Source organism: Oryctolagus cuniculus, chromosome 17 (genome assembly GCF_964237555.1).
Source record: "Oryctolagus cuniculus chromosome 17, mOryCun1.1, whole genome shotgun sequence".
Lineage (NCBI taxonomy): Eukaryota > Metazoa > Chordata > Mammalia > Lagomorpha > Leporidae > Oryctolagus > Oryctolagus cuniculus.
In genome coordinates, this window is record NC_091448.1 from 50,660,281 (window position 1) to 50,731,239 (window position 70,959).

Sequence of the window (70,959 nt, forward strand, 5' to 3'; positions counted from 1 at the left end):
TAAATAAATAAATAAATAAATATAAAAATAAAGAACATCTCATGAGCACCTGCCTGGGCACCAGGAAGGTGATCGTGACCCAGGCTTGGAGGGGGAGCAAACAGAGGAACAACCACAATGTGTTACAAGAGCTGCTGTATCAGCCACCAAAGAGCCCAGGCACCTGGACCTGGACCTGCATTTGCACATACGGTGTGGGGGTGACAAAGAAGGGGGAGCCTTGGAAAGATGCTCAGGTGAGGAAGGAAGGGCGGGGGCCAAGCCTCTGCCTGCAGTGCCGGCATCGCAGATGGGTGCCAGTTCGAGTACCAGCTGCTCCACTTCTGATCCAGCTCCCCGCTAATGCACGTGGGAAGGCAGTGGAAAATGGCCCAAGTGCTTGGGCCCCTGTACCCACATGGGATATGTAGGATAAGCTCCTGGCTCTAGCCCCAGCCATTGTGGCCATTTGGGGAGTGAACCAGCAGAGAGAAGATTCTCTCTCTCTCTCTCTCTCTCTCTCTCTCCTTTGCTCTCTGTATCTCTGCCTTTCAAATAAACAAATAAATCTTTTTTTTTTTAAAGACAGAAGGACAAGCAAAACATACAGGAGGAACAGCAAGTGTCAAGGCACAGAGAGGCATAAAGGACCCGGGGGTCCAGGGACGTCAGGAAACCAGAGGTAAAATAAGAGTCACCGTCGGGGCCGGCGCTGTGGCGTAGCAGGTAAAGCCACCACCAGCAGTGCTGGCATCCCATATCAGCTCCAGTTCGAGTCCCAGCTGCTCCACTTCTGATCTAGCTCCCTGATATGGCCTGGGAAAGAGATGGAAGATGACCCAAGTGGTTGGGCCCCTGCACCCATGTGGGAGACCTGGAAGAAGCTCCTGGCTCCTGGCTTCAGATCAGCACAGCTTCAGCCATTGTGGCCATTTGGGGAGTAAACTAGTGGATGGAAGACCTCTCTCTCTCTCTCTCTCTCTTTCTCTCTCTCTCTTTCTCTGTCTCTCTGTAACTTTGCCTTTCAAATAAATAAATAAATCTTTAAAAAAAAATCATCGTACATCCCAGCCGTCCCACTCCCCAGCATATGCCCAAGAGAATTGAAAACCGGAACTCAAACAACTGCTTGCATGTGAGTCCCTTCCCAGCACAGCTCATAGTAGCCAACAGACAGAAAGAACCCAGGTCCCCACCCGTGGATGAATGGATAAGGAGAATGTGGCAGGCCTGTATGCTGCAATCCCATTGGCCCAGAAGAAGGGAGGAAGTGCTGATGCGTGCCGCCGTGTGAATGAACCTTAGAACATCATGCTGAGTCAGAGAAGCCAGACGAAGCCAGCACCGCGGCTCAACAGGCTAATCCTCCGCCTTGCGGCGCCGGCACACCAGGTTCTAGTCCCGGACGGGGCGCCGGATTCTGTCCCGGTTGCCCCTCTTCCAGGCCAGCTCTCTGCTGTGGCCCGGGAGTGCAGTGGAGGATGGCCCAAGTGCTTGGGCCCTGCACCCCATGGGAGACCAGGATAAGTACCTGGCTCCTGGCTTTGGATCAGCGCGGTGCGCCGGCCACAGCGCACCGGCCGCGGCAGCCATTGGAGGGTGAACCAACAGCAAAAGGAAGACCTTTCTCTCTGTCCCTCTCTCTCACTATCCACTCTGCCTGTCAAAAAAAAAAAAAAAAAAAAAAAAAAAGAAGCAGGACGAAAGAGGTCCTGGGCGGTGTGGCTCCACTCCTGTGAGCTGTGCAGGACGGACGAGTCTACAGACACAGCAAACACCCTGGTGCTCAGCAGGGCTTGAGGGCAAGAGGAGCGGGAAGGGACGACTAACGGGCAGGGGATTTCCTTTTGGAGTGATGAGAACGGAACCAGAGGCAGTGGTGGTTGCACCACACTGCAGAAGGATTAAATGCCACCGAGATATGCACTGTAAAATGGTTAAGTTCATGGCATGCAATTTTCACTGCAATAAAAAAAAATAATGAGACGAGGCACAAATAGAAGAAAAGGAAACACAGCAGAGGTTTAGGATAAGGTGGGAGATGCAGCAAGGCCACTGCTGAAGGCCCTCAAGGCCACTGCCTTCACTTCGTCAGGGTGAGGGGCTCTTACATCCTTCAACCAAAAGAGTGACGTCATCTCCGGGTCGTCTCCTAGACTGGAAACAAGCTGGACAGGGCGGGGCTCGGTGGAGGCAGCAGGACCCGCTGAAGCTGATACACTTTGGGCAGTTCCAGGGGCCAATGAGGAGTCGGGGGGGCAACAGGCACATATGGGGGATGGGTGCCAACTGTTGCACAGGAATGTGGGCTGGGCCCACAAAAGACCTCCAAAGGCCTCGAGAAGGCACGGACCCTGCTTCCAGAGGTGCTGCGAGGCACTGGTGGGGGTGGCCCTTGGCCAGGCATGGTCCAGCTTCTCCTGTCCACCACAAGAAGGAGTTCAAGGAGAAGATGTCGATCAAAGTAAGCAGGAAAGCATGACTTATTTGAAGCAAAGGAAAAGCGCACACTCGAGAAATAAGTGCAGGCGATCTCAAAAGAGAAACACTCCTTCCCCACCAACGAGGTTTGGGCCACCCTTTTATACTAAGAGGCATAGGGGGTGGGTCTTTGAATATTCAAAAGGGGCAGAGTTTGGGGCGGGGCTTGAGTACTACCCATTTCTGTGCCCTTTTTCAGAAGTCTCAGAAGTGTCAGGGCATCAGGTGCATGCTGGGAGTAGGAGTTCTGGCCATGGTCATTTTTCTATAATGACCCAAAGGCCATCGCAGGAACACAGCCTGTAGCCATGTTGGATATTTCCAGCTGCTGCTGGTTCCAAGCTTGCCACCTTGCAGAAGGTGTGCTTCCTGCCTCATGGAAGCAGGGTGGGGGGCTTGGCGGAGCATGGAAGGTGGGTTTGGCCAGTGCATGGAAAGGGACATTCAGGTGGTGTAGATCAGGGTGTCACACAGGCCAGGCCAGGCCAGGCTGTCTTGCAGGGGCCAGGTGCAGCCGCCATGCCAGCCAGCCAGTGCTTCTGCGAGGGCCAACTGGAGCTATCTCATTGCAGGTCAGCCACAGCTGTCATACCACGGGCCACACTGGCACATGGGCCAGCCAGGCCTGTCATGCTGTGGATCCTGCCGCCAAGGCAGGGTGGTGCCATGACACCTCAGCTCCTCTCTGCTGGCTGCCCACCTGCCCGCACCACCCCCTGGTGCCAGGCTCCTGGGGAAGGGAGGCTCGGGACCTGAGCCTGAGTCCCTTCCCTAGCTGGCCAGGCCGCCCCGAGCAGAGCAGGGATGAAGAGCAGCCAGGGTTCCCACCCCATCATTAGCAGCTCACTCCAGGAGGAGTGACCATCTCAGACACTTCCGCCCCCTCTGGGGACGGCTTCCAGATCTATGCTATAAAGATCAGCTTTAATTGCATCCATCTCGGTGAGCGGCACTGAAATGTATCTCCATCCTGGCTGGCTCCCTTCCTCCACTCCTTTCCTATTGACTTTCAGAAACTCTGCCAGCCTCATTGGGGCTTTGATTATTTTTTCATAAAAAGCAAAGCACATTTTCAGAAGCAAGGAGCCTGGTCCTCTCTAGAGTGGCATGGAAGCTGCAGGGAGGCCCTAAGCCGGCTCATCTGACATCTTAGGATGACACCAAGACCCACTTCCCCCGAGGCGGCCCTAATCTGTGCATGCTCAGGCTTCGACTAGGGCAGGCTCTACCAGCAGAGCCCAACATAGGGCAGGCCTAATTTGAGGATGGCAGGGACAAGACACCAGCCAGAGCTGCCGCCACACAGCAGGCAGCTGAAGAGAGACATCAGGCAAAGGTGCAGGCAGGTGGGATGGGGGCTGGCACAGGCTGGCTGTGGACCAGGGTTTCCTCAGCAAAGCCAACAGAGCAGGACAGAGAGGTAGTCCTGGGGCTGCAAGCTGAGCTTATCATTGCCAAAATGAATACTCTCCATCCCTTCCCCCACCAACGTATGCATCATCCACCCATCAGTCCTTCCACCTGCCACCCCTTCAGTTCAGGTGTTCATGCGGTTGTCCCCACCCCTGCTTTGTCCAACTACTGTTTACCAGGAGCCACAGACACTTAACTCCACAGAAGACAACGCAGGATGGTCAAAGCACAAATAGACTAGGACCACGTGACAGGGGGCTTCCTGGCACCCAGAGAGCTAGAACATGGAAAAAATCTGAGATGAAACACAAGAGACTCAGAGTCTTAGAGAAGACAGAGTCAGATTTCACACTCCTGAGATGGACCCACAGCCATGGGGAACATAACACGGAAGAAGACCCCAGTGGGAGACCTCACCCAAGGTCACAGCTGGACCAGCAAAGAGTGCCCCGACCTTGCATCCCAGCACAGAGTGTGAAAGCTTTCAAGATCCTCCTCGCTGGGCCCAGGGTTGGGCCTGAAGCCTTCAGAGTTGCTAAAACCATGGGTAGGGGAAGGCTGGAGCCCCCATTGAGAGATTATGAGACTTCAGGACAGGAGAGAGGCAGGCGCTGAAGCTAACAGGCCCAAGTCCCTGGGTACCCTCCACCCTAACTGTGGGCAGCACTGCAGCCTCGTCCTCTGGCTGCTTGATGGTGCTAGTGAGGGAGCCCCTCCAAGCTCAGAAGCTACTCAGATGCTCCACTTGTAAGGGTCCTCCTTACTAACATTAGAGAACCAGTGTCTTGCATGCCCAGCGCAAGAAGTCTTGACCTCCGTGTACTTAGGAATCAACACATCAGAACTCCAGCAAGTAGGCCCTTGCTGATTTAAATCTGCGGCTGACCTCATTATCCAAAGGGACATGGCCTTCTGGAAGTGACGCAAAGCTCAGAAGAAGAGCAGCAGTTCTCCCACGTCCCCATGTGTGTTCCAAGTTACATCCAGAGGACATAGAAACTTGACAGAGTATTTTGCAAGGAAACATAGCAACAAATGGCACAGCATCCTGGTGGTGGGACATCTGTCATCCAGGACGTGATCTCAGAAGCACTGGACCACCAGGCAATAAGTTCATTGCAACACTAATCATTGTTCTTCTGGTTTCTGGAACGAACACACAACTCACGGAGGGAAGCAGAGTCTATAGGAAACGGGAGCTTGTGTTGGTCATGTCACTTGTCCTGAGCCATTTAGTTTGTTAGTGACCCAACCGGATTGAGAACCAGATCACCTGACTCCAACCCCGCCACCTCCTAGGGACAGATGTGAGAGAGAAGCCACATAGGACTCCAGCGACTAGAAAGGAGTACAAGAGAGTGGGGCTGGGTGGGACGCGTAGCAAAGCTACCTGAGAGGCCAGATGACCCTGCTCTGCCACAAAGCCTTCAGGACTTGTCCAGATGGGCTGCAGCTTGAGCCCACACCTCAGGCTTGAACCAGTCAGCAGCCTCCATGTACAAGGCTCCCTGAGTGACATGTTCAATACACTAGTCTAGAAATCTATTGATTAGAAATGGATCGATATTTCTTCCTCAGTTCCCTGTATCAATTCTATAGTTCTACTTTCTTGAGTCTATCTGAAGCCCTTTCTCTGTCTCCCTGTTTTCTCAAGACTAGGTAGTTGGTGGGTGCTATGGCGTCAACGTTTGTGTCCCTCCAAACGTCACATTGGAACATAATCCCTATCGACATGGTGTTAACAGGTGGGGCCGTTGGTAAAGTGATTAAGTTATGAGGGCTCTGACCAATGCCCTGGATAAAGAGGCTTTGGGCCCAACCCTTCCCCCTCCCTCCCCGACACATAAGGACACATAGAGGAAGAGTCCTCACAAGACACCAAACCTGTTGGTTCCTGGGTCTTTGACACACACACACACACACACACACACACACACCAGCCTCCAGTACCAGGAGAAGTAAATTTCTACTGGGTATAAATGACCCAGCGTATGGCATTCTGTTACACATATTTCTTATAGTACTAGTGATTGGAAATGTAAGAGCAAGGTGATAACAGGCTTGGCTCCCCCTGAGGCCTCTGTCCCTGGCTACCACACAGGCACATCCTGCTGCGTCCTCACCTGGTGTTTCCTCTGTTCACATGCACCCCTTCTTACAGGAACCTAGGTCTGTGTGAATCGGGGCTATCACAGTTATGATATCCTTTGCTGTTAATTACCTTCTTAAAGGTGCTACCTCCAAATAGAGTTCCAGCAGTAGGCAGCACTTGATGATATAAATTTTAGGGAGACACGTTTCTGTCCACAGTAGTTAGAAAGGGTCCAGTGGTCTGCTCCATAGGCAACCAGACCAAGCCAGTTGGCAACCAATAGCCATCTATGAGTACCACCCACCACAGCCTTGATCTGGCCCAGCTCAGCACCTGCGTAGAAAACAGCCCTTCCCTCTCCATGAGGCAGACTGAGTCTCCTTGAACCCGCCTGGTCACCTGCCTGTGCCTGAGCATGCACAGCCACAGGGACTGAGCCCCAAGACTGCCCCCAGCTAGGCTCCACAGAGGGGTACAGGATTCAGATCCTTGCCAAGCACCTGGTGGGGCTCAGGCCTCCGCCATCCTGGAATGGTAGAGATGGCACCCTATGAGCTACCCCGCAACTGCATACAATCGCTCCCACAGTGGGCTCAGATGCAGCCCTGGGCTTGCTCAGAGCCAAGAGGAAACAAGACAGAGAGCTCCCAGACCCCTTGCACCTCCTCTCCTGTTTGAACAAAGCTGTAGGACCCAGACAAGCCATCAGTTTCCTCCCCACCAGCCAGAGGGCTGGCCACTGTCACCCACGCTGCTGATGGCCCGAGAGGAACGGCCCTCCCCTTCCCACAGAGGAAGGGGTGCTGCCGTTCGGGAAATCTCGGCGAAGCTGCAAGAAAAGGTCGCAGTGGAATAAATTATGGAGATTAAAAGAATGCCCAGATCTGTGGAGGTCGAACCTGTGCCGCAGCCTCTCGGCTTTCTCTTTAATCATTGGTCTCTGATTCTGGGACATAAAATTACAAGCTCATTGATAATGATCAGTGATTTACTGGAGAAGGTTCAGCCCTAATTAAGAGCAGGAGAAGCTGACACTGCTTTTCAAATTCCCACCCAAGTCCAGCCAGGAAATTACCTGCTTCTGCAGAGCAAATAACACCGGGCGGGGGCTCGTGGGGGGCCCAGGTGACCTGGTGAACATGCACTCGGCGGAATTAATATGCAGAGAGTTGCTTCGAGTGTTGGCAACTTACTAGAAACTGGGCATGGACGGGCGCTGAGGAGAGCAGCCAAGCAGGTGCATGAACACAGAGCTGCACTGTCTGCTCTTACAGGAAGGCAGAGGATCTGCAGACAAAAGCCGTGGACAGTGCCCCCCGCCGCGGACTGAGGGTCAGTGAGCAGCCGCGGGGTCGGTCTTCACTGAGAGTCATGTATCAGAGCTGCGCCGGCGGTCAGCACGAGGGGGGGTCGCCGCCCAAAACCAGGCTCTGAGTTGTCTTGTGCCGGGTCTGAGTCAGGCTCAGTCTATTTCTCCTCCTCCCCCCGCTCTCTGCCCCCCTTCTCCTGATCCACTGCAGAGCCTCTCCTGGGTGTTCCCCATCTCTTGCTGGGGCGCCTTCCCCTGATAGCATAAGTCAGAGGATTCTGAGGCAGCCTCCCAGCCTCTGACTGTGTAGCGGGATCCCTTAAGGCACTTGGTGGCCAAGGCGCTGACTGCCTCTGGTGTCCCCCGGGGCCTGCTTGGAGTGTCATCACCAGGTGATGACAAGGGTTGCAGGTTGTGGGGCCCCCACTGGGGGACGTCCCCGGCCCCGGACACAGACTCCCAACAGGGCCCTTGGGTGCCAGGACCCCTTGTCGAGGCACAGACACTTGGCTGTGTGAGTGGTTCTGCGCGGCTTTCTCATTTAGTCACTTCTCAGTCATTCTCATAGACTCCTCCAACAGCACCGGAACCAAGAGCGTGGGGTATGGGCGAGAGGTGGGCACAGGAGCGGGGCAGAGAATTAGCAGCAGTGTGCGCATCAGAGCTGGCTTTGCAAAGGATGCCCCAGGAAGGCCGATCGCGCAACACCACGCTCAGAGGTGGCCAGATCACAAGAGAACTGCGAGAGACCAGCCCAAGTCAGAATTTGCATGCACAGCCTATGAAGACGGACACTGCCAGGAGGGCTCTCCTGCGCCCCCTTCCTGCAGCCTGGGCCCGCCCCCTACCCTTGCTGGAAAAGCCCTGCCGCCAGCTCCCCAGGAAGGCAGGTTCCTTAGGGAAGTTTCCCTTCCCGTTGTCTCCCTCACTTGTCACGAGGGAAAAGAGCTTTCCTTGGCTGGAACCCTCTCCGGAGGCCGACTGTGTGGCCACACCCCGAGCGGATGGAGCCCTCGTGTCTGCTGGCACCCGCCACCTGTTCTGCGCCGGCCTTCTCAGAACAGCTCCCGGGATTCTGTTCAGGAAGGAGACCCTGGTGTCTCAAACCAGAGAAGAAGCTATGCACGGAGCCGATGCTTTGCTCATCACCGTCAACCCGTCTCCTGCTGGGTCTGCCTCTGGGTGGCCGGCGTGGGAGTGAGCAGGGTGCTACATGCATCTTGCTCTCCCCGTGGGATGGCCGACTCCAGCTGACCTGGTGTGCCTAAAAGCGAGGACTTCCCTGGAACTTTCGGGGCCAACTCTAGAGAGTCATCCCCGGCAAATGAGGGTAGTAAGCCACCCTGGGTTCCCTGGGACCTGGCTCATCTTGTCCCTGGAGCCAGGGCTAGCCCAAGCCCCGCCCCTCTACTCCCCAACCCTAAGGGGTACACCAGGAAATGAAGAGAGCAGCCAAGCAAAATGTCCAAACACAGGGAGGAAAAGGTTACAGGGGCAAGAATCATAACTGAGCTGGCTGAGGGTTTGTAAACTTCCCGCTGAGGTTGGAGGCAAGTCTTATATCCATCTGGTCCCAGGTCTGTCTTAGGGTTCTTTCCAGCCTGGTTTTCATTTGAAAATTTTATTGATCTTAGCAGTACAGCTCATCAATCATTCTGATAGCTTGGGCCTCCGGTCAGAAAACTGATATGCTCTCCCTAATAAAAAGTGGTAAACAACAACAATGTTACAAGTTTAACAGCAGTGAGAATGTATTGAAAAATGTACTATGTGCCAGGCCCATGGTAAGCACTCTGCCTACAGCGTTGCCTTTAACCCTCGCACGCCAGTGAGGAAAGTACCATTACTACCTCCACTTTACAGATGAGAAAACTGAGGCCAGGACAGGTTAAGGGAAACCGGGAGCTAAAGGGATTTTGTCAAGAGCATCACGCAGCAGTGAGATCCCGGGCAGCCAGGAACATTCATTTCTTGAGTGCTGAGCGTGTGCCAGGCCCTGTGCTGGGCGCTGGGGGTGCAGTGAACACAGCACACAGGCGTGATCCCTGCCCTGGTGGGGTTTGCAGTGCACACGAGCAGGTGGGCCGGGTGCCAGGCACCTCCCTGTAAAGGACCCCATCACATTCTCTCACAACCTTCTATGAAACAGGAGCGACTCAGAGCTCCACTTCACAGGTGTACAAGTTGAGGCTCCATAAGGAGGAGCTAGCCAGACAAATGTCCCTCCTGGTAAATGACAGAGCCGGAATCTGAACCGAGCTCTGTGACTAACCCCAGGGCTCTCCCTGCCCCTGCAAGAGCAGCGGAGGCCATGCTTATTCCCCAGGGGACATTTTTGCTTGTTGCCGCCAGTGGGGAGTGCTTCTGCCACCCAGTGGGTGGAGGCCAGGCGTGCCAACAGGTGTCCCACAGCATACACAACAGCCCCCTCCAACCCAGAACCACCAGGATTAAGAGGTCAACGGGGCGGAGGCTGACAAACCCTGGCCTGGAAGGTGTGCCACAAACAGCAGTAAGTGGGGGGGGGTCTAGCATCCCCAACCGTCCTCTTTATCTGGTGCGCTGGATCCAGGCCACCAGATACGGTCCAGGTCCCAGGTGTGGGTAGGCCTGCCAGCCAGCGTAAGCCCAAGCCCAGAGAAGGCGGGGATGGAGCAAATGCCCAGATGCCTGCTGGGGGGAGACGGCTCCCAGGGCAGCTGCCCCGCCTCACGTCCTCTCTGTAAGATGTTTGTCCTCAGCTGCGTAACCGGCAGCTCCTCCAAGGATGCAAAACACAAACAGTTCTTGGAGCCGCTTGTGCTCCCCGGACAGCACTGAACTAATATTTGCTTTAGCAAATGGCTGAGCTGTTCATCTTCTCTTGCAACGGGGATTTGTTTTCCTCTGAAAAAAAAATAATAATGACTGGGCTTCTACAGCTGGGAAGCTGACATCTGGAGGGCCAGAGCATCCTCTGAAGCCTGAACTCCCAGGAGGACAGCGTGCCCCGGGGATGAGGCCGCAAGAGCAGAGGGGAGCGCAGGGGAGGCTGGCTGCATCCCAGAGCGGGTAGGCCTCACACGCATCGTCCCATCCATATGAGACTGAACTTTTTTTTTCTTTGTCTTTCGGGGAAGAAAGCCTGAACCCAGAGAGGTTGGGTGACTTATCTAAGGCCACCCAGGTTGCGAGGGGCGTTGGTGGGATTTGAACACCTGATTCCAGAGCCCCAGCCCTAACAGGTGCAGGCCAATGGGGCACCAGCAGCAGAGCACAGCAGGTGCCTCACGCAGCTGTTGGATAGGACAGGGAAGCCGGGGGGGCAGAAGACTCTGCACATCCTGACCCTGCCAGGAATTTCTATGCTGCAAGTCGAGGAGCCCAACTCAAACTGGCCTACACGATTTAAGGAGGTATCAGCCCATGAGTGTGGAACTTCTGGGAGTATGGCACACTTCAGGATCTACCTGTTTCTCCCTCTGCCTTTTTTGATATCAGATTTCCTCGAAGTGGCAAAGTGGTTGCAGCGGTTCCAGGTATCCCTTCTTTATCCTATAATCTGGAGAAAGGATAGCGTTAGTAGACAGATAGATGATATGTGGGGAGCAATTCGGACTATACTGTTACTGGAATTAAGACTTATTCTATGCATCTGCTCTCCCACAATATGGCGCTGGGAGAGAAGAAAGAGGCTTCTACACAGCTGCCTCCAGTTCAGCCAATAAACTGTAGGACTTGCTCCTGATTGGAGAGCAGCGTACTCGGCGTGTGGGCAGCCGAGTTGGGATTGGCAGAGGAGGACTATAAAGGAGGAGAGAGACGGCATGCACCAGGAACATCTAAGGGGAACATCTAAGGGGAACACCTGTGCAGCCCCCGAGAGAGCCGGCCGGCGGTGTGCCGCTCCCCTGCAGAAGTGGGGAATGTGGCCAGGGGGAACTGCCCTTCCACGGAGGTGGAAGGGACAGTAGCCAACCCGGGAAGAACCAGCAGCAAACCCGGGGAGGGCCGAGCAGACGAAAGAACAGCGCAGGGTCCTGTGTCGTTCCTCCACGAAGACGGGGAGCGACATAATGGTGCCGTGACTCGGATAGGAAGCCTAGGCAGGGTTTAGTGTCGTTCCTCCATGAAGAGGGGGAGCGACATAATGGTGCCGTGACTCGGATAGGAAACTTAGGACGGATAGGAAACCTAGGAGGGAAGAAACGGGAAGAAGCAGGAAAATACCGGAGAGAGAGACTAGCGAAGAGCCTAGGGGAAAGCCGGACGAGAAAGGTGCCGGAAGAAGCTATTGAAAGCCTAGGCATAGACTCGGATATGGACTGTGGGAAAGAAGTTAGGATTGAAAGCGAAAGTGAAAGCTTTCATAGACTCGGATGCGGACTATGGCGGGGAAGCTAGGAGATTGAAAGCGAAAGTGAAACCTGGAGGAGGCTTGGACTCGGATACGGACTGTGGGGAGTAGCCAGGAGAAATGAGAGGAATATTGTTGGAAGAAAACTTAAGGAAACATACCGGGTAGAGAAAAATGTTAGGGAGGATGAAGCCGCGAGTGCAGGCCGAGGCGGAGATATAAGCCACCTTGGAATTCTTCAAGTCACCCCGGGGAGCAAGAGGCGAAGATCTGGAACCAGAGGCAGAGACGTGGGCCGCCAGGTTGAAATTCGCCAGGTTAGTCCGGGGAACTTGGACTGAATGCCGGTGGTGGCGGAAACATTCGCGGAAGCCGCTGCGTGCAGAGAGAGCACGGGGCGTGAATAGATGGGGAACGCGGGGCTGGCGCGAGGCCGTGGTGCGGGCGCGAAGTGCGTGGAGACCGCGGAGCGTGCGCGCAGAGCCGGGAACCCGCCGGCGGGGCGAGGCGCCGGGAAGCCGCGCAGAGCCAGGAACCCGCCGGCGGGGCTAGGCGCCGGGAAGCCGCGCAGAGCCGTGAAGCTGCCGCGGGGCGAGGTGCCGAGAAGCTGCTGCGGGGCGAGGTGCCGAGAAGCAGCCTCGGGGCGAGCGCCGCCGGGAAGCCGCAGGGATAAGAGAAACAGAAGTTTAGAAGTAGAATGAGAGAAATAGGAATGCTGGAAGATAGAAGTGGAGTGGGAGAAATAGGAATGCCCGGAGATAGAGAAATAGAGAAATAGAAAGGCCTCCCCACAACATGGCAATGAGAGAGCTTGGATTCGGTCTGCCTGATTAGGGAAGTGGTGAGCACCTGCGGGCGGCTAGCAGCTTATGCGCCGCAGGTCACCGAAGACAGGCACGTTATCAACACCAATAAGTCACCCCACAACATGGCAATGAGAGAGCTTGGATTCGGTCTGCCTGATTAGGGCGATAAGCACCAGCAGGCAGCTCGACCAGAGTATGAGCTGCAGGTCACCGAAGATAGGCACGAACCAACACTAATAAGTCTCCCCCACAATACGGCAATGAGAAGGCTTGGATTCGGTTTGCCTGATTGTTAGGGCTTGTAAGCCCCTGCAGGCAGAGCAGAGCATGCGCTGCAGGGCACCGAACACAGGCACGCATCAGCGCCTAAAAACCTCCTCACAACATGGCGAAGAGAGGACCCGGATTCGGTTTGCCTGATTGATAGAACTTGTAAGAACCTGTGGCAACTCTAGCAAGTAGAGAAGAGTGTGTGCCGCGGGACACCGAAGACAGGCGCGTATCAACGCCAAAAAATAAAAAGAAAGGGGGATCTGTGGGGAGCAATTTGGACTATACTGTTACTGGAATTAAGACTTATTCTATGCATCTGCTCTCCCACAATATGGCGCTGGGAGAGAAGAAAGAGGCTTCTACACAGCTGCCTCCAGTTCAGCCAATAAACTGTAGGACTTGCTCCTGATTGGAGAGCAGCGTACTCGGCGTGTGGGCAGCCGAGTTGGGATTGGCAGAGGAGGACTATAAAGGAGGAGAGAGACGGCATGCACCAGGAACATCTACGGGGAACATCTATGGGGAACATCTATCTGAAGGAACACCTGTGCAGCCCCCAGAGAGCCGGCCGGCGGTGTGCCACTCCCCTGCGGAAGTGGGGAATGTGGCCGGGGGAACTGCCCTTCCACGGAGGTGGAAGGGACAGTAGCCAACCCGGGAAGAACCAGCAGCAAACCCGGGGAGGGCCGAGCAGACGAAAGAACAGCGCAGGGTCCTGTGTCGTTCCTCCACAAAGAGGGGGAGCGACAATTATAGATACGATGGATGCATGGATGCATGGATGGATAGACTCCAAAGAGTCTAATGGGACAAATGAAGAAAATGAACCAGGCGTACAATGCAGATCGTAATCCTGTATCAGTGTTAACTACCCGATTATTGTGACTGTACCGTGCTTGCGACGATGTTAACATTAGGGAAATCTGGGTGAAGCAGACGGGAATATTCCGTGGTCATTCTGCAGATTTGTTCAACCTAGAACTGTTCCAAAACAGAAATTTTAAGATAAACTTCCCCCCATAAGATCCCAAGTGTTGAATATTCAAACACGAGCTGTTTGCAGTGCAGCAACGTAAGACTTCCACATCACTCTTTTTTTTTTTAAGTTAACAATAATTTTTTTTTTTTTTTGACAGGCAGAGTGGACAGTGAGAGAGAGAGGCAGAGAGAAAGGTCTTCCTTTGCCGTTGGTTCACCCTCCAATGGCCGCCGCGGCCGGCGCGCTGCGGCCTGCGCACCGCGCTGATCCGATGGCAGGAGCCAGGAGCCAGGTGCTTTTCCTGGTCTCCCATGGGGTGCAGGGCCCAAGCACCTGGGCCATCCTCCACTGCACTCCCGGGCCATAGCAGAGAGCTGGCCTGGAAGAGGGGCAACCGGGACAGAATCCGGCGCCCCGACCAGGACTAGAACCCGGTGTGCCGGCGCCGCTAGGCGGAGGATTAGCCTAGTGAGCCGCGGCGCCGGCCAACAATAAATTTTTATTTAAGGAAGTCCCCATGTTGCAGTTCCTTCCATTGTCCAAAGTCATCTAGTTAGCTCTTTTAAATCTTCAAGCCCTTTGGAACAAACTGATGCTTAATTCACAGTTGTCATATCAGCCCACAATTTCTAGTCTGTTAATCCTCACTTGAATTACATAATAATTTCAAAATTCCACCTAAAATCTTTAGAATATAATTTCTTAAAGCAATGTACTCTTGGGTTCTAGAAAGGAATAATTGCAGAAAATATGCTGTAGAAATATTTGTAGAAAATAATTGTAGAAAATATTGGCAAATGACCTAGAATATGAAATCTTATAAAAGTCAACATAAACACCCTTCACAACACAATTTTAGAATTGTTACAGGACTCATTGTCACCACTGCAATTCATTGGCTGTGATGGAAGCATAACCTGTGTCTCAATTTTAACAGTTTTTGGACACCGTGATCAACAGTGTCCATGTCACTCTTGGGATGTAAACCGGAAGTGCTGCGACAGCCAGCTCCCGGGCTGCGGGTCTTCCAGAGCCGTCACGTTTGGCCCGGCAGACAGGCGTGGGAGTGGGGGAGGGGGAGGGGGAGGGGGAGGGGGAGGGGGAGGGAGAGGGAGAGGGAGAGGGAGAGGGAGAGGGAGAGGGAGAGGGAGAGGGAGAGGGAGAGGGAGAGGGAGAGGGAGAGGATGGCCAGGGCCAGGAGGTTCCCGGGGTGGGAGGCATAGGATTTCCCAGTACATGTGGCAAGGACACCCAGCCCCCTTTTCTGACTAATGGCAGACAGACTGACCCTATAGAAATACAGAACCTGGATTGGGCGAGGGGAGGGGGGACATGCTGGAAGGGGGACACGCAGGTGAGGAGGAGCCGTACAAGGCGTCCCCGACACCGAATGCGGGCGACGGCCTGATTCCAATACAGTGGCCGCCCTGCCCAGAAGACGACACCAACTCAGCTCTTCTGGAAGCCCCGCCTCGAGCCGTGAAGTACAGCACAGAGAAGCAGGAAGCTGTCACGCGGTGTGGGTCTCAGAAGAGGCACCAGGGAAGCCATGGGAGCCGGGACTCAGCAGAGGGGAGTTCACAGGACGGGGGGGGAAGGAGGGGGAAGAAATCAGGGAAGACTGGAAGGAAGCATCTGTTCCAGGCCAAGGAGGAGACTCTGACAGACAGAAGGAAAGTGAGGGGCTTACTCGGGGCTCAAGAGAGAAAGAACACACGCCAACACGCAAACACACATCAACACGTAAACACACGCCAACACGCAAACACACATCAACACGTAAACACACACCAACACGCAAACACACACCAACACGCAAACACACACCAACACGCAAACACACATCAACACGTAAACACACACCAACACGCAAACACACACCAACACGCAAACACACATCAACACTTACACACCAACACATAAACACACATCAACACGTAAACACACACCAACACATAAACACACGCCAACATGTAAACACACACCAACACATAAAACACATGCCAACACATAAACACACCAACGCATAAACACACGCCAACGTGTAAAATGCTCCCCCGTTCCGTCCTCTCCCTCCTTCCCCCTCGGCATCTCTGGAGACTGGAACACAGAGAGCTGTGAGCTAGAGTCCAGCCCCAGGACCAGATCAGATCAGGAAGTGCCCACTGCCCTTCCCAGAGAAGCCAGCTGCAGTGTCCGTCCCAGAGGCAGCGCTGGCGGGGACACAGGAAGCCTGTCCTTGCCCCGCTGCTGACAGCTCAGGCGCAGGTCTCGGAGTGAGGGCTCCTCCAGGAGAGCGGGTCCCACCCTGGGGTGGGGGAGGGAGGCAGGGAAACACAGAAAAGGTGGCTGGCCCAGCTGGGGGGCCGGGGGGCCCTGTGGGACAAAGCCAGCATCCCAGGTCCTAAGGACGGGGCTCTGACCCCTCACCCTGGCCAGTGGCCCTGTGACAGCCAGTCCTCAGCTTCTCCCAGTGACCCTGGCCAAGCACTGAAGCCACGACTTCTCTCCCAGGGAGGAGGCCCATGAAGAACAGACAGGGACAGGGGCCAAGACAGAGCTGGGACGAAGGCGAGAGGAACGACCAGGGTGACATGGGGAAGGCCAGCCAGCAGGCAGACCAGCAGGGAGTTAGGGACCTTGACACATGGGGACAGGGCAGAGAAGGAGAGGGGGTGACCAGGGAGGGGAGGGGAAGGGGATTGGGGGAAGGGGAGGGAAGGGAGGGAGAAGGAGAAGAAGAAGAGGAAGGAGGGGAGGGGTGGGGGGAGGAGGGGAGGGGAGGGAAGTGAAGGGAAGAAGGGGAGGGAGGGGAGAGGAGGGGAAGGAAGGGGAGGGAAGGGAGAGGGAGGGAGGGGAGAGGGGAGAGGGAAGAGAAGAAGGGGAGAGGGAAGAGAAGGGGAGGGAGGGGACAGGTGGGGAGAGGAGGGGAGGGAAGGGAGAGAAGCAGATCCCAGGGCCAGGGAAGGGGAGGCTGCAGGGGGCAGCAAGGGGCGCCGTTGGGAGAGGAGGCAGGGAGAGAGCGGGCTGTTACTCATCCACAGACCCCTCACTCACGTCCCCAGACTTTCAGGGCCGGGCCCACCTCTGAGCCACCAAGAGAGTCCCCGGTGCCCACGCGGCAGCCGTGGTCACAGCCCTGCTCTCCCAGAGCCGGCAGGTGTGACGGCCGCCTCCACTTCCTCGCTTCCTGCTCCAACCAGCACTGTTCTGTCTGGCACTTATTATTTTTAAATGAAAAAAAAGGATCAAAATTAATTTTCAGAATTTCACAGTCCCTCTTGGGAACACCAGTGGAATCCTCCGGGAGCCGCACGCGGAAGTGGGAACCCTTCTGAGGCAGACAGGTGCCATCTGCCAGCTCCGGAGCTGCCGCCCTGCCAACAGTGGGGGAAGGGGAGCCGCCGTGGGGGCAGAGGAAGCAGCTGCCCTGGCTCAGAGCTCGGCCATGGCCAGGGTCATAGGTCAGGCAGAGCCCCTCTCACAGGCCAAGTCACGGGGTCTCAAAGGTCCCTAAGGGAGTCTCGTCCTGGCTCAGCTTTCACCGCCTCCTCATCAGCCCCCAGGGCGGAGTTCCCAGCCCCGCAGGTGCCTGTGTCTGCCCCCGGGGCCAGGCTTGCACCACTCACCACTGCCTGCCACCCTGGACCTCCCCGGGGGCTCCTGCCTCTCCCTCAGCCACTGATCTCCCCGAAAGCCTGTAGCTTTAGAAAATCAGATTTGCCTCTGTGGAGAGACACCTACGAGCCTGTCACTCACAGAAGTTAGGAGCAGCCCCTGTCTCGGGCTGCCCGGGGTGCTGTGCCAAGGACGACAGCTGCAGACAAACCAGGTGCCAGGGCAGAGCGGCTCACAGCACGAGGACCGCCTCCTTCCGGCCGTCAGATCTGCTCAGCGATGGAACAGTAGCCGTGAACATGCATCTCGCGCCACGTCTGAGCACCTGGCAGCCACCAGCCCATCGGACCCTTGCACCAACCCCGGGAGGGACACGCTCTTCTATCGTCTCCTTAGAGTAGGAAATAAACTTTAAAAGATGCACAACTTTTGCCAGTAGCAAAATAAGCTGCACCACCACTCACACTGTGGGGTACAAAGAGGGTCCAACAGTCCCATGGGGTGACCACGAAGGTCATCCCATTTGGAGTATAAGTAGAGAGACGTTGTGGTCTCCCTCAGCTTGACCTCCCGTGAATCTGGGACTGCAGGTGACACAGGCAGTGGGGGTCTTGGGACAGACACACACCTTTGTCCAGTTCCAGTTTGGAAACAAGGCCCTCTGTGTACAATCTGAAGGCCTGCACTGACTTAGATAAAGCTGGGGTTGACCTGTGCAATACATGGGGAGACGGAGGCCCTGGGGGGAGCCAGAACGAAGGAGGAACTCAACAGAGCCTGGAACCCAAGATAGGTGAGCCCTTGGGAGAGTGGCCGGGAATGACCCCAGTGAATCTGCTGCCCCATGCTATCTCCTCCTCCACCATGCTGCTCCCAGGAGGGAGGGATCTCCCCGACTGCCCCAGGCCTCCGGAACCCATGCATCGGGCAGTCCTGACCCACTGACGTTCTAGGGAGTGAGGAAACAGCACAGGGCTGTGACCCAGAGATGCCGTTCAGGGGTGCCAGGTGCACCACGCGGGGAAGCCACAGGGTGACCACCAGCTCTGCAGACTCGGGGCTCAGAACCTGAGCGACTGGGACACAGACTGAGGCTCCCTCTGCCTGGGAGACGCACTTGTGCTGTCAGGATGGGAGGCCCCGCTGCAGCCCACTCGCCACCACCAGGCCAGAGACATGATACAGATGCCACAAAGATGAGTGTGTGGGAGGGGCCTGCATCCCACCCAGGAGGGCCCGGTTCCAGTCCCAGCTACTCCACCTCCTGAGGTGCACCCTGGGAGGCAGAAGAAGACAACTCAAGTACAAGCGCTTGGGCTCCCATCATCCATGTGGGAGACCTAGATTGGATTCCGGGCTCCTGGCTTTGGTCTGGCCCAGTTTCAGCTGTTGCAGGCACTTAGGGAGTGAATCAGCAGATGAAAAGTCTCTCTCTTATCGCTCTCTCTCATTAATCCCTTACTATGCTTACTTTATAATTTAAACATTGTCATGGTGTGCATTCATTGGAAAAAAAGCAGTCTATATAGGGGTCAGTCCTGCCTGCAGCTTCAGGCACCCGCAGGTCTTGGATCATAGGGTGAGGGTTAGGGTTAGGGTTAGGGTTAGGAGTTAGGGGCTAGGGGTTAGGGTTAGGGTTAGGGTTAGGGGTTATAGTTAGGGTTAGGGTTAGAGTTAGGGGTTAGAGTAGGGTTAGGGTTAGGATTAGGGTTAGGGTTAGGGTTAGGGTTAGAGTTAAGGTTAAGGTTAGAGTTAGGGGTTATAGTTAGGGTTAGGGTTAGGGGTTAGAGTTAGGGGTTAGTGTTAGGGTTAGGGTTAGGGTTAGAGTTAGGGTTAAGGTTAGAGTTAGGGGTTAGAGTTAGGGTTAGAGTTAGGGTTAGGGTTAGGGTTTAGAGTTAGGGTTATGGTTAGAGTTAGGGTTAGGGTTAGAGTTAGGGGTTAGAGTTAGGGTTAGGGTTAGGGTTAGAATTAGGGTTAAGGTTAGAGTTAGGGGTTAGAGTTAGGGTTAGGGTTAGTGTTAGGGTTAGGGGTTATAGTTAGGGTTAGGGTTAGGGGTTAGAGTTAGGGGTTAGTGTTAGGGTTAGGGTTAGGTTTAGAGTTAGGGTTAAGGTTAGAGTTAGGGGTTAGAGTTAGGGTTAGGGTTAGAGTTAGGGTTAGGGTTAGGGTTTAGAGTTAGGGTTATGGTTAGAGTTAGGGTTAGGGTTAGAGTTAGGGGTTAGAGTTAGGGTTAGGGTTAGAATTAGGGTTAAGGTTAGAGTTAGGGGTTAGAGTTAGGGTTAGGGTTAGAGTTAGGGTTAGGGTTAGGGTTTAGAGTTAGGGTTATGGTTAGAGTTAGGGTTAGGGTAGAGTTAGGGGTTAGAGTTAGGGTTAGGGTTAGAATTAGGGTTAAGGTTAGAGTTAGGGGTTAGAGTTAGGGTTAGGGTTAGTGTTAGGGTTAGAGTTAGGGGTTATAGTTAGGGTTAGGGTTAGAGTTAGAGTTAGGGGTTAGAGTTAGGGTTAGGGTTAGAGTTAGGGTTCGGGTTAGGGTTTAGAGTTAGGGTTAGGGTTAGGGTTAGGGTTAGAGTTAAGGGTTAGAGTTAGGGTTAGGGTTAGGGTTAGCCCATGACTGAAGAGGAAGCACAGGTATTGCACACAGGATCCTGGAGGAGATGATGCACAGTGGGGAGGGGGCTGTGGGGAGGTGGTCTCCACCTCCAGGCAGTGGATATGTGCACTTGGGGTGGAAAGGGCAGTGCCCAGATGGCTTGGTGGTCCCCTGAAAGTTGGGTGGCCACCTCATCCTGAAAACCAGCTCAGGACCCATCCAGGTCCCTGTTGTGCACACTCAGACTGGCCAACTCCCCACCCCGAGTGTGGAGTCCAGATTCACTGTGCCTAAGATGGGATTTGAATCCACCTTGGAACTTAAATCTTGAAGGACAAAGCCATCTTGGGAAGATTGAGGATTTGAGGACTTCCAGGAAGCCATGGCTTCTAGAACCTTCCTTCACTGCCCTTGGAAATGGCACACCCTAGGCCGAAAGCCCTTGAAATCGGCCAGAAAGGAGGTGTGGGTGGCCCAGGGCAGTGTGGGAGAACTGGAGAAAAGTACAATGGTTCAGCAGTCGTCCCCTGGACGCATCACACCCCTGGAAGTGCTCTCTAAATGAGTCCTACTCACTTGCAGAAAATCCCTGGCTTAACATTAGCACCTTCAAGTGGCCTCGAATGTGAAATTAAATCACAGAGGTGTGCAACCACGGCAGGGGAGATAACAGATTCATTTTCTCAATGTCCGTCTCTATCAGTTGCAAGCATAGGTCTATACTGGATAGGGTTTATGCAAGAGGAGAGACCGTGGAGGTCTGGCTACTGACAGTGGCTGTTGCCAGTGAGCAGCCAGTCTCAGAGCAAGGCCCTGGAGTCAGGCATCATGTCAGCACCCTCTGCCAGCAAGAGGAGAGGAAGTGAAGACTTCCCCAGACCTGGCTCCCTTGCCAGTTAGCACCCTTGTCCCTCAGTGGCCCCCGACTCACAGGCTGTTTATTGCTAAGAACTCTTGGCTACTGTGTGCTCCGAGCATGGTCTGCAGCCTGAATCGATCATATGTGTCAATGCACAGCTATGCTTCTAGTGGGTACGTAGGCTCAAGAAATACCAAAATCATAGTAATGTTTTCTAACATGATGTATTTGCTCAATCGGTAAGTACTGTGGAGGTGGGCATTTGGCCTGGTGGTTAAGACATAGGTTAAATGAGTGCCCTTCACAGCGGAAAGCATGGACGAGGCACTGTGGGGGGCCCCTAGAGGTCAGTCCTGGTACTGCAGGGACAGCAACATTTCAGAGTCCCTGAGTGATGGGGTCCATTTGACTCCCTGGATAACTGAGGTTGGACACATAACACACCTGAAAGATAAATCCAGAGGAAACCACTGGTGTTTTGGAGATGGTTTTTCTGCAGCACGACCTAACTGCCCCGGCTAATGCAGGGGTGAGGGGGAAAGGGACCATGAGAGTGATGTCTGCAGAGAGAAATGGGTACACACAGGCCCTCAGGTATCCGTCCATTTACCCAGCAGTTATTTAGGGGGCAGGTGCTCGGGGACTCCTCAGTGAATAAAGCAATCAGAAAGCTGTGGCGCTCTCCAGTGGGGAAGAGACAGATGATAAATAGAATTAATTGGACAGCTGGCATTTGTTAGTGAACAAACATAAAATAAGCAATCTTGAATGTGACTCTGGCTAACAGTTGTATGGTGAGGTCCCACAAGATAGGCAAAAGGGACCCAGCCAAAGTTGTGCCCTCTGGCCCAGCCTCGCCCAGAGAACCTGCCCACCTGTGTGAGCGGGGAGAGGAGGAGGGAGCCCCAGTGCACTTTGTTCCGGCCTCTGGGGTTCCAGCGGGAGCACCTGCGCCACACGGAGCATGAGTGGCACGCAGGGAGGGACGCTCCCTGTGCAGCGTTCCAGAGCAGGGACGAGTTCCCTGACCTTGAACCGAGCCATCTCTCCTTCCTTACTCGTTTCCTGTCCCTGGGTCTGGAACTCACGTCCTGGGACTTAAGCCCCAGGGAGGGTGTGACTCTCACTCCTGCCCTTTCCTGCAACCTCATGGCACAGGTGGTGTGTCCCCCATCCCGGGCTCCCTCTTCTCCCTTGGCTAACCATCTCCTGACTGGCCCCTGAGCTGGGGCACCCCTCCCTTCTCCCACTCACCCTTTAGAATGCCCTGCCGTGAGTGCCAAAAGCGGTAGGGGCCTGGCTGGCCAGGACAGCAGGCGGGGGAGCAGGAGGGGGTTCTGAGGGTGACATCTGAAGCCACATGTCTCCTGCAGCACCAGATAGACTGTCTCAGACCCCTGGCTGTGACAGGGACCAGGCACTTGAGTGGATAGAAATTAAGGACAGTTCATTAAAACACAATATTTAGGTCTAATAATTCTGTAGCAACAGCTTTGAATAATTGAAGATGCATTTAATTGTACCTCTCAGGCGTGAATGCTAAGAGTGAGACAGTAGCAATTTTTAAAGTTGAGTAAATATTGTTGAATAAATTTTCAACAGGAAGCGCCGGTGCTGTGGCATAGCAGGTAAAGCCACTACCTGCATTGCTGCCATCCCATGCAGGCACCAGTTCAAGTCCTGGCTGCCCCACTTCTGATCCAGCTCCCTGATGATGCAACTGGGAAAGCAATAGAAGATGACCCATGTGCTTGAGTCCCTGCAGCCATGTGGGAGACCCAGAAGAAGCTCCTGGCTCCTGGATCCAGATCGGCCCAGCTCCGGCCATTGCAGCCATTTGGGAAGTGAATCAGTGGATGGAAGGCCTTTCTGTCTGTCCTTCTCTTTCTGTCACTTTGCTTTTCAAACAGATAAATCTTTAAAACAACCCTTTTCAACAGGAAGCTACTTGCTAGCAGGCACACAGCTGAATTCTCTGTGTCCAGCCCTTGGCTTGTGCACACAGACATTTGGGGAAGGTGTCTACTGTACATTCTCCACTCACCAGTCCCAAACTCTGATCCCACTTCCCTCTCACGATGGATCCTAAAGACTCACAGACCCCATGGTATTTGCAGACAATTTCTTAACTCTCAGCTGCGTAGTAATGACATGAATTTCAAAGCAGAGGGTCTAGGACACGGTTTAAGTAAGGTTCACATTCCCCCCCATACACTAACACACAGCTCCAAAAAATAGCCACTCGACCCTTCTTCTTTTTCCAGAAACCTGGGTTCTAGATCATTCTAGATCCAATTCAACCTATAGGTCACTTCTTGTTGCACTACATAAATGGCGATTTACTGGAAACCTGCAAAATTCCAGGGCTGACCTAACGACACCAGGGAAAACAGAAAACAGACAGGTATGCTGGAACCTTAAACCGAGAAGAGGGTGAGGCTGTGTCAGCCTCCTAGGAGGTCACAGCGGAAGAGTCCAGGCCCACTTCTTGCAATTCCATGTCTTCCTCTTGGACTTTTTTTCCCCTACAAGTTCTAGGAGATGCTTGGAGAATCCTGATTTCTAAAACCCGTGGCCCTTGTGAATGGGAATCATGTTAATTATGGCAAAGGCATCATTAATAAATTTGTATCTATTGTTACCCGAATGTGGGATTGCAAGGCTCAGAAAATTCCCCCGAGAAAAACTAGCACGGACAAGGCCCAGGAAACATCTGGTGAGGAGCCCCCGCCTGGGCAGAGGCTGTATTCGTGATTGTATAACGACTGTGTGCAGGAACACATGTGGACCTGCCCCTCCAAGCCGCGGATTAGAAAGAACCAGCTGTGGGAGGATCCCTGCGGCCACTGTGTCCCCCCGACAGGGCACCAACGGGGGAGAAGCCCCTCCTGCTGTGAAGCTGCCCCCAGTGACCCGAAAACCCAGCTGTGGGTTGCCTTTTATCCTGGGAGCTACTCAAGATATTTGGTAGAGAAAGAAAAAAATCTCACCGTCAAAGGTGGAAAACAATGTGGGTACTGTGATTAGCAGCTGGGGCGCACCTGCAAAAACTGAACTTTGGGCCAGCGCTGTGGCAGATTGGGTAACGCTGCCACCTGTGATGCCAGCATCCCACATGGGTGCCAGTTTGAGTCCCAGCTGTTCCACCTCAAATCCAGCTCCCTGCTAATGCACCTGGGAAAGCAGTGGAAGATAGCTCAAGCACTTAGGCCCCTGCACCCATGTGGCAGGATGAAGCTCCTGGCTTTGGCATGGCCAGCCCCAGCCATTGCAGTCGTCTGGGGAGTGAACAGTGGATGGAAGAGCTTTCTCTTTCTTTCTCTCTCTCTTTCAAATAAATAATTTTTAAGATTTATTTTATTTATTTGAAAGGTAGAGTTAAAGAGAGAGGGAGAGACAGAGAGAGGGAGAAGTCTTCCATCTGCTGGCTTACTCCTCAAATGGCCACAGTGACCAGGGCTGGGCCAAGCCAAAGCCAGGAGCCGGGAGCCAGGAGCTTCTTCTGGGTTTCTTTCTTTTTTTTTTTTTTTTTTCCAGACAGTGGACAGTGAGAGAGAGAGAAAGGTCTTACTTTACTGTCGGTTCACCCTCCAATGGTCACCACGGCCAGTGCACCGCGCTGATCCGAAGGCAGGAGCCAGGTACTTCTCCTGGTCTCCCATGGGGTGCAGGACCCAAGCACTTGGGCCATCCTCCACTGCACTCCCTGGCCACAGCAGAGAGCTGGCCTGGAAGAGGGGCAACCGGGACAGAATCCGGCGCCCCAACCGGGACTAGAACCCGGGATGCCGGCGCCGCAGGCAGAGGATTAGCCTATTGAGCCGCGGTGCCGGCCCCTATGGGTTTCTCACATGGGTGCCTGGCTATCTCAGTCAGTAGAGCATGAGACTCTTAATCTCAGGGTCATGGGTTCTAGCCCCATGTTGGGCGCCAGATGTTGTAGTCGATTTCTTCTGAGAGGAGGAGCATGGTGGCGGCAAGAGGCGCGGCGTCACCACACAGAACCCAGGAGCCAGGTGAAAGCAGGCCTGAGGCGAACAGCCCACAGACTCATTTATTTCAGTTGCTACAGCAGCTTAAATAGCAAAGGCGGCCAATCCAGTCAAGGGGCGGTCTATGCCCTAACCAATCACACCCTGTTGCCAGGCAGTTTCTGTTGCCAGCGGCCATCTTGGCATGGCCTTCTCATTCCACCACACAGGGGCCCAAGCACTTGGGCCATCTTCCACTGCTTTCCCAGGTGCATCAGCAGGGAGCTGGATCAGAAGTGGAGCAGCCAGGACACAAACTGGCACCCATAGGGGATGTTGGTGCTGCAGGCAGGGGCTTTAACCTGCTGCCTGACAGTGCCAGCCCCATAAAAATTTTTTTTAAATGAACTTCAATCCGTGCCTTTTACCATGCACGAAAAAGAACTCAAAACAGAGCACTAAAGATAAACACACAACCTAGCACTACGAAACGTGCAGAGGAAATCAGCAGAAAATCCTGATGACTTTGGGTTAGGCAAAGATTTCTTGCATACTCCCCAAAAGCACAACCCACACAAGAAACATGGTTAAATCAGAAGGTACCAAAATGAAAAACATTCCTTGAAAGACACTGAAAAGAGAATAAAAGGCCAATCCAGACTGGAGGAAAATACTGGTGTCTAACAATGCCTGCTTATCAGGCATACAGAAGAACCCCCAGGCCTTGGTAGCAGGAAAAGGGACCTGAAAGACGTATTCTGTCTCCTGGTTTCCTAAGCATCTGTCGATTTTTGTTACTAGAGGATCACAACAAAGCTGGCTGGAGTTTTGCAGGCCCTACAGGGTGCACAGCACACTCTGCTGACCCCGGTGCGTTATAGAGGTTTTAATTTATTCCAGAGGCACACACACAGGCAGGCAGGCAGGCAGGCAGAGCGCCCACCCCCTGGTTCACTCCCCAAATGCCCTCCGTGTCCCCAGGCCAGGCCAGAGACTGAAGCTGGGAACTGAGCCCTCCATCCAGGTCTCCCACATGGGCAGCAGGAAGCCAACTGCTTGAGCCATCACCTGCCGCCTGCAGGGACTGCGCTGATGGGAACCCCGGGTCAGGAGCCAGAGCTGGCATCCGACCCAGGCACTGCGGTGCGGGACGAGGGCATCTCAACCCCTGGCTCTGCCGCGTGCCCTTAAATGCTTCCCTTTCACCTTCACTCCTGACGAAAGGCCTCTGGGTCCCAGAACATGGACTCCAGGTTCAGAACAGTGCTTGCTTCCTGGCTTTGCAGAAGCCGCTGCCCCGTGCCGCAGCCTCGCGGCTGGTGAGAGGGCAGGTGTCTGCCCGATTCCTTCTCCTCTGCAGACCACTGCCGACGGCTGCTCGCTCTCCCAAGGCCTTCAGAACGCTTCCTGATCCCGGCACGGGGGACTCTCACTGCTGCGTGTGAGGTCTTCCCACGTGGCACTCAGGGGACCCTGTCTGTCTCGGGGCTCATCCTCTTCCAGTCGAGATTTTTCTTTTACTTCTTTCCTTACTTGAATATGGTCCCCTCCCCATTCTCTCTTTTCACCCAGGAACAGCTCCAACTCCCTGTCCCAATATCCGCTGGCTTTTCTCCATAGAAATAGTTGTGCTGATTTTAACAGGACATACTGCCATGAAGAACACCTGCTTTGAAGGTGTTTTTTTTTTTAAGATTTTTTTATAATTATTTTAAAGGCACAGAGAGAGAGAGAGAGAGAGAGAGATGTTCCATCTGCTGGTTCACTCCCCAAATGGCTTCAATGATTAGGGCTGGGCCAGGCTGAAGCCAGGAGCTCCTTCCGGGTCTCCCACATGGATACAGGGGCCCAAGCACTTGACCCATCCTCCACCGTCTTTCCAGGCCATCAGCAGGGAGCTGGATCGGAAGTGGAGCAGCGGTTACTCAAACGGGCTCCCCTATGGGATGCCAGCATTGCAGGCATAGCTTTACCTGCTATGCCAGAACACCAGCCCCGCCTCCTTTGAAGTCAATGTGCCATTGTTTTAATCCCTACATGACGAGACCTGAACAAAGCTGTTTTGTGGAATTCTGAGAAGCCTGCTTTAAAGGATTAAAGGATTTGAGTTAAATGGGAATACCTGCCCTTTCTCTTTTTCCTGCCTTCAACTGTGATGTCATGGTTGGAGCCCCAACAGCCATCATGAACCAGGAGGTGAGCTTGAAGATGGAAATTACGTGCAGGGATGGTAAAGCAGAAGAAAGGGCTCGGGCTTCTCAGTGGTCTCTGTGGGGCGGTCACACCAGCACCGGGCTTCATCCCTGTGTACCCTGTCTCCAGATACCTGATCCCGTATCTTGCTAAGCCGCTGCTCTCTGTAGCCCACTGTTCCTCATCAGTCCTGCGACTCCTTCAGACCTACTGTCGTAGGAAGGTTAGAGATTCCAAGTTTGTCCCACATGTGTCCAGCTTCTGTCCCGCCCTTCCCTGCGCTTGGTGGTTCCGTGTTGTGTTCTGAGGTTCCGATGTCCTCAGTCCATGCTTCTAGACCCCGATTCCCACATCAGCTCTGACCAGTCTGCTCCTCAGCTGTCTTTTAAAATTCCCATCATTTTTTAATACCCAAGAGACCGAGCTGCTTCTCTTTGCATTGTGATAAAATACAGACAACATGCCGGCGCCGCGGCTCAATAGGCTAATCCTCCACCTTGCGGCGCCGGCACCCCGGGTTCTAGTCCCGGTCAGGGCACCGGATTCTGTCCCGGTTGCTCCTCTTCCAGGCCAGCTCTCTGCTGTGGCCAGGGAGTGCAGTGGAGGATGGCCCAAGTGCTTGGGCCCTGCACCCCATAGGAGACCAGGATAAGTACCTGGCTCCTGCCATCGGATCAGCCCGGTGCGCCGGCCGCAGCTCGCTGGCTGCAGCGGCCATTGGAGGGTGAACCAACAGCAAAAGGAAGACCTTTCTCTCTGTCTCTATCTCTCACTGTCCACTCTGCCTGTCAAAAAAAAAAAATACAGACGACATAAAATCTGCCAGTGGAGTCATGCGGAGGAGCGTGCAGCTCGGTGCCATGCATGACGCCAGTGCCCGGTGCTGCCCTCACCACCGCCACCGCCCCACCCCAAAACTGTGCCCTGTGAGACACTCACTCTGCCTTCCCCTTTGCCCAGCCCCTGGAAGCCACCTTTGACCTTCCACCTCTGAATCTGTCTCCTCTGGATGCCTTCCCCGAGTGAGGACGCACAGCCTTCGTCCTTTTGGCACGTTTCATACCGCACAGTCCCCAAGGCCCCTCCATCAGGGAGCAGGTGTCGGGATGTCCGTCCTGCCTAAGGCTGCATGACCTCCCGCTGAACAAGGACGAAGCCTTTGACGTATGTGCTCGTCCCTGGCTGATTCCGGGGTTGCAGTATCTTCTCTCCTCTTCCCGAGGATGATAACAAAACATCTTCAAAGTCCGCCTCTGCTCTCAGCAGCAGGTTGGTGTGTTGGCTGAGTGCTTAGGGTTCCCTCCAGTGTTATTAGGTCCTGACTGCATGCACATTTTTGTAAAACCCCCCATGTGCCAGGCTAGAGAGATTCTATCGAGGCACAATGACCCACCGTGAAGCCCCTTTCCTGGTTGTGGCTGGGAGCGGAGACATGTTGGGAGCTGGTGCACCGCTCACTATCACAGCCTGAGCTGTCTGGTTTTCCTGGATGCTGTCAGTTCCCCAAGACACTGCCCTGCCTCTCTGACCGCTCCCAAGAGGTTCCCGTTTGTTGGCTGTCAAAGGTGTTCCTGCACCCATCAATCACCACATCAGGGGGCGGGCCCTCATCCCATCCTGGTCGCACAGCTGCCTGGCTTGCTCATTCCCGCTCTTTGCAGCCCTTCTCCACCACGGCGTTTTCCGATGTCAGTGTCATTGCCTCATCTAAGCGGCTTCTCGTGACTGCGCATCCGCCACCTCACCACCTCGCTCCTTCCTTCCCAGCTTGGCCGTGCATCTCCTTACAATAATTATCTCTGTCCCTTCTCAGGAGCCGGGGCAGGGGAGGAGACAGCCGCAGGCACAGGACCGACGACCCGGTTACTTTCATCAGTTCCTCATTCTCCAACTGCCAGCATGGATCAACAGGCGGTCTCATTTGCCAGCATGGATCAACAGGGTCTCTTGTGTGGGGGAGGATCAGAGCATGCATTTGTTGCCATCAGGAATGTGTTAGTGGCCAAATATCCTGATAAAAAGCTTTGCAATGCCCCGCTCGTATGCTCCCTAAGGAAGAAGCCCAGAGCGTGTGTGGAGAGTGGTTGGTCACGACGTACAAATATTCCTGTGAGTAATCTGGCTTTATCCCCACCCGTCCCACACAGAGGCAGGCAGGCTGCTTGTCAGAGAGCCGTGCAGCTGGGAGGAGAAGCTGTTCTTCTCTCTGTGACGAATACAAGAATTTGTAGGCCCAAGAAACACACAGGAGCAGTTTCTGGAAAATGCTGAAGCTAAAAGTCTGCAGCTGAGAGCTGAGCACGAGTCACACAGAGAAGAAAAACATCTTTCTCCATCCTCTTAAGTTTGGCCATTGGGGGTCCCAGGAGTTAAACTGACAAGACAGATGAGCGACAGAAAGTAAATCACTCGTACTTGCCATTCACACACACTCAGGCATGTTCAGTAATGAGTAACCCAAAGAACGCGGTTAGAATTCAGGGCTTACAGTTCAAGACCTGGCTGCTCCTCTTCTGATCCAGCTCCCTGCTAAGGCGCCTGGCGAGGCAGTGGAAGATGGCCCAAGTGCTTGGGCCCCTGCTACATACGTAGGATACCTGGATGGAGTTCTTGGGAAACTGAAAGCATTTTTAAATTGGATGGAAACGAAAGCACAAAACCACACAACTGTGGTTATGATGTGAGGAGCTTACAAGAGGGTACTCCAGGGGCTGCCACTATGGTGTAGATCAAACTGCTGCCTTGGCATCAGCATCCCATATGGGTGCCAGTTCAATTCCCGGCTGCTTCTCTTCCAATCCAGTACTCTACTCTGGCTTGGGAAAGCAGTAGAAGATGGCCCAGGTGCTTGGGCCACTGCACCCATGTTGAAAGACCTAAAAGAAGCTCCTGGCTCCTGGCTTCGGCCTGGCCTAGCTTCAGCCATTGCAGCCATTTGGGGAGTGAACCAGAAGAGGGAAGCTTGCTCTCTCTCTCTCTCTCTCACTCTGTAACTTTCAAATAAAATAAATACTTTTAAAAAGTATACCCCCCGCCCCGGGTATACGGGGCCGGCGCTGTGGTTAATTCCCCACTTGCAGCTCTGGCATCCCATATGGGCACCAGTTCTAGTCTCGGCTGCTCCACTTCCAGTCTAGCTCTCTGCTGTGGCCTGGGAGGGCAGTGGAGGATGGCCCAAGTGCTTGTGCCCCTGCACCCGTGTGGGAGACCTGGAAGAAGCTCCTGGCTCCTGGCTTCAGAGCAGCTCCAGCCATTGTGGCCATTTTGGAGTGAACCAGCAGAAGAAAGACCTTTCTCTCTGTCTCTCCCTCCCACTGTTTGTAACTCTACCTCTCAAATAAATAAATAAATTTTTTTAGAAGTGTACCCCCTCCGCACTTCTGTGAACATACATTTTCAACGTGCATCAAAGACACAAGTCCTGCAGTACACTGCTTGTGTTCTGAATCACACAGGGATCTCTAGAGTAAGTTAGTGAATGATCACGTCTTCACGCCTGCAGTTCCCACTTCTGGGGTCCACACCCTTGCGTGGATGCAGAGATGTATGTGGCTTTATTTCCCTTCTGTCTGAGTGACTTCCCCTAACACTGCTTACCGTATGCGTCTGCCACTGATTAACGTTTTCAGCCCTTGATTTTGGAAGATATTTTTATGGAGCACAAAATTCTAGTAGGATCTTTTTGTGTTTTTTTTAAATGTTTCCTTATTCATTTCTATATATTTGTTTATTTTGTTTTTTTTTTTATTATTTTTTGACAGGCAGAGTGGACAGTGAGAGAGAGAGACAGAGAGAAAGGTCTTCCTTTGCCATTGGTTCACCCTCCAATGGCCGCAGCGCTATGATCCGAAGCCAGGAGCCAGGTGCTTCTCCTGGTCTCCCATGGGGTGCAGGGCCCAAGCACTTGGGCCATCCTCCACTGCACTCCCTGGCCACAGCAGAGAGCTGACCTGGAAGAGGGGCAACCGGGACAGAATCCGGCGCCCCGACCGGGACTAGAACCCGGTGTGCCAGCGCCGCAAGACGGAGGATTAGCCTAGTGAGCCGTGGTGCCGGCCTCATTTCTATATATTTGAAAGGCAGAGTGAGAGAGTGAGAAAAGGGCATTTTCCGTATGCTAGTTCACTCCCCAAATGCCCGTTCTGCCAGGACAGGGCCAGGAGCTTCATTTGGGCTTCCCACGTGAACAGCAGGGACCCAAGTGTGGGAACCACCATCTCCTGCCTGCAGGGACACTGGCAGGGGGCTGGGTCAGAGTGGAAGGGGGGACTCTATCCCCAGGACCCAGACAGGGAACATGGCCAACCCACACAGAGGCTTCACCTGCCGGGCCACAGCGCCACCCAGCTCTTTCTTCTTTAAGGCTGTGTCTTCATCGTCTTCTTGCTACTGTCATCCTTGTCTTCGCTCTCTGTCCGTGGCTCTTTTCTTTGGCTGATTTTAAAGATTCTCTATCACCGATTTTTGGCAGTTTGGCTATGGTGTGCCTCATTGTGGTGTTCCTTATTGTTCTTGTGCTTGGCTTCTACTGGACATTTTGGCGCTGGTTATAGTCGTAATCTAGTTTTTAAATTTTTTTGACAGGCAGAGAGGACAATGAGAGATAGAGACAGAGAGAAAGGTCTTCCTTTGCCATTGGTTCACCCTCCAATGGCCGCAGCGCTATGATCCGAAGCCAGGAGCCAGGTGCTTCTCCTGGTCTCCCATGGGGTGCAGGGCCCAAGCACTTGGGCCATCCTCCACTGCACTCCCTGGCCACAGCAGAGAGCTGACCTGGAAGAGGGGCACCCGGGACAGAATCCGGCGCCCCGACCGGGACTAGAACCCAGTGTGCTGGCGCCGCTAGGCGGAGGATTAGCCTATTGAGCCACGGCGCCAGCTCAACCATTAATTCTTAAAATATTCTTCACTCTCTCCTTTTTTCCTCTTTTTCGGTCACTCCAATTACTTATATAGAAATCCCCTGGAAGTTCTATAGCTCACTGGTGCTCTATTCATTTTTTTCTTTTCTTTTTCCTCTGTGTGGTTCACTTTGAATAGTTTCTATTGCTATGCCTTCAAGTGCACTAATTTTTGCTTCTGCTGTATCTACTTAGCAATTACTTCCATCCAACATACCTTTCATTTTAGCCATTGTAGTTTTATCTCCAGAAGTTTGATTTTGGTCTTTTCCCATCTTGTCTCATTTTTTAAATTTTTAAAAAATATTTATTTACTTATTTGAAAGACAGAGGTAAAGAGGAGAGAGCTCTTCCATCTGCTGGTTCACTCCTCAGATGACCACAACAGCCAGAACTGGGCCAGGTCAAAGCCAGGAGCCTAGAACTTCATCCGGGTCTGCTACATGGGTGACAGGGATTCAAGCACTTAGGCCGTTTTCCACTGCTTTCTCAGGCGTGTTAGCAGGGAGCTGGACCAGAAGAGGAGCAGCCAGACTCCAGCTGGAGCTAATAGAGGATGCCAGCACTGCAGACAGCAGCTTAACCCACTGCATCCCAGCACCAGCCCCCATCTGCTCATCCTAACACAGTCAGGAGCCATGGACAGCATATGTGATGGTAGTCTGATAAGATTGTATCACCTAGTGGCACTGTGGCTGGCTTTGTGTAAATACACTCTACGATGTTCACACATCTAACAGTTCACACAAAGTCTTCTAGCAGTGAATTTTCCAGAAGACAATCCCCTCAGTACGTGATACACAGCTGTGCTTCTTTCAATGCTGGGCTGATTTTTGATTGATTGACTTTTTCCTCATTATGGGTAGCACATTCTTGATTCTTAGGCATGCCTGATAACTTCTTACTGGATGCCAGATTTTGTAGATTTTCCCCGAGTACTGGACATCTTTATGTTCCCAGAAATGCAGTGTTGGGCTACGTTTCTGGAATGCAGTTAGCTTACTTGGAGACAGGCTCGTCCCCTCAGACCTTACAGGTCGAGGTTTCTTGGGTGAGCCTAATGCTCGGGACTCCCCACCACCTGAGGCAAGACGCTGGTTACTGCCCATTCGATGGCTGTGCACCACCAGCCGTCAGCACCAGCAGGGGAGCAGGCACTGTCAGCAGCCCTGTGTGCGGGTGGGCATGGGTCCCTCTGACCCACAGGTTGCCACTTGCCCTGGCCTGGGGTTATTTTCTTACATGCAGGCCCTGCTCGGGTTTCTCCTGAATACTTGGGAGGAGCCCTCACGAGAGTTGTGGCCATGCAGGGGTCTCCTCCCCAGGACTCCATCTGCCATGGGCTCGTAGGCCCTTGGGTCCATCTCCACCATCCAGGAAATCTGCTGGGCTCCACCCTGGTGGCGTGGATTGGGAGTGCACCCCAAATTCCTGTGGCGGGACAGGGCCCTTGGGAGATGATGACATGAGGCAGGGACAATCCTAATGTTGGGATTCGTGCCTATGGAAGAATAGGAGAGAGCGTGTTTTCTCCCTCTCTGCTCTCAGTCACTGGAGGACACAGCAAGAAGGCAGCTGCCTGTAAACCAGGAAGAGAGCCCTGACCAGGACCCCACCATACCAGCACCTTGATGTTGGAGGTCCAGCCTCCAGGACTACAGGAAACGCATGTCTCTTGTTTAATCTGCCCAGACCATGGCAATCTCTTACAACAGACTGAACTGCCCACAGCACTCAGTTCCCCTTCTTGGTTCTGCAGCCCAGAAACCCTACTCTCCATCAGAATGGATAGAACTAGAGGTGCAGCAATTTGACAAGGTATGTAGATTTCAGTACATCATGCCGTGCACAAGGAATCTACACAAATATAAAATAGAAAGCAATGAGGCCAGGTGAGGGGCTGGTGCTATGGCGCCATGGATTATGGGGCTGCCTGCGATATCAGCGTCCCATATAGCACCGACTTGAGTTCCGGCTGCTCCATTTCTTTTTCTTTTTCTTTTTTTTTTTTTTTCTTTTTTTTTTTTTTTTTTTTTTTTGACAGGCAGAGAGGACAGTGAGAGAGAGAGACAGAGAGAAAGGTTTGCCATTGGTTCACCCCCAATGGCCGCCGCGGCCGGCACACCGCGCTGATCCAAAGGCAGGAGCCAGGTGCTTCTCCTGGTCTCCCATGGGGTGCAGGGCCCAAGCACTTGGGCCATCCTCCACTGCACTCCCGGGCCACAGCAGAGAGCTGGCCTGGAAGAGGAGCAACCAGGACAGAATCCGGCGCCCCGACTGGGACTAGAACCTGGTGTGCCGGCGCCGCAGGTGGAGGATTAGCCTATTGAGCCACAGCGCCGGCCCGGCTGCTCCATTTCTGATCCAGTTCCCTGATGGTGCGCCTGGGAAAGCATTGGAGGATGGTTCAAGCGTTTGTTTCTGCCTCTCATGTGGGAGACCTGGAGGAAGTTCCCGCCTCCCAGCCCCAACCATCACAGCCATTAGGGAAGTGAATCAGTGGATGGACACTCTCTCTCTGTCTTTCCTTCTATGTGTCACTCTGCCTTTCAAATGAATAAAATAAATCTTTTTAAGAGATGAAGCAGGGTGAGGTGGAGATGGGCAGAAAGATGAGCTCCAAGACATGAACATATGGAACTGGAGAGATGGTCACAGTCCAGATAAAAGTCACCGGAGCAGGGGCCAGTGCTGTGCCCTAGCAGGTTAAGCCTCCACCTGTGACGCTTGCATACCACACAGGCGCCGGTTCAAATCCCAGCTGCTCTGCTTCCAATCCAGCTCTCTGCTACGGCCGGGGAAAACACCAAAGGATGGCACAAGAGCTTGGGCCCCTGCACCCATGTAGGAGACCCAGAGGGAGCTCCTGGCTCCTGGCTTCAGATCAGCTCAGCTGCAGGCGTTGTGGCCATTTAGGAGTGAACCAGCAGATAGAAGACCTCTCTCTCTCTCTCTCTCTCTCTCTCTCTAACTCTGCCTTTAAAATAAATAAATAAATCTTTTTTAAAAAAAAAAAAGCAATCAAAGGAGCTGCATCTAGTTTCAGAGTCAAGGAGCCATCAAGTATTTCAAGCAGCAGTGGACGGCAACGACATTACCTGACACTGGATACCTACTGGGAGCCAGGTTCCCTTTTCTCTCATCGCACGTAATTCACACACACAAACCCACTAGGTAGGTTCTTCTATCTTCACCTCACAAGGAAAGGGGGATGGAGAAAGGTTCAGTGACCTGCCACAGGTGACAGCGCCAGGGCTCGTTGGCCCCCAGCCAGCCCTGCAGCTAAGGCAAGGGCTGCACAATGAGACCAAAGGCGAGAAATGATCAATGGGGGAGCGAGGGGGAGCCTGAACCAAGGCAGTGGTGCGGGGAAGGAGGGAGGAGACACTGAACAAGAGGGACAGCACCGGCTCCGTGATGTCGTTCATAGGAGTCCAAGAGGGAGCTGAAAAGGAAGATTTGGCCCGTGCCCCTCTCTGGAGCTGGGAGCACGGGAGGATGGGCAGAGGAGAGGATCTCCTTGGAGCACGCCAGGCTCGCACCCCCAGGGTCATCTGGAATGAGGCAGCCAGGAGATGAACGAGGAGAGGCTCGGATTTCAGGGCAGAGGTCGAGTAAGCTTCGAGTCTCATCTACGTCCAGGCATTCGTGGTCGCCAGGGATGGAGTGGGCAGCTGGGAAGAGGCGGATAAGTGACTGGTTCTGGATAAAGCTCTCGTTAAGGACGGGAACCAGGATTAGTGCTTGACTCAGCACAACTCATCCCCTCTCTATGCCTAATCATAGAGACTTCCAAGAACAACCTAGGGGGCCAGAGTGTGGCATAGCAGTTAAAGCTGCCGCCTGCAGTGCCAGCATCCATATGGGTGCCGGTTTGTGTCCTGGCTACTCTTCTGACCCAGCTCCCTGCTAATGTGCCTGGGAAAGCAGAGGAAGATGACCCAAGTGCTTGGGCCCCTGTACCCACAGGGAAGAGCTAGAAGAAGCTCCTGGCTCCGGATTAGTCCAGTTCCAGCCGTTTCTATCATTTGGGGAGTGAACCAGAGGATGGAAGATCTCTCTCTCTCTCTGTCCCTCTCTCTGTCTGTAACTCTCCCCCTCAAACAGGTAAATAAAATCTTTTCCCAAAAAAAAGAACCACCTAGAACAAGCACCTTCTACCAGTCCATTGAGCTCTGAGGCTACACCACAGCACACAAGAGGTCACAAGGTGAGATGACCAGGCAGACATCGGAGTCAGATCTGAGCCAGGATCTAGGCGCCATCCTTGAGTCGTGAGAACTTGGACAGGTCACCACTTCCTTCCTCCAAAACGTGCAGATAATAATGCCTGCCTCTGGGTTGGCTCATGGAAAGCTCCACATCAACACACAGCAGACCCTCCGGGAATGAAAGCTTAGCTGTCCCAGCCCCAGTTCCCTCCCCGACCTCAGACCCCACGGGTGTCACCCCAGTCTGCCTTCTGCAGCTCTGCCATCTGTGCCGACGGTGGGAGGCAGGCTCCCCATCTCATCGAGGGGGTCCTCCTTAGAGGGCTGGCAGGCTGAGCGGGAAACGCTCTCACCAGCTGGCTCCGGGTCCCAGCGAGACTCTGACACTTGCACGATCTCGAGCCATCGATTCAATGTGCCTGAGGCTCAGTCTCCTCATCTGTAAGTGGGCGCAAAAAGTCCACCTCACAGGGCAGTCCAATGGGCTGACCGAGATCCCAGATGCAAAGTACCTGCCATGGAGCCTGGCACACAGCAGGTGCTCCATAAATGTTGGTTCCCATCCCCCCAGCTTTCTTTCTACTCCTTGGCCACTAGTGCAGTCAGGAGTCACCCATCCCCCATCTATACCCAAGACTGTCCATCTCCTTATAATCCTTTATTTCTGGAAACACTCTCACCTGCCTTCCAGCCTGGGAGGTAGAGTCTACACATGACCCATCTCCGCCTTCCCCAGAACCTAGGTGTGTAGTAGTGGGCTGGTAATAAATACACACTGAGCAGAGCGGGGAATGAATGACTAAGTGAATGACACTGCAGTTACATCAGAAGCTATGAGTGAGAGAAAAATTAATTTGCAGATGGAATTATTACACTGTGTACCCAATCTTGCAAAAACAATGAGGCACAGCTTGTAGGAGTTTCAAACACTTTTTCAGAAATTTAATTGCCAGTTAATTTTCCTGCAAAACACAATAACCTCTATGAGCCAGAGGAAATAAGACATGGCTTTGCAAACCTCATTAGGCTCTGCCTGAAACAGCGGCAGCTTTCTCTGAGGTAGAAGCTGAGAGCACCAGCCACCATAACCGGCTCTGCCCTTGTCCGTGTGCACAAGGCCTTTGCTATGATTCCCCCACTCCTTGTAGTCTACTGTAGGGCATGGCTCCCACCTGTGATGACAGAAGGGAGGGTAGCCTGAGCTGAGCCATTCCCCAGTCTCCCTCGAGCTGTGTTCTCATATGATCAGGGCTCAGTCTGTGCCCAGGATGAGGGCTCAGTCACCAGAATAAGACTGAGTCTGTGACCAGGATGAGGGTTCAGTCTGACACATAGAAACAAGGCCCCATCTGTGACCGGGACCAGGACACGGTCTGGGGCCAAGATCCAGGCCAGCCTTCGTCCATGGCCACAGCTCTGATCTCACACACACACACACACAGCCATAACTGAAATCAGAGGTGGGCCAATGGAACAGACATGACACAGCACAAGTGTTTGCTACCCTGCTCTATAAATAATCACTGCAGTGAATTAAATAAGTACCAGATGAGGCGGGACGTGGGTAGAAGGGGAGGGGCAGGAGGAGGATGGTAACAGCCCTGGCAGGGAAAGACCCAGAGCTCAGGTGCACCAGGCAGAGTTAAACCTTGCCCTGACCCATTTAAGCAATTCTTGGCCAGGAAGCTGGATCTGTCACCTTCAGCTGCTCGGTAACCCACATAGAAATCACAGAGCCCCAGACAGCCTGCCTGGAGATGTATGCCCTCCAGCCAGATTCTGTCAGCTCCAGGAGCTGTCACCTGCCTGGGTACCACTGCTAAGTGGGTCAACATTTGCCGGCCACTCTCTGATTAATAGTGTGTGAAGTGACTTTCTGTCATGGTGGCTGGGGCACCATGACTCAAACTTGGACAATGCCACCGCACCGGCAGTGAGTCACTCTGGGAGCACCCATGAGACCCTGAGAGGGTTAGACCGCCACTGCTCTTTTTTTCGGGGAGGGGGGAGGTGCTCGTGAATTCTTTGCATCCATTTGTCTCCTGCTCCGTCTCCCCTCCCTGCTTCCCCCACTGTCCCACGTGAAGGGCATCTTTGAGATGAGGGATGAGGTGTAACAAAGCCCGACACAAAAGGAATCAACAACGACACAGAACCGGCGTGGACGGTGGATGCGATCCCAGGGGTACATCACTCAGCGCCTCGTTTCCAGTTTGCACTGTTTGCGAGGGGCTTGGGCAGGCAGCAACATGGGGCATTGTTTCTCAGAACTGGGGCTGGAGAAATGGAAACCAGGCACCAGGGAGGTGGCGCCAAGGTTCAAATGCACTGACGTTCTTACAGGTTGATTTTTCTCTGTTTGATCTATGTAAGACGTGTGTAACGGCGGCTTCAAAAGACTTGATTGCCGTGGATCAGAGCAGAAGTCACCCGTTTATTGGTCCGTTCTTCCTTACATTTGACGCTATTCCCCAAGCATTGACTCGGCCTCCCTCCACCCCGCCCCCCACAACTAGATGTAGGAGCAAGCCAAGCAAAATAACCGTAGCAGCTGCGAGCCCACAGCTGTCACTGCTGCCGTTGTCATTACCTGGCGCTGAGCGAAGATTTATCAGGTAGTAGACTTTAGCCTGTGTACTTTGTACACATCATCCTATTGGATTCTCACATAACCTAAGTAGCTCCTATTCGTGTCCCCATTATACAGATGCGGAAACCGAGTCTTGGCACAGTTAAAGCATTTACCCAGAGTTGAGCAAGTAGTAGATGATAATGCTCACGTCCCCCCAAAATATCCCTCCTTGAGACCCCAGTCTTGAACAGAGTAGCTAAAAGATTCACAAGTGAATTGCAGCCAGCACCCTGGCTCACTAGGCTAACCCTCTGCCTGCGGCGCCAGCACCCTGGGTTCTAGTCCCGGTTGGAGCCCCAGGTACTAGTCCCGGTTGCTCCTCTTCCAGTTCAGCTCTCTGCTGTGGCCCAGGAAGGCAGTGGAGGATGGCCCAAGTGCTTGGGCCCCTGCACCCACATGGGAGACTGGGAGGAAGTACCTAGCTCCTGGCTTCGGATCAGCGCAGTGCTAGCCGTAGTGGTCATTAGGGGAGTGAACCAATGGAAGGAAGACCTTTCTCTCTGTCTCTCACTATCTACAACTCTCTCTCTGTCCCTCTCTCTCACTGTCTAACTCTGCCTGGCAAAAAAAAAAAAAAAGTGAATTGCAATGTATTTCTCCTCCAGGCTATGCCTGAACAACACTACTTCTGCCACTGTCCTGGTCGTGTTCTGTGCCAAGCCTGTCAATCTTTCAACACCCCTTACCTGGTGCAGATTCATTCCCTGTTGCTACGTTAGCCAGAGTCGGCTTCTGTGGCTCGCAGTGAAAGGCCCCAGCTGGTACAAATAGGGACCTCCTGTGACTGATGGCCACACGGATGTGCTGTGAGCCACAGGAAGGGGCTCCCTGAGGCACGCGGTGACCGGCTGTGTTGTCCCACATTCTCTTCCAGACCTCACCACTTCACCCACTGAGTGGCGAGGTCCATGCTTTCTTCCCTTGAACCTGGGTAGAATTCCGTGACTGCCGTGGCCAACAGCACGTGATGCAAGCGAAGTCCCGGGCCCTCCAAGCCTACATCACGAAGTACCGCACGTCTTGGTCTCGGAGTCCAGCGGTCACATCCCCACCAGCCGCAGCAGGGAGGTCGCACAGACAAGCCTGTGCCTCAGCGGACAGCCAGCATCAAGCGCCAGTTGGGAGGGAGGGTGTCCCCAGGTGATTCCAGTCCAAAGTCATCGAGTGACAACCCCCTCCCCCCAGCCCCCGGATCTTCCTGTCATGGGGCAGTCTGGGCCCTCCCCAGATTCCTGACCCACACATAATATATACACATGCGATAAATACAGTTACGTTACACCACTCAGTTTTGCATTAACAGCAACCGGGACTCACGGGTATTGGAAGAGAATAGCTTTAGGGTCATTCCCAACCTGGAAAAGTAGCTCAGCAACTCCCCACTGCAATTCTCCCCCACACCCATGAACGCAGGACCCTGGCTGCCAGTGACCTCTCCTCGCTGGGGGTCTCAGCCCCTCAGAGGTCAGGGTCCAAGTGAGACACTGAGCTCAACATCTAAAAAGCTAAAGCCCACGCTCTCCGCAGACGGAGAACCCATCTTCCAGGAAGAAGCTCCCGCTGAGAGAAGGCTCCTTCGGGGAAGCGTCCCGGGTAGAAACCAGGAGAACAAGAGGGGAATCACAAATTCCTCTGAAGGGTGCATCCTGTTTGCTATTCAGGGAAGGGCCATTTGTATCTGAGGAACATCAAACAACCCAGCAGAGCCTCCGTTATGGGCCACGGAGACGGAGCAGGTGAAATAAACAGGGTATGCAAAAGAATGATAGCATCTGGAAGTTATCGAGAGAGAAACAAAATGTCCTGAGCCCGGGGAGAATTTCATTAAAGTGAGCCTTTGTTTAAAGGAACACTCTGTTCTTGTCACCGCTGCAATCTGGCCATCTTTCCCCTGCAAATGGAATGCTATCCACGCTGGAGACAAGGACAGTCCAGACCCTGTCTGTCTGGGGCGTGTGTGTGTCTGTGTCCATCCCCAGATTCTTTGTGTCCTTATGTGGCGCCTACAAGGACAAACCTCTGTGTCAGGTTGCCTGGGTTCAAATCCTGCATGGCCTCAGGGAAGGAACTCACTCTCCAAACCCCAAAGGGAGAGGAGGGGGAAGTGGGAGAGGAGGCGGGGGAGAAGGGGGAGGAAGCAAGTGGGGAAGGAGGAGGGAGAAGAGGGGAAAGGGGGTAGGAGAGGAAGGTCGGGGAAGAGAGGGAGGGGGAGGGGAAGCGGTTGTGGGGGGAAGGAGAGGAAGACAATCCAGATTGTAGGGTTGTTGCAGGATTTAGTGAAGTATCAGCATGGTCCTCTACACTAAGGGAATCTCAGTTGTATTATGTTCTTAATCATGGCTCCCCTGGACCTGTACAGGCATTGGGTCGATAGAGCCCCACGCCTCCATGTGCAGCCCCACCCCTGCATCTGCAGAACTCTCTTACTTCCATCCCCACGTCCCGGACACCCAACGGCTACTGGATCCGCCCATGTCTCAGATGTGAGCAACAGAGTTGGGAACCAATGAAGTGCCATGGAGCCATTAGGGAAAACATGGCCCCAAATGACTTAGGGTGGGCCCGGTCAGTAACACCAGCTCTTGTAACTGACTGCATTGTCTCCATGGCTTAACAAAATACAGGTGGGTTTCACGCTCACGGCACAGCCTGAAGAAAGGCCGGAAGTTCTTGGGGCTCTACCCCAAGCAGAGACTCAGGGATCCGTCTCCTTCCATCTCATCGAGCACTGGCCTGCAAATCTAGAAGGTTGAGTGGAATCTTTTTAATCCACTCCTGCCTCTACTCCATTGGTCAGGATTCAATGTGTGGGGCCAGTGCTGTGGCATAGGAGGTTAAGCCTCCACCTGCAGTGCTGGCATCCCATAGGCACAAGTCTCAGCTGCTCCTCTTCTGACCTAGCTCCTTCCTACTGCCTGGGAAAACAGTGGAACATGGCCCAAGTGCTTGGGCCCCTGCACTCATGTGGGAGACCCAGAAGAAGCTCCTGGCTTCAGCCCCAGCCATTCCAGCCATATGTAGTATGAACCAATGGATGGAAGACATCTCTCTGTGTGTGTCTCTCTCTGGGTAACTCTGCCTCTCAAATGCATAAATAAATCTTAAAGAATTCAATGTGTGATCAACAGTAGCATCGACTGTGATGCTGGAGTAAACTCAGACTGTGGAAAGCACAGAACCTATTAGGATCCAGACCCATGTATCTCCTGTGCTGCTATTCCAGGGCTTGGGCGTGGTGCTCAAGACCCCATTCTACGTCCACTTCCTCCTCTCGGTCCCACCCCACTCTAGGCCACCAAGCCTGCTCACCAGAACTACTCCAGTATCTGCCCATCCTTCTCCCAGCCCCACACCGCCTGCTCTCTGCTCTCTGCACAATGCAGCCCAGTCAGCCACATGAGTGTCTGAAGCCATCCCTCCTCCCATATACAATAGTCCCCACTGCTCTCGGAGAACAGAGTCAGGCCCTGTGCCTACCAGGCCTCCCGGGCCTACTCCATCCCTGGCCTCACCTCCCTCCCATCTTCTCTCTCAACTGTGGCCTCTAATTTGACCTTCCACTGGGCCCCGATGTCACTGTGCAGCTGCCTCTGCCTAAGCACCCTCCCCCCGACCGCCAGCTCACCCAGCTGTCTCACTCCTACCCATCGCCCACACTAGATGGGGTGCCCTCCTCTGCCCTCCCACAACTCCTTATCTTACACCTCACCCTTCGTCCGTCGCTAAGCTATCCAGAATTCCCATTGAACTCCAGGTTGCAAGAGGGCAGGGAACACGTCTGTGGCCCATTCGCTGCGCGCCCCCCACCCCCCGCCCAGCAGCTCTGTGTGCCCACAAATTCCACAGCCACAGACTCAACCAGCCCTGGGTCAAAAACACTCAGGACAAACAAGTGACTCCTGTACTGAACAATGTGCAGACTTTTTCATGTCGTCATTCCCTAAGCGGTATAGGATGCCAACATACACCTGTCACTCACATTGTCTCAGGTACCGTAAGTCAACTAGAGGGGACTTATGATTGAAAGCATGAGAGGGGGCTGGCATTTGGCTCAGTGGTTAAGTCACTGCTGGGGTCACCCACATCCCATGTCACAACGCCTGGTTCAAGTCCCAGCTCCTCCATTTCTGGTCCAACTTCCTGCTAATGCACCCCTGGAAGACAGTAGATGATGCCTCAAGGACTTTGGCCCCGGCCACCCATGCTGGAGCCCTGGGTAGAACTCCAGGCGTCTGGCTTTGGCCTGGCCCAGCACTGTTTATTGCAGGCATCTGAGGAGTGAACCAGCCGGTGGACAATCGACTGATCTATCTATCTCGCTCTCTGTTGCACTGCCTTTCAAATAAAATGAAAATAAAGAACTAAGAAATAAAGTACAGGAGAATGTGTATAGGTTATATACAAATACTACACCATTTTATCTCAGGGACTTGGGCATCTGAATTTGGGTATCCATTGGGGTCCTGGAATCAATGCCCCCAAAAATACCAAAGGACAGGATACCCAACAATTATTTGCTAAGTTTAATGACTTGTTCTGCTGAGGCACTAAATGATACTCTTTTTAAGGATTTTATTTATTGATTGATTTGAGAGGTAGAGTCACAGACAGAGAGAGAGAGACAGAGAGACAGGTCTTCCATCCACTGGTTCACTCCCCAAATGGCCACTACAGCTGGACCTAGGCCAATCGAAAGTCAGGAGTCAGGAGCTTCTTCCGGGTCTCCCATGTGGGTGCAGGGCCCCAAGCACTTGGACCATCTTCCACTGCTTTCCCAGGCCACAGCAGAGAGCTGGATCAGAAGTGGAGCAGCCAGGACTCGAACAGGCAACCATATGGGATGGCATCGCCACAGGTGGAGTCTTAGCCCACTGTACCACAGTGCCAGCCCCAGCACTAGATGATATTCTATCACCCCTATTCACTTACTTCCCCAACTCCTACTTGATAGAAATCTGTGAGTCCCCTGTGTATTTCAGAACCTAAATCAGGACTTTGTGTGCAAAACAGAAAAATAAGGCATCGACACCTATTGAGGCAAAGATCAGTGGTTAAAGGTCCACCTTGATGGGACAGCTGTGACAATGTACCTCACATGTCACGCGGCAGAGTGCAAGCCGGAAGCTAGGCAGGGGTGGCACTGGCATGCAGACTCTGGGGGAGCTGAGTGGTGGGCCTTCCTCCCACTAGACCCCGGGGAGCCGGGCATTCTCTCCTGCGATTCCTCCCTCTCTGGGAGTTCACCAGCCCTCGCTGAGAGCCATCGGCTTCTCCCCTGGACAATATTATCTGAAACCTACACCAGCAACGAGAGGCAGATCCAAGGCGCAGGCAGCTTTGCCCAGGTCCCAGGAGAGAAGCCCCAGGAGCGCGTTTCTCACGCGGCACAGGGGAGAGCGGCTGTGATGTCCACAGCGCCTTTGCCTGAACCTGAAGGGAAAGCAAGCCGGACAAAGCCATCGCTTTGCAGCAGGCCGGGCGCGAGATCAGCCGGGGACATCTCTTTGAGGGTTGAAAGGCAGAACTACGGAGACACAAACTGTCCATGCCCGGATGGTCTTTATCTTCCAAAGAGCTTTATCCAGAGGAAGATCAAATCCAAACAGTGGTCTCACGCCCTTCATTTGAGCGGCAGCCACGTGTCTCAGAAGGCAGGGGCACAGAAACGGCCGGTGTGGGAGGTTGGGAGTGGGGGGGTCCCAGCTCAGCCACGTTCAGTGCCAGTGGCAGAGCCGGGGTGTTGGGGTTTCCCTAGTGGCAACTACAGAGCTCTCCTGTAGTTAGGACATGGAGAGAGGTCGGTCAAGGCCAAGACAGGACACCATGGTCCAGACACGGATGCACACAGACACGGATGCACACCGCGAGGCACACCCAGATCCTGTCCGTGCACCTCGGGCTGCAAGCAGCTCAGGACACCACGGGGCTTGCTGCAGTCTAGTGTCCACCGACCCGAGTCCTGCGTTGTCCAGTGCAGGGTCCCCCACTGTGGACACTGACGTGGACAGAAACCCCATCCCAGTCCCCACATGCCACCTCTCAGACATCATCTTGCCCATCCGGGCCATTATACAGATGAGCAAAGCGAGGCCGGCACCACAAAGCAGGGCCCTCCCTCTCTGCCTGAGTATCCATCTCCCCATGCTTCCCACAGGGCCTTCATATCCATGCCACAACCTTGTTTGGGGGACCCAAGTTTCGCAGCCCAGGGAAGCTCAGTAAGGCGGGATTTGGGGCACCTGCCTGCCGGCACTCATTGCCCACAGGTGAGCTAGGAGGCTGCACCTGAGCCTCTTCCCCAGCTCAGGCACAGAGAAGTGGGCCCAGCTGGGTCCTCGGACCCAGCTGATGGCTTGCTGCCAGCCAATGCCTGGGGAGAACAGATGCTGGGGCCAAGTGCACGTGGGTCCCCCAGCGGCAAATGTGCCAGGGGCTCGTTCCGCTGCAGATCCGGCCCCTGGGAGCTACCGCGGGGCTCCTTCCTTCCCTGAGCTCTGGTCCTGCGGGAAGGGCCCCGGGTCGGCTTTCCTGTGCGTCTCCCTCCCCTGACACAGGCAGGCCCCGCACTCACTCAGAAGGCAGGGAAGAGACAGGCCGGAGGAAGCGGACGGAGGCAGAAGCGAGGGGTGCCGCGGAGTCCCATGTCAGCCCTTGTCAACTCTGCATCCAGGGGAATGTCTGCAGGGCGCTGAACACTGTGCCCCTCCCTCACGTGGCCCGGTGGGCTCCCGAAAGGAGCGGATGCTGCTTATGACGTGGAAGCCTCGACAAGTGGGGAGCTGACACGGGGTCCCACCAAGCACATGCTGGGGCGTCTGCAGGCTCAGAAAGGCAGGCCTGGCCCCCACCCCCAACCATGGCTCAGCTCAGAGCCCCTGGACCTCAGACACCTGCCCAGCAAGCTCCCCAGCCAGATTCCTCCGGGTTCCCAGCCCCCACTGGCTGTGCAGGGCCGGGTCCAGGAGGCAGGCGTGAGGGCAGGGCCAGCACAGAGGCAAGCCACACCCTCCCGCTAACATCTTAGGCCTTTGGGACTTAGTCCTTGAGGGCTTCACACCCCCTTTTAAGCCCATGCCCAGGAAGACGGGACACGGGTGTGCTTACAACCAGAGGAGTGGCTCGGCTTCCCAGCTCTCTCAGCCCCCGGCAACCACGGGATCCTGGCCAGGACGCAGGTTATCCCCTGCCCCTGCCCCTGCCCCTGGAGCCCTCCTCCCAGCCCAGGAGGCAGTGTCTCGGGCACCTGGCACCCCACACCTCAGCTCACCCCTCTGTCGTCCTACAGTGCTCCTCTTTCCCCTCTGACCACCTCCTACTTGGCCTCTGTGATTCAGATGTCACCTCCTCCCAAAGGCCTCCCTGACTACCCACAGTCACCACTGCAGAGCTGTGAAGACAGGCTCGCTCCCCACTGGACTTCGGCACACAGAGATGGGCCCTTGGGAGTGACAGCTCTTCCTGACAGGGGCATCTCTTCCCAGGGAACACAGCGTTGCCATGGTGGCCGGGTCACCAGGTTTGGTGGGGGGGAGCAGTAGCCAGCCCAGTCCTCTCCAGACCCTCCGGCACTGTCTGCTCTGCCGCCCTCCCTCCCGGCTCCTCCCAGGACCCCTGCCCAGCTCCCTGCACTCCTCTGCACCTGTGCACCAGGCAGGGGCAGTCTGCAGGCCTCCAGGAGAACAGAGACAGAGACTAAGATAGACAGTGAGGCAGAGATCGAGTCTCACCTCCACCCAGCAGAGAGAAAATCAGATCTCAGCTCCAGCCCAGCCAAAAGCCTGCTACGTGTTTGCAATCATTAAAAAAAAAAAAACAAAATCACACAAGACAGGGAGGAAAAAATGAAGGAAGGAGTTTAAATCACCCCCAAATCACCTCCTTCCAGAGAAAAGCTGCTAGAGACTTTGGACATGGTTCTCCCTTGCTCTTTTTAAGACTGATTGATTGATTTGAAAAACAGAGTGAGAGGTGGGGAGAGACAGAGAGAGAGAGAGGTCTTCCATCCCCTGGTTCACTCCCCAAATGGCTGCAACAGCCGGGGCTAGGCCAGGCCGAAGCCAAGAGCCTGGAACTCCATCCCATTCTCCCTCATGGGCCATCTTCTGCTGCTTTCCCAGGTGTGTTAGCAGGGAGCTGGATTGGAAGTGGAGCGGCTGGCACTCGAATTGGCAACCATGTGGGATGCTGGTGTCACAGGCATGGCTTCACCCTCTGCGCCATAACACCAGCTCCTCTCTTGCTCTTATTTCTAAGATTGTGTATAGATTGGAGAACGAAATGGGAAGAGAGATGAAAAGACAAATAAAATTGTGGAAATATGCGTTCAGTATACAGAGTTGTGCAGTCTGCTTTGTTCGTGTGCTAGTATGTCATAAGTATTTTTGTACGTCATTAGGGCTCTTTACATCATTTTTACTTGAGGCCTAATAATGTACTGATTGGATTTACCGTGTCTACCGTAGTATCCTCGTGGTGGGAAAAGATCGAATCTAGTTTAATGCTGCCACAAACATTTTTGTCTCTCTCTGTTCATTTTGTTAGGATGTATCTCTAGAAATGGAATTTGTAAGATAAAGAAGATACATATTTTAGGGCACAGAGAGACACTTCCCAAGTACCCTCTAGAAAACTATTCTTTCATCATCGCCTATATTTGTGAATTCCTGCCTGGCCATATCCTATATATTACACTGTTTTCAAAATCACACATAAATATATACATGAGGATACTTCAAAAAGATGGAATTAAATGATCACTCTGGTGCAAAAATTTCTGAAATCCATGCACATGAGCAGTCTTCAAAGAGCTTTATTACAAACATATCCTTTGCCATCAAACTGTATTATGAAAACAATCTATTCTTGAATTTCAAAAGTTGTCTTCACCAAAACAAACATTTTTTCATTCCATTTTCCATGAAGTTTTTTGGGGGAAGTACTGAGTTTTGAAACCACGAGACTCAGATCTGCCGTGAACTTGCATGGATAAGCTCTGATTGAAATGCAACTGAAGAACACATTCCTCACCTAACTCCAGCCTTGGGGACCCAGAGACTTCACGTGGGAGGCGCCGGTCGGCCCTGTCCACGGTCCCCGCCAGTAATGACGGGGAGTGCCATAGCCTTTGCACCTGCTGCTGCCCCCTCACGCCCCCGCTGCTGGCAGGGCCGCCGGCTGGGAGGTGGATAGATGGCCCGGTCGGCCGCCCTCGTTCCCAGAACCGACTTCCTAGCAAGCCAAGGGGGCCGTTTGTCATTCTGCCACAGGGCTCAGCTCTGCCAGACATCTCACTCTACTTCCCCTGCCAAGGATGTGGCTCACAAGGGCCCAGTCAGACCCTAGGCTTTCTGCAATAACGGACAGAATGCCTACCCGGGACCTGGGGAGGCCCAGCCTCTACGCTGCTGTGTGCCCTTGGGCCAGCCACCCAGCCTCTCTGAACTGTACCGTGTCCAGGGTCTTCCACCCCTTGCTGGATCCCAAATAAGAAAAGGGCCAACTTGGTTCTAGCTGGCTGCCCTAGAGCCATAAACGAGCAGAGAGGAAAGAACAGCCCTGGTGAGACAGAGGCAGGCGGTGCAGCGTGGGCCTGGGGCAGAGGCTGGCGACCCTGGGAACAATCAGAAAGCATCTGCAACATCCTGCCGAGATCAAGCCGGGCCTGGGGGGACAGCAGCATGTGGGGCAGCATGGCAGAGAGGGGCAGAGCTGGAAGGCAGAGGAAGCCCTGGCTCCCTGCAGCCATCAGAGAGGCTCCCCCCCAGCCCCTGGAGGGGAACAAAAAGCCACACCTGCTGCCTTTTCCATGGAAACCTGTGTTCCAGAGAACAAGAATGAAAGGAGGGGCTCAGAGTCCAGGAGCTGGGGGCAGGGGGAGCCGTCTGCAGAGGTAAGAAATGGGAACAGTGGGTTTCAGAGTCCCAGGAGGAAAAGGGGGGCTTTTGTTCTCTTTTTCCCTCGTGTCCCTGGGTTTTCAAGAAGGCGGCTGATTGATCAGCGGTCTCTCTCCAAAGGACGGCACAGGTGGTGCCTCGCCGCCGGGCGGGGGCGTGTCTGCCCGACGCAGAAGGAGGTCGCGATTCTGTGTGTTCCGTTGTTTTTGGAATCTGATGAGGGATTTGATTTTGTTCTAGTAAATTGCTGCTTGCACGGAGAACCTCGGGTGCCAACGCGATTCCTGGAAATGAGGGAGAAGGTTGAGTGCGGAAGACTCAGAAATAACCGGGCACTCCCGCGAAGGATTTGGGTCTTGACCAGGGAGAAAATCGCCTGGATCCTGACCAGGATTCTGGGGCCAGGGCTGCTCAGTGGGGCCCATGACTGCCCACACTGTGGAGGAGGGCAGAGAGTGGCTTGGGCTTCGAATAACCGGGCTCCCCCAGGGCTGCTCTGTGGATGTGTGAGGCAGAGTTAGTACATACAACATACACACATACATACACATAAATACACATGCACCAATATATACACATACACACAGTGCATACATACAAGCAAAGCATACACATAAATGTACATGCACACATATATATACACACGTGTTCATATAGTTGTGTGCACACGTGTGTGCTCATGTACACATGCATGCTCGCACATACACACAGAACACAGCAGTCCCCACGAGTGAGATGTAGGTGGAATGTTAAACGTGTGTGCAGCAGCCTCAGTTCAGCTGAGTCCTGGCCGTGACCTTCATGTAGCAACTCCAACAAGGATGCACGCATGACCCCTCCGAGAGGGGCCCCGGCCTCAACCCTCTGACTCGGCCTCAGCCTCCTTCCTTGCCGTGTACCTTAGGAGTGTTTTACTCTGAGGGTGTGTGATTGCTCTAAGGTCTTGCAGGAGCAGGATACAAGGTAGGGGGGAGGGAGTGGCGCGGGGCGGGCCTCACACGGGTGGGCGTCGTGGGTCTGGCCTTCGTGCTGCCCCCGCAGCGTCCCTCCTCCTTCCTTTGCTTGCAGCCCCCTTTCTCTCCCCCTCCCCAAAGGGGTGTGTCCACCCCTTCCCTGGTCCCCAGGAGCTGCCATCCCTCTCTCAAGTAAAGATCAAGTCTCGGCCTCCGTGCGTCTCAGGGGCAGTCCTGCAGACTTTGCAGCTTTGGAGCGTCAAGCCTGGTGGCAGGGGGTCCTCCCTGTAGGAAGCAGGAGGCCTCTGCCCCAGTGTCCACGGCCTCTGCCCCACAGCTCCAGGGGTGCATCTTGTGTCGCCACTGGCAGCCCCCAAATGTCTGCTGAGTGCCTCTCATGGGCCGGGGGCTGAGGACACAGCAGTAAGATGAGGTTTGCTTGTGCCCTGAGTACAAGTAGACATTTCCCAATCGCATGCATGCGCACTGTTGTGACGACTGCTCCAGAAGCCTAGGGGTGCTGGGAGAGGGGGGAACAGAGGGGCCCAACCCCACACCGCGTCTGCAATGCTTTCCACCAGGAAAAGATGCTTCCGCTGAAAACCGGAAGACTGGTGGGGACTGGCCGGGAGGAGGACAGTGTTCCAGGCAGAAGAACTGCAGGGGCAGAGGACCTGTGTCTAAGAAAGGTGACAGGCTTGGCTGGCGCCACGACCCAATAGGCTAATCCTCCGCCTGCGGCGCCGGCATCCCGTGTTCTAGTCCCGGTTGGGGCACCGGATTCTGTCCTGGTTGCTCCTCTTCCAGTCCAGCTCTCTGCTGTGGCCAGGGCGTGCAGTGGAGGATGGCCCAGGTGCTTGGGCCCTGCACCCCATGGGAGACCAGGAGAAGCACCTGGCTCCTGCCTTCGGATCAGTGGGGTGAGCCGGCCGCAGCCCGCAGGCCACGGCAGCCATTGGAGTGTGAACCAACAGAAAAAGGAAGACCTTCCTCTCTGTCTCTCTCTCTCTCACTGTCCACTCTGCCTGTGAAAGAAAGAAAGAAAGAAAGAAAGAAAGAAAGAAAGAAAGAAAGAAAGAAAGAAAGAAAGAAAGAAAGAGAAGGAAGGAAGGAAGGAAGGAAGGAAGGAAGGAAGGAAGGAAGGAAGGAAGGAAGGAAGGAAGGAAGGAAGGAAGGAAGAAAGAAAGAAAGAGTGACAGGCTGGCGCAGAAGATGCACCGTGATCACGGGCTCCAGGGTGCAAAATGGGTCTTTCGTGCATCACGGACCGTGGGAGCAGGAGTGTGCAGGTCATGCTACAACCTCTGCTCTCTCCTCAGGGGAAAAATAAAAAACAGAATTGCAAAGTCTTCAGTAGGAGAGTGATAGATATGGCCAGTTCCCACCTCCACGGACTGAAAGTCTGGCTCCTCATCAGTGACAGCGGTGGGCTCCATTCCACCTCTGGGGGCCGCAGGAAATAACGACCATGAGGGCAAGCACTCAGAGCACAGGCAGCACGCTGGCTGCCGTGGGGAGCGCTGGCTGGCTCCCATTCTGGGATACAATCACTGCTGCTAACCCTGTTCTCCAGGAACGGCACCGAGAAGGCTGGGGAGGAGGGCGGAGCGAGTGCACAACACTTCCCGGAGATCCTGCAACAAGTGCACAGCTGAACTAGGGAGGAACCCAGGCTGTCGGGTGCCAGGGGCCGAGCCATGCAGGCAGCAGCCTCCTCACTAAGATGGGTCTCAACGATTGAAGACAGCAGTCCTGCCTCTTCTCTGCCACACAGAAGAGAGGGAGGGGAGGGGCACTCAGCGAGCTTCAGCTCTCATTCAGTCCTTGGCCCGAGCTTCTGCAGCTGGTCTAACGCCACAGCCCATGGGAACACAGCAAACATTCTCAGTCGCTTCCTGTTCATTTCCCCCCCGCCAGCCAGAGTATTGCACCCCCACCCCCCAGCACTGGGTCATCTGGGAGGCTGATAAACACGGCTGCATCTCGCGGAAGCAGTCACCGGAGCTGAGGCCTGCACCACCATCGCCGCCTCCCAGGGTTGGTATTAGCAGGTGGCTGGAGTCGACACTGGGTATCGAACCCAGGTACTCCAGTGTGGGACATGGGCATCCTAAGTGGCCTCTGAACTCTCAGGCTCAAGCCTCACCCCTACAATGCCTAGTGCTAGGATGGGCTGATCGTCCCTGACTTTCCGCACCACTGCTTCCTCTTGCCCATAGCACAGCTGTTTGGCTGGAAGCTGTCATCCAATCCAGTAGCCCACGGTCTTTCAGCTACATTTCCCCGCAGATGCCTGTTTAGAATTGGATAATTCCAAGGTGGGAAGAGACCCTGCAGGATGGGCGTCTCCAATGCACCTCCCTCCCAGCCACAGAGGACACCTGCTGCCCTGTGTGGCCATCGCCAGGTTTTCAGTGGCTCTTCCCAGCTCAGGGGGCCTCACGGCCACCCCTGGAGAAAAGGAAGGAAGCCCTAGATGCCAGCCCCAGCTAAGCCCAGGAGGGCAGGCGTCCCCACCAGGGCCACAGGACCAGAGCTGCCGATCGTCCCCTGAAGGCGACAGGACCCCCGGGCACGTGGGTCACGCCAAGGCTTGATGTTCCTGGAGCCGGGGCAGGTGTGTGGCTGTGGATGTGGGCTGGAAGAGAGCCAGTATCAGGGAGGCCTGAGAGGCAGAGCTGATCTGCAGAGCGTTCAGTAGGTCTGCGAGGGCCACAAACAGATGCTGGCCAGAGATCCCCAGAAGTGTTCAAGGAGGACCCAAATGCAGAAATGCAGGCTGGGATACTGCAGTCAGCAGGCCCAGGACACACCCAGGTCACCCACACGTGTCACAGGCATCTGAGAGCTGGCCCTCCGCCCGGTCTCTGGGGTCAGATGGCCTCGCCTTCTCATGCCTGGGCTTGGCATTTCTCCAGGGTCCTTTAGGGGAAAGTCTCTCCCCCGTGGGTCTCCAGTCCCAGGCTCCTCTCCAGCCCCCGCCCAGGACAACCACCTAGGGACCTCCCCAGGTGCTGGCACCTGAACCCCTCCTGCAGAAGCAAGCCTCCAGTGCAACTTGGCCCAACAGTGTCACAAAGTGGGGACCCCAGAGCAAGCCCCAGGACCCCAACTTGGCAACGCAAGGGCTTAGAAATAACGAAACGGCAGCTCCCACCAGCTCTGCCCCTCCACAGCAGACGGCGTCTCTGAATCCTCTGAACTTGGCCTGTTCGAGATGACCTTGGAGCATGGCATGGCACTCACGAGTCGGGGAGTTCGAGTCCACATCCCAGTGCCACGGGCCCGGCCGTGGGACACGATCGGGAAGGCACCTGTTTCCTTATCTCGAATACAGAGATAGCAACACCACCAGAATTACTAGGAGGATGAAATCGAGTCAATAAATTTACTATGCTTAGAACAGCATCTGGTCCGTGGAAGCACCGGCTCTCCCTGTTAGACCCCTGCCTTAGGGAAGCAATGTGTGAGAGCCTCCGACTTCCATCCCGCCAGTGTAGACCACACGTTGCCGGGCGGCCTTTAGTTCCAGGTGCTGCCACTTCCCTGACCGCGGTGGGCGGGGCTGCACGGCCCTGGCCCCTGCTGCCAGCCCGCCCCGTCAGTGTGAGCTGGCGGCAGTGTGGGTTTGACAGTCAGGCTGGGCGGAGGGGAGGGGGGAATACACATATATTTATTCTGGAAGAGGAACAGACTTCATCGGAGAGCCCGGCAGAGCCGGTGAAGAAGAGCGATGTGTTCGGTCCGGGCACGAAGGGAAGAAAGGAAGCTGCAGATTCAGCGCTGCGCGCGGCGTTTTAATGTGCCGAGTAACTGATTTATAAACGCCGCGGAAGGCGCCGCACATTTGGGTTTTTGCCGTGAATACAGCGTCTCCATTTTTCCATTTTATAGTCTTGGCGGGAAATGGCCTTGTTCGCAGCTGCCACTTAAAGCACTTAACTGTGCCGCAGGGCATCCTGGGATGGTGATAAGAGCCCGTCACCAGCCCGGGGAAGAATTATGCCCGGTGTGGGCTCAGCCCCCTCTCCCGCTGCTCCCTCTCCTCACCCTCCTCCTCCTGCCCACACAAGTGGGTGTCTGAACACTGCTCCTCCCTAACCATGGCTCCCAGCTTCCTAAGGACCCCTGGATAATCACAATTTCGCTCCCACTTTTTGGAAACAGTCTTCCCGGCTATGTTTCAGGCAGTCTGTAACGCAGGATAAACCCGACCCACGGTCAATATGGGGTAGGGGCGTCATCATTTGTCTTCCTGCTGATCTTTTGGTCCGAGGGATGGTGAAAGGATGGTTGCCCCTGATGCCTTCCAAAGCTGTGACCCCAAAGGGTGCCTCCCCGAGGGGAGGGTGGAAGTCACACTCAGACATCAGACAGATCTGGCTCCCGCACTTGCTACAGGATACGAGCTGCTCTGAGACGCAGTCTTCTCATCTGTAAATTGGGAACACAGTAAAACATCATCCCTGCCAGGGCTCTGGGAGTGTGCAGTAGCCAGGGCTCAGCTGAGCTGGCTGTCACCGTAGTGAGTGCCGCCGTGGGCCCACTGATCTCGCACAGGGAGCCCAGCCAGCGACTGCCCCCAGCCTGAGCGTGTGAGGGGCTGCTGCTTCCACCTGAAGACTGGCAGGTAGCGCAGGCAGCAAGAGGTTTGCAAGAACAAACCTAAATACAGAAAGGTCAGAATGAGAGCCTGTCTCGGGGGCCGGCATTGTGGCACAGTGGGTTAAGCTGCCGTCTGGGACAGCAACATCCCACACGAGGGCTAGCTGGAGTCCCAGCTGCTCCCCTTACAATCCAGCTCCCTGCTAATGTGCCTGGGAAGACAGCAGAAGATGGCCCAACTATTTGGGCCCCTGCACCCATGTGGGAGACCCAGATGGAATTCCAGGCTCCTGGCTCTGGCCTGGCCATTGCAGCCATTTGGAGAGTAAACCAGCAGATAGAAGATTCTCTCTCTCTGTCTCTCTCTCTCTCTCATACCACTTTTCACATAAATAAACAAATCTTTAAAATAAAATCAAATAATTGTTTAAGCAAGAGCCAGCAGCAGCCTGTCAGCATTAGGCATCCCTCCCTCTCTCCCCCTCCCCCTCCCTGTCGCCCCACCCCCACCCCGGCTGTCCTCAGTCCCCAGCAGTAAGAGCGTCACAGTGTTGCCATGATGACCAAACAGCACAACGCACATCAAGGGGCTTAGTCACTGCAAAGCACTTTACAAAGCTTTGCTTTTGGGGGAAAGGAGATTTGCATGCAGTGGGAAGCCTGGCTCCCTCCCAACAGGAGGGACCACGCCCTTCTCCCCACTACCCCACCCACCCACGCAACACGTGCAGACTCTGGCTGGGAAAGGTGGGAGTCACCCAGCCTGACCCCTGCTCAGTCGAGGTTGCCCTGTCCCTTTCCCCTCAAACAAAATTGGCCCACGCCCCAAATCCTAAGATATCCCTGAGCTGTCAGGGGTTCAGGCTCCCAGTGGCTCTCAGCTCCGCACGGCAGCTTCAAATCCCAGCGGCCACCAACCTCAAAAGTCACCGCTGACCTCGATGGAGCCACTCAGAGCGCTGTGTGCGTGCTAGGACACTTACCTCTCCCGGTCCCTGAGGCAGCGATGACTCTTATCCCACCTTATAGATGATTAGAACTGGGCACGGAGAGGTTGAGCCACTGGCCTGGGACACAGAGGTAGGGGGCTTCGGGGCCCAAGCTCCTAACCCCAGGTGCTTCTCCCATCTCCTTGCCTGCCCCCTTCCTGGTCCTCCTCGCTGCCCTGGATGTGCACCTCGGCCTGGTTAGACCCTTATACCAGACACTCAAAGGCCAAGACTGTCAGGAAGTTCACGAGCAATGGAGAGAGAGCTTCCCCGTTCCTGGAACCACGTCCCGTCTGCGCACGCGCACTGTTGGTGGGTACGTAACATGGAGCAGCTGCCGTGGAAAACATGGGACAGATCCCCCCAAAATTAAACTCAGAACTACCACAGGCTCCAGCACTTCCACTTCTGGGTAAATGCCCAAAACAGCCCAAGCAGAGTCCCAAAGACCCCGTGTCACCTGCATTCCTGGCCGCGCGACTCAGCAGTGGCCAATACAGACACACACCACCCGGCAGCACCCAGCTCTGGCCATCCCAGGAGCATGTGCTCTGCCGGCCGCCTCCACCCACGTGGAGCCATTCTTCCCCTCCGCCCCGCCCCCCACCCGTCTGTATAAATGGAAGCTCCAGGATTTATTTTCCCACTGATATGGACTGTGCCAAGCCCAGTGGAAGGCACAAGTCCCCACACTGAGATTCGCTGGTAAACAACACATTCTCCACCCTGCAGCAGGACAGATGCCGTGTCTGTCTACAGAACCGTCCCTGGACTGCAGGGAAGAGAGATGGGTTAAGTCAATGGGGTTTGAGCAACCCAGGAAGCAATGTGGGAAGAAAATATTAGAACATCTGCATCTTATATGAAAATGAACTATGTGTTAAATATTATATAAACGTTATACTGATTTTTAGCGATACACTAATACTTAATCCACAGATAGATTGCTACTGTATGATTTACAAATGACTGGCCTATATCAAGAATGGATGCTCAGGGGGCCGGCACTGTGGTGCAGCGGGTTAAAGCCCTGGCCTGAAGTGCCGGCATCCCATATGGGCACCGGTTCTAGTCTCAGCTGCTCCTCTTCCAATCCAGCTCTCTGCTATGGCCTGGGAAAGCAGTAGAAGATGGCCCAAGTCCTTGGGTCCCTGCACCCACGTGGGAGACCCAGAAGAAGCTCTGGGCTTCTGGCTTCGGATAGGCACAGCTCCAGCCGTTGTGGCCATCTGGGGAGTGAACCAGCAGATGGAAGACCTCTCTGTCTCTACCTCTCTCTGCAATTCTGTCTTTCAAATAAATAAAATGAATATTTAAAAAAAAAAAGAATGGGTGCTCAGAAGTTCTTTATTAAAAGGGTTGTGCAATCAGAGGTGGGGTTTGTAGCTCAACGAGTTAAGCCACAGCATGGGACATCAGCATCTCATATGGGAGTGCCAGTTCAGGTCCCAGCTGCTCCTCTTCCAATCCAGCTCCCTACTAGTGTGCCCAGGAGCCAGTGGAAGATGCCTCAAGTGCTTGAGTCCTTGCATCCACATGGGAGACTTGAAAGAAGTACCTCGCTCCTGGCTCTTGGCTTCAGCTTTGCCCAGCCCCAGACATTGTGGCCATTGGGGGAGTGAACCAGTAGATGGAAGCAAATGGAAGATATACATTTATATCTATCTATCTATATATATCAAATAAGTAAATAAATATTTAAAAAAATAAATGAAAAATAATGTTTTAAACAAGAGCCAGTCCAGCCCTGGCTATTAGAAGCATTTGGGTAGTAAACCAGTGGATGGAAGATCTCTGTCTCTATGTGTGTCTGTCTGTCTGTCTCCTTCTGTCACTCTGCCTTCCAAATAAATATATACATCTTTTGTAAAAAGATACAGAGAGGGAGAGGCAGACAGAGAGAGAGGGAGGTCTTCCATCTGCTGGTTCACTCCCCAGATGGCCACAATGGCCAAGGCTGGGCCAGGCTGAAGCCAGGAGCCAGGAGCTTCATCCAGATCTCCCATATGGGTGCAGGGGCCCAAGTATCTGGGCCATTTTCTGCTGCTTTCCCAGGCCACAAGCAGGGAAATGAATGGGAATTGGAGCAGCCAGGACTTGAACTAGTGCCCATATGGGATGCCAGCATTGCAGGCATCAGCTTTACCTGCTATGGCACCAACTTCATGCTTGGTGTCCATAGAAGCAGGTTTGGTAGTCGAGTGGCCCTCCAATCAGCAAGCAGGTAACCCAGGGAGGACTGGCCAACCCAAGAGCCCTGGGGCTCCACCCACTGCCCGATGGGTGCAGGAAAGCTGACACGTGGGGGATTATGGACCTATAGCAGACACCCAGTGTGATCCGGCATCGTCCCGCCCCACAACAGCATGGTCTGCTCGTCTCTGTGGTCCACAGGATCCCACCTCAATGCCTCCTACTGCACACGACTGAAACACCCACTCTTCCAGCAAAACCTCCCCAAACACCAGCGAGGCTTGCGGTGAAACAGAGCCCCTGCGGGCCGCTGGCTCCCTGATGTCCCGCACGTGGACGCACCTCGCTTTTACAAGGAGCAGAAGCAGGTGTTCACAGAGCCTGTGAGGAATTGAGGGGCAGCCACGGGCCCCAGGTCCCTGCGGGCACTCGTTTGCTCCCAAGAGCGTCAGTGGAAGCGGACAGGAGGCCATGGGCTGTAGGAACACCAAGTGCCACGCCTTCACAATCCCAAACGTAACGACAGCGTGCGTGGGAAGAAAGCAGACAGCATCCCCACTGCAGTGTAGTGCATGGTTAGGACGGCGGCTGACGCAGCCACGTCACTCTGGGTTCAAGTCCTGGGGCCTGGGCCCTCACTTGGAGCTGTGCCTTATTTTACCATCTATAAATGAGGTGTGGTGATGACAGTGCCTGCCCCTTGGGATGCTGTGAAGGTTGAATGAATTAGTCAAGACAGAGCCTTTAGGATGTTCTACAGAGGGGGCAACTGCAATGATCTTTTCCCACGGATCCTACACGGCTCACACCCCCTGACATTCGCTCAAATGCTGCCTCCTCTGAGAAGCCTGCCCTGACCAGCCCATACCATCTGCCGCCCTCCAGCCCCGGCCCTGCCAGGCTTGTCTGCATAGCTCCCAAGCCTGCACCCTCAGCACTCAGAAGGGCAGGGACTTCCTCTCCCTTGCCCTCTGGAGTGACCCCCAGGGGCCCAAGGCAGCCACTCAGTAAATACTTGTTTGATAAAGGAGCAGGTTCTGGGGCCAGTGCTGTGGTGTAGTGGGCTAAGCTTCCACCTGCAGTGCCAGCATCCCATATGGCCACCAGTTCAAGTCCCGGCTGCTCCACTTCTTTTTTTTTTTTTTTTTTTTTTTTTTTTTTTTTTTTTTTTTACAGGCAGAGTGGACAGTGAGAGAGAGAGACAGAGAGAAAGGTCTTCCTTTTGCCATTGGTTCACACTCCAATGGCCGCCGTGGCCGGTGCACTGCGGCCGGCGCACCACGCTGATCCGAAGACAGGAGCCAGGTGCTTCTCCTGGTCTCCCATGGGGTGCAGGGCCCAAGCACTTGGGCCATCCTCCACTGCATTCCCTGGCCACAGCAGAGAGCTGGCCTGGAAGAGGGGCAACCGGGACAGAATCCGGCGCCCCGACCAGGACTAGAACCCGGTGTGCCGGTGCCGCTAAATGGAGGATTAGCCTATTGAGCCGCGGCACCAGTCTGCTCCACTTCTGATCTAGCTCTCTGCGAGGGCCTGGGAAAGCAGTGGAAGATGGCCCAACTCCTTGGGCCCCTGCACCCATGTGGGAGACCCAGAAGAAGCTCCTGGCTCCTGGCTTCAGATCGGTGCAGCTCCTGCTGTTACGGCCATCTGGGGAGTGAACCAGCAAATGGAAGACCTTTCTCTCTCTCTCTCCTGCTCCCTGTCTGTGACTCTGCCTCTCAAACATATAAAATCTTTTTAGGGACCGACGCTGTGGTGTAGCTGGTTAACGCCCTGGCCTGAAGCACCGGCATCCCATATGGGTGCCAGTCCTAGTCCCGACTACTGCTCTTCCAATCCAGCTCTCTGCTGTGGCCTGGGAGAGCAGTGGAAGATGGCCCAAGTCCTTGGGCCCCTGCACCCACGTGGGAGACCCAGAGCAAGTTCCTGGCTCCTGGCTTCAGATCAGCACAGCTCCAGCCATTGCAGCCAACTGGGGAGTGAGCCATCGGATGGAAGACTTCTCTCTCTCTCTCTCTCTCTCTCTCTCTCTCTTCTCTGTGTAACTCTCTGATTTTCAAATGGGGAAGCCCACACACAGATCCAAAGAGGCTAAGCTAAGCCCCAGGGCTCGTATCCTGAGAGGGACCCCGTGCAGCCTTGAAGGGAGCTCTTCTGAACCCGGGAGAACCCGCCTCCCCCACCAGCCTTCCAGAACCTCCCGGAGCCACTTCTACTCCGCCTGCCAGACTCACTCCTACACCCCCAGCTGCAGCAGCAGTCTCTCCTTCCTACAGAGCCATTGCTCACCTCCAGGCCTTTACCCAGGCCACCCCCTACCCAGCCTGGAGCACTGTCCCTGCTCCCCTCCACCTGGATGCCAGCTGCGACCCATCCTGTGATTCTTAGCACAAACGCTCCTTCTTCCAGGAAGTCTGCCAGGATTCTCCTGTTGGCTTAGGCTCCCACAAACTGCAATACTCCCCCCCGCCACATTCCCCTCCCCTTGCCTCATGGCCAGTACGTGTTTAGTTGCCCCTCTTTCCTCTCACCTGCTCCCATCTTCGAAGCTCCCAGGGGATGGAGCTGCATCATCTGATTCACAGAACCCCTGAAGGGCAGGTACCATGACCCCCAGGCCACAGATGTTCAGCCACGGGGTTCAGCCTGGGCTTTGAGCTCATGCCCCAGGGCCCATGTGGGTCCCCACCCTATGTGGCCTCCCCTGCTGACCGCGATCCTCCTTCTGATGGACATGCAGCAGGGGGGCCCTGAGTGGGCTCCTCGCCCACTTGTCTACAGGCCTCCTACCTGCAGACCCCGTGACTCGGGCCACACCTCCTGCAACGACCCCCTGGGTTTGCGGCCAACCACCCTGCCTGAGGGAGGGCCTCTCTCCGGACCACCCGAGCAAGTCCTCTTCCAGGGTGAGCCCAGGCCCACTACACCCACACCTCCTCTGTGCCCTTGCACTCCAGGAGCAGGTGTCAGAGCCTCAACCTTGCCCCGCCTCCTCTTCCTCTCTCCGCTGCAACCCAGGAGTCTCAGGTCACGGCCCTCGGATGCTTTGCACGTGCCAGGCCCTGCTCCAGGCTCCTTCCACACATCAACCACCCCATGCAGGAGTCACATCCATGTTACACATGGGCACACAGCAAGGACCGGGCAAGGCTGGGATTTGAACCCACAGCCCGGCGACTTCCCTTCTCTACTGCCCTGCTACCTGGACAAGCCCATGCACCTTGCAGCCCTGCCTGCCTCCTCCTGTCTCCCTCTCCCCTCACAGTACCTGCCGGGGACCCCCTCCCCACTCACTGCCTTCCAGGTTCCCTGTCTCCATGCCCCTCCCCCATTTCCCACTCTGCCCCTCCCTCAGCAAACTCCGCCAGGGCAGGGGCTGTGCCCTCTCACGTGGGCGCTGCACCCCCAGGCCCAGCAGGCGAGAGGCACTCGTTGAACATTTAACGAATGTGCTGCCGAGTGAATGAGCAAAGGGGCCTGACTCTCGCTTTTCCAATTTGGAAAGCTTGCTCCTCTCCAAGACAAAGTCTTCCCATTACTCCTGGCTATAAATCGGCAGCTTCAAAGGCTTAATCCTTCTACGCTTACTGCAAACCCATACACACGGGGAAATAAATACGCTTCTCTTTTAGGAGGAAAAAGAAGGCTTTTCATGGCATCATAAACACAGCGCTTTATTTTTCATCTCACAGACCCTGTCTGGCTTTAGTTACGCTCAGGAGCCTGGGAAAGACTGGAAGCCAACACTCATGTGAAAAACAGCCGTGGCCGCAGCCGCCCGGGGCGAGCGGAGACGCAAGCACGTCTGTGTGTGTCCGGTGGCCATCAGTCATCCCCGGAATGGGGCCCACGCAGCACCATCATCCACAGTAAATGGCAAGGATGCTTGGTGAAAGAGAACACAGAGGCACGGGGGGCTGTCGGTGAGGCGGCGGCGAAGAACCCCAGGATGCTGTCAAAATCTTTCAAAATCTTTCAAACCTCTTGTGAGGACCAGGGGAGCCGGGCCAGTTTCAGGTCCACCTGGTCCTTTCCCAGGGCATCCACAGCCATCAGCGTCAGCTGGGAGGGCAGGTGCCCGGCACGGTGGGTAAGCATCTCTCGGGGCTCCTGCATCCCATATCACAGTGCCTGGTTCGTGGTCCAGCTCCTCCACTTCTGATTCCAGCTCCCTGCTAATGCACCCTGGGAGGCAGCAGCTGATGGCTCAAGTACTTGAGTCCCTGTCACCCTCGTGGGAGACCCGGATGTAGTTCCAGGCTCCTGGCTTTGCCTTTGACTAGCCCTGGCTCTTGTGGGCATTTGGGGAGTGAACCAGCAGATCGGAGTTCTGTGTGTGTGTATGTGTGTGTGTGTGCGTGTTTCTCTATCTTTCAAATAAAATGAAAACAAATAAATAAACTTTAAAAAATGCTTGGGGGGGGGGGCAGCGGCGCTGTGGCACAGTGGGTTAATGCTCTGCCCTGAAGCACCGGTGTCCCATATGGGTCCCGGTTCGAGAGCCAGTTACTCCACTTCTGATCCAGCTCTCTGCTATGGCCTGGGAAAGCAGTGGAAGATGGCCCAAGTTCTTGGGCCCCTGTACCTGTGTGGGATACCCGAAAGAATCCCCTGGCTCCTGGCTTCGGATCAGCACAGCTCTGTCCATTGCGGTCAATTGGGGAGTGAACCAGCGGATGGAAGACCTCTCTCTCTCTCTCTCTCTCTCTCTCTCTCTCTGCCTCTCTTCTCTCTGTGTAACTCTGACTTTCAAATAAATAAATAAATCTTTAAAACGCAGATGGGGATTCGACTTGCATTTATTCATTCATGAATTCATTTATTCGTTCTCTGATGTATATCAACATTGCTCATGGAATACTTCCCCCTCTGCCTCCAGGGCCCATCCAGGCTGAACATCCTGGCCATGCTGTACATGGCTAATCCTGGCTGATGTGTTTGAGCAGAAATGAGCCCTCCTCGCTTTCAAGTTACAGCACAGGGGAGACCTCCCCCCAACAGAGACCCAGCCACACTGGAGACAGCAACCTGGGTCAGAGAGAAGGGACAGGGAGCAGAGATGCAGCCATGAGATGGACAGGTGGGGTGAGCGAGGGCTGGGCTCGACCCAGCCTGCCCGCACTCATGGAGTGCAATCAAGCCCTGGCGCCAAGTCTCCTCATCTGTGAAATGGGTTTGACAGCAACACTTACCCCTCTGAGCATCCTCCCAAAACGGAAAGAGCTTCTGCTGCCGCCCTGCCCCCAGCATCTGCCTCCCCGTCCCCTTCCCCTTCCCGCTCCTAAGTCTCCAGGACAGATCATGTGACAAACAAGAGACCAAGAAAACACGGACAGCCTTGCCTGGAGCAGCAGCCCACAGCCCGCACACTGCAGCTGCGTGCCCTGCACTGGAGGAGACCGAGGCCTCTAGGAGGCACGATCCCTTTAGGGGGATCCATTTTGGGGGACTCTGTGCCAGGTATGCCTGCGCAGTCGTGCAAGCAGAGGCCGGGGTGGCACACTGTACCAGGCAGCCCAACGCCACAATGGCACACCTTAGGACTGGACCCTTAGGCCACACACACTCTCTTCTCACGGTTCTGGGGGCTGAGGCCCAAGGTCAAGGGGTCCCCACCTCCTTGGCTGGCAGACAGCCCTCCTCCCCCAGCCTCTCCTCTGAGCAGGCTCCGCCCCCCCTCCCCCCACCGCCAGGTCTCTCCGTGTGTTCCCAGCTCCTCTGTTTATAAGGGCACCCGAATAAAGGACTACCCTAAGGACCTTGTTTTCATTTAGTTATCTCTTTTTTTTTTTTTTTTTTTTTTTTTTTTGACAGGCAGAGAGGACAGTGAGAGACAGAGAGAAAGGTCTTCCTTTGCCATTGGTTCACCCTCCAATGGCCGCCGCGGCCGGCACGCTGCAGCCGGCGCACCGTGCTGATCTGATGGCAGGACCCAGGTGCTTCTCCTGGTCTCCCATGCGGGTGCAAGGCCCAAGCACTTGGGCCATCCTCCACTGAACTCCCGGGCCACAGCAGAGAGCTGGCCTGGAAGAGGGCAACCGGGACAGAATCCGGCGCCCCAATCGGGACTAGAACCCGGTGTGCTGGCGCTGCAAGGCGAAGGATTAGCCTAGTGAGCCGCGACGCCGGCCATTTAGTTCCCTCTTCTAAGTCTCCTGACTTCAGACTAGCTCAGCAACTGTGGGCATCTGAGGAGTGAACCAGAAGATTGGAGCTCTTTCTTTGTCTGTGTCAGTCTCTCTTTCTCTACCTTTCAAATTAACATAAATACATATACAATACAATTGTAGGGGCTGCTGCTGTGGCACAGCGGGTTAAAGCTGCAAACTGCAGTGCCGGCATCCCAGATGGGCGCCGGTTCGAGTCCCAGGTGCTCCACTTCCCATCCAGCTCTCTGCTATGGTCTGGGAAAGCAGTGGAAGATGGCCCAAGTCCTTGGGCTCCTGCACCCATGTGGGAGACCTGGAAGAAGTTCCAGGTTTCTGACTTCAGCCTGGTCCAGTTGTTGCAGCCACTTTGGGAGTGAACCAGCGATGGAAGATCTCTCTTTCTGTGTCTCTCCTTCTCTGTCTTCCAAACAAATAAATCTTTTAAAAAAATGTAAAAAATAAAAATTTAAATAGTGTTTCAGGGAATGTGTAGTGGAAGAGTAATTGTTTCTGGGGAAAAGAAGATGCCTCGCTCTCCACCGACCTAGGTCAACTCCAAGGCTTCCCTCGGACTCCAGCACTGCCTGGCCCCGCCCCTGACCCCCTAGCAGCCCCAGCCCCCATCTGCACTCAGCTGGTTGCCCGCGGCTCCTGCCAATCTCCCTCTCACCTGTTCCCAGTAAATTGTCACCTGTTCAGTCTCCTTGACCTTGACGTGGGCATCGGCAGAGCTCCTGGCCAGGCCCACACCAGACGGCAGGTGGCGCGGCCCTGCCCTCCCCCAACCCTCTCTGATTCCTCCGCCTGACATCTGCTCCTCTGACGCCGCTCCTCAGGACAAAGTGCATTCTCCGCTGACCCAGATTCTGTGCCTTTGATGGTGAATGAGAAGCTGGACTTCCGTCCCTGGCGACTGAAGCTTTGCAAAATGCTTGCTCAGATCAGGTGAGAAAAAAAGAATACCGGTGGGCAGGGGGTGGGGGGCTTCTCTTTGCTGAAAGAGCACTGGGCAGGGGGCAGGAAGGAGAGGGGCAGGTGTTTAGTGATCAAGAGGTGGCCAGGTCCTTTCAGCTCGCCTCGTCCAGAGGCGTCAAAGTGGGCTTCTTTTCCGTATCTTGAACCTTGTGGAGGTGCAATTTACCTGCCCTGAGCTCCACCTCTCTGAGGGTACAGTTCACGGCTCTTTGGCTGACCACAGTTGCGCAGTCACAACCACAACCTAACTGCGACCGGTCCCCAAGCCTCCCAAAGGAAATAGCCACGCCCCTTAGCAGCCACTCCCTGTGGCCCTAGGCACCAATTAATCCACTCTCTGTCTCTACAGATTTGCCTATTCGGGACATCAACTGTAAACGATGCCATGCAACAGGCGGGCTTTCTGGCTGGCTTCTTTCACGTGATGTAATGTGTTTGAGTCTGTGCTCGTCGTCCCATGTACTGGGACTGACTGTGCTCCTGTTTGTTGTCAGTGGCATTCTGTCCTATCAACATAGAGCATTTCACTTCTCCATCCTCCAAATGATGGTCGTCGGGGTTCCTTCCACATCTTTGGCATTCTGAATGATGCTGCCATGAATATATGCATATAATCCTTTTATGGACATAACTTTTTATTATTTGAGAGACAGAGAGAGAGAAATAGGCAGGCAGACAGAGAGCTCCTATCCACTTGTTCACTCTCCAAATGCCCACGATGGCAGGGGCTGAGCCAGGCCAAAACCAGGAGCTGAGAACTCAATCCAGGTCTTCCATGTGTGTAACAGGAACCCAACTACTTGAGCCATAACCCGCAGGCTCCCCGGGGTCTGCATTAGCAGGAAGCTGGAATCGGGACCTGGAGCCCGGAATTGAACCTAGGTACTCCCGCGTGGGGTGTGGGCTTCTTCACTGCTGGGTCTCAGGGCCCACCCCAGACACCTGTTTTCATCGCTCCTGGAGCTGGAATTGCTGGGTCACATGGGAACTCTACTGACAACATTCTGAAAAACTTCTGGAGCCATTTTCCATCCCCCAACAATGTATGAGGGTCCCCACGCTGGCTGTGGGGCTGTTGTCTGCTCGATTCCAGCCATCCTGGTGGAAATGCAATGCTGTTTCCCTGAGGTTTGGGTTTGCAGTCCCTTAGCATCTAATGCCGGTAAGCAGCTTTTCGTGTGCTTGCTGCCCATGGGTAAGGACGCCTCTTCTTAAAATAATACATTGGAAAGAATGAAAAAAAGCGAATGTTCTGCCCCTCATCTAAAAACCTGGGTGGGAACCTTGGTTCTGCCACTTATTGGGTTGGTTTATGCAAAACCCTGCACAGTACCATTGTGCATTTGCTCAGCACTTTACTCCTGACAACATGCTTTTACTCGGACTGTCTTGGTTAAATCCAACATCTATCATCACCCCCATTTTACGGATGAAGAAACTGAGGGTCCAATAGGTTCAGGGACTGTCCCAAGGTAACACAGCTGGTAGGCGACAGGGCCAGGATTCAACTCAAGTCTGTCTGAACCAAAGATGTTGCTCTTTACTACTCTGTTTTATCTCCACGGCCTCATAGCCCCAAGGCCCACAGTCCTAACACCTACAGAATATAAGAACTCCCACAGAGTCATAAGGACTGAGATATAGAGAATGCCGAGGGTTGGTGAGACATGGCTTTTTTTTTTTTTTTGACAGACAGAGTGGACAGTGAGAGAGAGAGAGAGAGAGAGAGAAAGGTCTTCCTTTTGCCGTTGGTTCACTCTCCAATGGCCACTGCAGCCGGTGCACTGTGCTGATCCGAAGCCAGGAGCCAGGTGCTTCTCCTGGTCTCCATGTGGGTGCAGGGCCCAAGCACTTGGGCCATCCTCCACTGCACTCCCTGACCACAGCAGAGAGCTGGCCTGGAAGAGGGGCAACCAGGACAGAATCTGGCGCCCCGACCGGGACTAGAACCCGGTGTGCTGGCGCCGCAAGGCGGAGGATTAGCTTAGTGAGCCACGGCGCCGGCCCAAGACATGGCTTTATATAGAATAACTCATGTAATCCTTGTAACGATATTGCTGTGTTTTCTTGATCAGAAAACTAGGCTCAGAGAGGTCTAATCTCTCACTCAGCATCACTCAGCAAAGCAGTAATGAAACCAGGGGGTCTGTTTCCAGCATCTGACGGATCCCACACCATCGCCTCAATTCAGCCGTCTCAGAACAGAAGCAGAGTCTGTTCTCATGAAGCAGAATGAGAGTTGTGTCCCACATCCTCTACCCCCGGTTCTAAATTCATATTTCACCCCTTCCAGAGAGAAAAACAAGTTCTTCCTTGCATTCAGAACAAACTGTGAAATCACACGGAAGCATGAGCTGGACAGAACCTCTCTTGGGCCCATGGCCTGAGCCCTGTGCCCCTCTGCTGTGTCCTCAGTGCTGTGTGGCCTCCCAGGGTCCTGCAGCCTCGCTCCACACTTCCCACATCAGAACCTGCAATCCAGCAAGATTCCCAGGATCCCCGTGTGCTCCTTAAAAGTTGGAGACAGCCGTCCGTGCTCATGCCCACAACAGCGTCTCCACCCCTCTCCCTCTCTGTACCCTGGCCGCCACTCAGCACACTCCCCACCCCAGCAGGTTCATCTCTTGAGCAACCACCCCCTGCCTGCCTGTGACCCGGCAAGCTCCCAGCTCCCTCCTCAGAACTCACCAGCCACCTTGTGCCGGGAGTCTGCTCCCAGGAGTCCTCACTTCAGTTCTGGGAAGCTGCTTCTTGCACAGGTCTCAGCAGCCAGGAATCCAATTTTTTAATTTGCATTTGAATGTCTAATTCAAGCAGGGCACAGACCACACTCAGCCCCCATCCTCACTGCTCCCCACTGCTCTGCCCCCCAGGGCCCCTCATTTCTGTCCTCTTAAGCACCTGTCCCACAAAATATGGATTCCCATGAGACAATTTGGGGAGATACTCCAAGGTCATATGTGTTTGGGAAATGGTGTCTCCTCTCTAGTAGGCATTCTGATGGCTCAAATTAGTCCTGCAGTAAAAAGAAAATCCTAATTTACCCAGTATTCCCCAAACTTGCTAGCTCACAAAATTCCTGTCCTCAAGGAACCCCTATAAATACCTGATAGAGCATTGCCGGGAACACGTCTTGGAAACCCCTGCTGCAGACAGGGGCTCATAGTCCCACTGTTTAAGGCTGGGGCGCCAGGAAGTCTGCATTGCATCCTCTCCCCTTCCCAGGTCATTTTGATGTCCAGGCACAATGCACCAGAGAATGGTACGACTCGTGCAATCTCTGACAATAATGACCATTTGCCCAGCACTTCACAGTTTATAGGTAGGTTTGCATATGCACCGGCACACTGGCCATGCTACCTCATTCAGCGCAGGCGACTGTAACCAAATGCCACAGGATGCGTGGCTTAAGCAACAGCCACATACTTCTCATAGTTCTGGATGCTGGGAAGGCCAAGATCAAGGTGCCAGCAGGAACCAGTGCTGTGGCATGGAAGACTAAGCCTCCACCTACAGTGCTGTTATCCCATATGGGCGCCGGTTCAAGTCCCAACTGCTCCACGTCCCATCCAAGTCCCTACTAATGTGCCTGGGAAAGTAGCAGAGGATGGCCAAAGCGCTTGGACCCCTGCACCAGCGTGGGAGACCAGAATGAAGCTCCTGGCTTGGGCCTGGCCCAGCCCTGGCCTTTACGGCCATTTGAGGAATGAACCAGCAGATAAAAGATCTCTCTCTCTCTTTCTCTCTCTCCTTCTATCTCTGCTTTTCAAGTAAATAAATAAATATTAAAAAAAAAAAAAGTGCCAGCAGATTTAGGGTCTGAAAAAGACCCACTTTCTGGTTGAAAGGCATCCGTATTTCACTATGTGCTCACATGGTGGAAGAGGCGACCAAGCTCTCTGGGGTCTCCTTTTTTTAAGATTTATTTATTTAAGGCCGGCGCCGTGGCTCACTAGGCTAATCCTCCACCTTGTGGCGCCGGCACACCGGGTTCTAGTCCCGGTCGGGGCGCCGGATTCTGTCCTGGTTGCCCCTCTTCCAGGCCAGCTCTCTGCTGTGGCCCGGAGTGCAGTGGAGGATGGCCCAAGTGCTTGGGCCCTGCACCCCATGGGAGACCAGGAGAAGCACCTGGCTCCTGGCTTCGGATCAGTGAGATGCACCGGCCACAGCGTGCCGGCTGCAGCAGCCATTGGAGGGTGAACCTACGGCAAAAGGAAGACCTTTCTCTCTGTCTCTCTCTCTTTCTCATTGTCCACTCTGCCTGTCAAAAATAAAAAAAAAAATAAAAATAAAAAAAGAGAATAACTTTAAAAAAAGATTTATTATTTGAAAGGCAAAGCTACAGAGAGGCATAGGCAGAGAGAGAGGGAGAGGTCTTCCATCCACTGGTTCACTCCCCAGATGGCCACAACGGCTGGAGCTGTGCCAATTCGAAGCCAGAAGCCAAGAGCTTCTTCTGGGTCTCCCACGTGGGTGCAGGGGCCCAAGGACTTGGGCCATCTTCCACTGCTTTCTCAGGCCAGAGCAGAGAGCTGGATCAGAAGTGGAGTAGCCAGGACTGGAACCGGTGCCCATATGGGATGCCGGCACTGCAAGCGGCGGCTTACCCGCTATGCCACAGTGCCGACTCCCTGGAGTCTCCTTTATGAGGACATTAATCCCACTCATCAGGGTTCTGCCATTGTGATCTAATTACCCACCCCCACGAATCCCACATCCGAGGACTGTCACCTTGGGGATTAAGATTTCAACATGAAGCTTGTGAGGACACAAACATTCAGCCACTTGGCTGCCACACTGCTCCCCTCTCCAGATGCATGTCTTCTTAATTGAAAAAAAAAAAAATCCATGTCACCCGAGGAGCCACAAAAACCTTAACTCAATCCTGCATCAACTCAAAGATCTAAAGTTCAAAATCTCATCTGAATGTCATCGCAGTCACATAGGGGTGAAGGTCGAGGTACAACTCACCCCGAGGCAAGCTCCCCTCCAGTGCTGATGCCGTGAAATCAGACAAGCCGTGTGCTTCCAAAATACAATGGCTGGACAGGCATGGGACAGACAGTCCCATTCCAAAGGGGAAGAAAAAAAAAAGAAGAAGAAGAAGAAAAAAAAAATGATGGGTCTCAGGCAAGTCCAAGAGCTGAAGCTTCAACAACAATCTTCTTTGGCTCAATGCTCTGTCGTGGAGGTCTTCATGGGTGGACATCCCATCCCATCCCTGCAGCCCTGCCCAGAGCTCTGCTGGGTGCAGCTCTTGACTTTAGCTCTCACAGTTTGGAGCCATGTGCTTACGGCCTCACACAGTGGTTCTGGGCTCTTGGGGGTGACCTTCCCCCTCTCCCGGGCATCACACCAGCAGGAACTCCTCTAGTGTTCTCTACCTGAGTTGCACGCTCATGGCGCCCCGTGGCTTCGTAGCCACCATGGCTTATGCAATCTGTCCATAACAATGGACACTGTTAGTCTCTTCCTTGTGCCTTCCAGGATCTACTGGACCTACCATCAGGGTGGCACAGCACCAGAGTGCAGGGAGTGGGGTGGGGCCCACAGTGCAAGGTAACGCTGGGTGCTGAGGCCCCACAGGCCCCTGCATCTCCTCCTCTGAGATCATCCTGATGGTCTCTGTATCACCCAGGGGGCAGGTGGGTCACTCTTCCACTAACTTCACCAACACTTCCTGGCTTCTGTTTAGATGGCCACCCATTCTCTTTACCAGACGGTCCCGCTCATAAGGATCTCTTCCCAATGGGCTTTCTCGTTCTTTGCAATATGGGCAGTGAGAGTGTCCAGAGCTTTCAGTTTAGCTTCCTTTCTGATTAACGAGTCCATCTTTAAGTCATTTTCCTCTTCTCACACTTTACTGCAAGCAGTCAAGAGGGGCCAGGTGCTCCTTCAACGCTTTGCCTCGACAGCTGCTCAGCCAAGTATCCAACTTCACTGCTTTCAAGTTGCACCTTCCACAAGACAGGAGGACACAAACATACATGAGCCAAGTGCCTCGCACCTTCATCGAAAGAACGGCTTGTCTTCCAATGTCCAGTCACATTCCCTCATCGGAATGGCCTTTACCAACCATATGTCCACCAACACTCCGTTCAGGATTAAGTAAATATTCTCTCAGATGATCAAGGCTGTCTCAATAACTCTCCTCTTTGCTTTTTTTTTTTTTATTTGACAGGCAGAATTACAGAGAGAGAGAGAGAGAGAGAGAGGTCTTCCATCTGCTGGTTCACTCCCCCAATGGCCACAATGGCCAGAGCTGAGCTGATCTGAAGGCAGGAAGCAGGAGTGGGGTACCCGGGAGCCACGGAATGGGGGCAGTCAGCTTCATAGGCAGAACTCACGCTTCTCTAGTTAAACCAGAATGCCACATTTTCTGGAGAAAAATCGGTTCCTTGGTTGAGAGGTGAAGTGGTTCTTAAATCATCAGGAGAAAACTGCCAGCAGCCACGGTGAGTGGGGGGAGCCTGACGTGGAATTGAAGCTCCTTGTCCGTGTCTCCCTTTTCCACTAGGAACCCTCTGTGGCCCCAGGACAGGGCAGAGGAGGCCCCGCAGCA

General features: G+C 54.2%; 1 non-coding gene across 1 annotated transcript; it reads right to left on the reverse strand.

Annotated features, from left to right (window-relative positions):
• Positions 1–14,527: 14,527 nt before the first annotated feature.
• On the reverse strand, positions 14,528–14,650 carry LOC127484531 (small nucleolar RNA SNORA1). Its single transcript, XR_007911592.1, has one exon. It is a non-coding gene; the product is annotated as a small nucleolar RNA SNORA1 (small nucleolar RNA).
• Positions 14,651–70,959: the final 56,309 nt, after the last annotated feature.